Source organism: Triticum aestivum, chromosome 7D (genome assembly GCF_018294505.1).
Source record: "Triticum aestivum cultivar Chinese Spring chromosome 7D, IWGSC CS RefSeq v2.1, whole genome shotgun sequence".
Lineage (NCBI taxonomy): Eukaryota > Viridiplantae > Streptophyta > Magnoliopsida > Poales > Poaceae > Triticum > Triticum aestivum.
Genome location: NC_057814.1, coordinates 122,406,811 through 122,478,899, shown reverse-complemented (window position 1 = coordinate 122,478,899; position 72,089 = coordinate 122,406,811).

The window sequence follows — 72,089 nt, the reverse complement described above, 5'->3', positions numbered from 1 at the left end:
ATTGCTGAGATCGCTTGATTCCTCATTTGATACTCTGGCATTGATGACACAAGAACGTGCTAATTACAAGTCCCTTGATCCCGCTGATATCCTCGAGAGGCTAAATACTCATGAGTTCCAGCTTGCTGAGAAGAGAGATCTCTATGGTTCGAGCTATGGCAGATCACGTGCCCTGAAGGCCAAGGTCATCTCTGAATCTGAAGGTGAAGATTCTGGTAGTAGCCTTGGTGATCCTGAAGAACTGAGCCAGGAGCTAGCACTGCTCGTGAAGAAATTCCAAAGGTTCTTAATACGTGGTCGCTTTAGAAAATCCTCAAGGAGCAATGATTCCTCATCCAGTGACTACAAGAAGAGGCTATGTCACAAATGCAAGAAGTCTGGTCACTACATGCAAGATTGTCCTCGGTGGGAAAAGGAATCAAAGAATAAGAAATACAAGGATTACAGTTCTGATGACGCGAAGAAGAAGAAATCGTGAAAATCTTCATCATCAAAATCCTTGAAGTCTTCATCTCACAAGAAGAGCAGCTCCAAGAAGGCTCAGGCATTCATTGGCAAGGAAATGGACTCTGAGGCTGAATCTGAGGAACATGAGGAAGAGGAGGCATCTGAGGAGTCTGAGTCTGGTGTGGCGAGTCTAGCTCTCGCCACTGCGTTCGTCAGCAAGTCTATCTTCAACCCTGAAGAAAATGGCTTCACCAACAAGGCTGATGAAGGCGATGATGACTACGCTCCCACCTATTGCTTCATGGAAAAGGGTGCCAAGGTACTCAAATATACCTCCTCTAAATCTAGTGAGAATGAATCTGATGAAAACCTCAAGCCCAGCTACTCTAAACTTGCTAAGATTGCTGTGAAACAACAAAAGGCTTTTGAAAAGGTTCAAAACATGCTAGAAAAAAGTGATGATATGTTGGGAGAAGAAATGGATCGCACTAAAACATTGACTAAAAATCTTCAGAGACTTCAGTCTAGGTTTGACAACCTTCAAGGTCATCATAACACTCTCTTATCTGATCATGAGAAGCTTTCTTATGAATTTCTTTAGAGAAAGCAAGATCTTGAAAAGCTAAGAGTGAGTTATGAAGATCTTCAGAAGGAGCGCGATTCATTACTTGCTCAACAAATCAGCGCTTCTCAGGAAGAATTTGTTCCTCCATGCTTGAAGTGCATTGAACGTGAATCTGATAATTCTTCACCTGAATGTTCAAATGCTGCTAATGCTACAAATTCTTCAACTGTCTCTGCTATCACTAATTCCTCATCTGAGGACATTGCTAGTATCACTGATGATGCAGGGCTGAAGGAATTGTACATGACATGCATGTACAAAAGTCTCAAAGGGCATCAAACTCGTTGTGATGTGCTTAAAAAGCAGATCCTCAACAGGAACCCTAGGAAAGAGGGTATTGCCTTTGAGAAGAAACTCAATGCTGATGGTACATATTGGAAGCCTGAGCAGTACCCCAAAACCTCATGGGTTGCTGCAAAGTGACCTCCAGTTAATCCATCCAATTTATCTGGCTTTACATGTGAATCTCCTCATTCTTCTGATGAGTCATTTGACTCCAACTATAAACTGTTTAAAAATCAGAATGGTGAAGTATTTGCTAGATATGTTGGCACTAACTGCAGGAATGGTTCCCCTGTGAAGAAAATCTGGGTTCCCAAAAGGTGCCTTGAAAATCTTCAGGTGAATGTCATCATGACACCACCAGTGAAGAATAGGAACCCCAGATCAAATTCTTCATATGGATCCAAGTCCTCATACGGACCAAATTCCTCACGTGGATCAAATTCCTCAAAAGGATCAAAGTCCTCATATGAATATCATCGTGCTAACAACTCTGTTTCGCAGGGAAGAGCTAGAGGCTATGAATATGAGCATGATTCTTCTAATCATTATGTTCATAAGTCCTCGAAGAAATTCTCTGCTTATTCATATGCCTATCCTAACTTCTCTTATGTGAAACGAAATGGACTGGCTTCTATGCCACCTTTCTCGTATGGAGCTCGCAGAGTGATGAACTCTTTGCCACCCCTTCAGATGTGGGTGGTGAAGAAAAAGAACTAATTTCTTCTGCAGGGTCAGGTCTCCAGACGTGCTCAAACGTCTGAAGAATTTACTGGAGACCTGAAATTGTCTGAAAGGACGCAGGCTAATCATGAAGAAATGAACTTTCATTTCTCACGTCCTCATACTGCTTCATCTATTCTATTGCTTGATGAGATTGATATGATGAATTGATGTCATATTCTTCACTGATGAAGTATATGAGTTCGTAAGCTGCACTAATTCATCTGCAGGATGATCAACCCAAAGCCACTGAGTGGGTCCTCGATAGTGGATGTACAAATCACATGACTGGTGACAAGAATCTATTGATGGATGCTCCCTTATCTCCATCTCATCTGAAGCATATCATCTTCGCTGACAAAGGAAAAAGTTAGGTATTGGGTCTAGGTAAGGTTGCTATCTCAAAGGATCGGCACATGGACAAAGTCATGCTTGTCGAGTCCTTAGGATACAACCTCATGTCTGTCTCAATGCTTTGTGATCTTGATATGGTTGTTGTCTTTGGCAAGTATCGTTGTGTTGTGATCATGGAAGCTGACAATTCCAAAGCCTTCGAAGGCTTTTAGGAGAGGAGACTTGTATATTGTTGATTTCTCTACAGGACCACAACCAGCTATGTGCCTACTTGCAAAAGCTTCAGAAGGCTGGCTATGGCATCGACGACTTGGTCATGCAGGCATGAGGAATTTGCACACGCTTGCGAAGAAGAAGCATGTCATTGGCATTGAGAATGTCAAATTCCTCAAGGATCACTTCTGCGGAGCCTGTAAAGCTGGAAAGATGACCAAGGCCAAGCATCCAGCAAAGACAATCATGACTACCATTCGACCATTTGAATTGCTTCATATGGATCTCTTCGGTCCTAACCATTATTCTGCAGTTTCAAATGAAGCATCTCAATATGGCTTTGTTATTGTTGATGATTACTCTCGTTACACATGGGTACACATTGTTACTTACAAACATGAAGTGCAGGAAGTCTTCAAACGATTTTCCTCGAGGGCTTCAACCAACTTTGGTGTGAAGATCAAGCACATCAGAAGTGACAATGGAACTGAGTTCAAGAATTCTGGTCTTGATGACTATCTTGATGAACTTGGTATTACTCATGAGTTATCTTCTCCTTATACTCCTCACGAGAATGGCGTCGTGGAGCGCAAGAATAGGACTCTTGCTGAGATGGCTCACACTATGCTTGATGAATACAAAACGCCTCGTCGTTTCTGGATTGATGCAATTGATACTGCATGCCACATCATCAACAGAGTATATCTTCACAAATTCTTCAAGAAGACTGCCTATGAACTCCTCACTGACAAGAAATCCAATGTGGGTTATTTCAAAGTCTTCGGTGCTAAATGTTGGATTAGAGATCCTCATCACAACTCTAAATTTGCACCGAAAGCACATGAGGGTTTTATGCTTGGTTACGGAAAGGACTCGCACACCTACAGAGTCTTCAACAACGTTCTTCATAAGGTTGTTGAAACTGTAGGTGTGCGGTTCGATGAAACTAATGGCTCGCAAAGAGAGCACCTACCTTCTGTGATAGATGAACCAGCACCTGAGGAATCTATCGAATTCAAGGCTACTGAGGATGCCATTCCTACCGAAGAATTTGCTGAAGAATTCATTCCAGAACGTGAAGAACGTCGAGCTGAGGCACCTGAAGAAAATGGTGCTGAAGAAAATGCTGATCAAATTCCTCGACGACAACCAGCTCATCCTCGCGTTGCAAAAGAAGTGCAAATTGAGAAGATCATCGATGACATTGAAGCACCAGGTCCTCTCACACGCTCAAGAGCTTCACATTTATCTAACTTTTGTGGGCACTTTGCTTTTGTCTCTATCACAGAGCCCACTAAGGTAGATGAGGCATTCATGGAGCCTGAGTGGATTCAAGCTATGCAAGAAGAATTACATCAATTCGAGCTCAACAACGTCTGGGAACTGGTCAAACGTCCAGATCCTCGCAAGCACAATATCATTGGCACAAAGTGGATCTACTGCAACAAGCAAGATGAAAATGGCCTTGTGGTGAGGAATAAGGCACGGCTTGTAGCTCAAGGCTACACACAGGTTGAAGGAATTGATTTCGATGAAACTTTTGCACCTCTTGCTAGACTTGAAGCTATTCGCATATTACTTGCTTATGCTAACCATCATGATATCACTTTATATCAAATGGATGTGAAAAGTGCATTCCTCAATGGTAAGCTTTAGGAAGAAGTATATGTTGCTCAAACCCCAGGTTTTGAAGATCCAAAGCATCCTGACAAAGGCTTCAGACTCAATAAGGCCCTCTATGGCCTCAAGCAGGTCCCTTGGGCGTGGTATGATACTTTGAAGGAATTCCTCATGAAGAAAGGCTTCAAACCCGGTTCACTTGACCCAACTCTTTTCACTAAGTCTTATGATGATGAACTATTTGTGTGCCAAATATATGTTGATGATATTATCTTTGGTTGTACTGACCAATGTTACAGTGATGAATTTGCCTATATGATGAGTGAAGAATATCAAATGTCTAAGATGGGAGAATTAAAATTCTTCTTAGGTCTTCAAATTCGTCAACAGCACAATGGCATATTCATATCTCAGGAGAAATACCTCAAGGATGTACTGAGGAAATTCGGCATGCAAGATTGCAAAGGCGTCAAAATTCCAATGCCCACAAATGGCCATCTATGCACTGATGAAAATGGTATTGACTTCGATCATAAGGTATACCGCTCCATGATTTGTTCTTTATTGTACTTATGTGCATCTAGGCCAGATATAATTCTTAGTGTTTGCATGTGTGCCTGATTTCAAGCTACACCGAAGGATTCACACCATAAGGCTGTGAAGCATATTCTTCGATATCTAGCTCACACACCAACACTTGGATTATGGTACCCCAAGGGCTCAGCTTTTGATCTCATTGGATATTCTGACTCTGACTATGCTGGTGATCGTGTGGACCCCAAGTCAACATCTGGCACATGCCATTTCCTCGGACGATCTTTGGTCTGTTAGTCCTCGAAGAAACAGAACTACATATCACTGTCTACTGCTGAAGCTGAGTACATTGCTGCTGGTTCTTGCCGTGCTCAATTGCTGTGGATGAAGCAAACTCTCAAGGATTACAGTGTCAACGTGAAGAATGTGCCTCTCTTCTGTGACAATGAGAGTGCCATCAAGATTGCTCACAACCCAGTTCAGCACTCGAAGACAAAGCACATTCAGATTCGTCATCATTTTCTTCGTGATCATGTGTTGAAGGGCGACATTCCTATTGAGCATGTGAAGACTGAAGAACAGCTAGCCGATATCTTCACTAAGCCCTTGGATGAGAAGAGATTTAGCAAGTTGCGGTGTGAGCTAAATATCTTAGAATCTTCGAATGTTCTTTGAAAAGGACACTCATCCTAACACTTATGCAAAATTGATGACTTAGATGTGCAACACATGAAGAAATGTTTTTCTTCAATCAATGAAGAATAACACTCTAAGTGTGAAAAAATTAACAAAGAATTTGATTCTCAGAACCCTACGACAATTGTACGCGGTGTCTGAAATCATCATTCTTATACGGTGGGTCACGCCACCACAAAAGATGAAAATCTTCAATTTGAGTTTTTCCTCGTTTTCACATTCCTCAGTTGTTCAAATTCTTCAACTTTGCATTGTCTTCACTGTTTCCGTCGTTTTTCTTCATTGGCTAAATATATATATGAGTTTATGTCCTCTACAGCATTCACTTATGGCTAATTCTTCAAGTTGATTTTTCTGCTAAGTGAATGTGATCGGACCCTTCCCCGCTCTATGATATACTCAACCCAATCTATTCACAAATTCTTCATGTGCGTTCTATTTGAAACTCGTTCAAAATCTTCATTGTGTCCTTGTCAGCTGAAGAATTTGCGAACGGAACTTTTAACTTATCTTATCCAAATTTTCGGCTTTGTCGCTCAAACCGTTCCGCGTCCCACGAAAATACTTATCTATTCACCCACGATCTCACACCATCTCCACTTCTCAGTACGTGGGTGACACATGTCAAGCGAATGAGAAGGCTCAGGGGCACGTTCATCCAAATTCTTCGGGCGAACAGTTTTTCACCGTGGCTATAAATACCCCTCCCCTTCTTCACTTCTCTTTTTACTCCGCTCGACCTCACTCCCGCTCGAGCTTCTCAAACCCTAGCGCCGCCGCTACTTCATCATCGTCGGTGAGGAAGAGCTTCACTGCCTCGACCTCGTCGCCGTCGTACTCGCGCCGGCCGCGGATTTCTTCACTCCGCCGCCGCCGTAGCCATCTTCCTCAGCCGAGTTAGGACGTGGAAGATCTGAACTGACGAACTTCACATCTACACCTCATAGTTCGTCGTGTTCTTCATCCAGGGTAATTAAAAGTTACTTTTATTGCCCTCTTTGATTCTAATGACAAGCACACTAAACACCTCACATGTGTTCTGATTCAAAGGTGTTTATTCTTCAAATTCTTCACACACTAAACACCTCACATGTCATCTGTTCTTGATTCATTTCTCTAAGCGACAATTTTTCTTCAAGATTCCTCAATTGTGTGGATCTTCGATCTATACAACTCTGGAACCTAAGACAAAGAATGCTTAGTGAAATTCTTCAAGACTCATCTGGTCAAATTCCTCAAACTTGTTCTTTTTGAAAAACCTCTGAGAACGCATATGACCTCTCCAAATTCCTCGCAACTATACTCTGTTCACAGGTACTCATGTCCGCTGCTGAATCACTAGGTTCTCATGAACTTAACTCATTTGCAGCATTCCTTGAAGAAAAGTTGCATACATCTTCAGAGAATTCCATTGTTCAAATTCCTCATCTGAAGAAAATGGCTGATGGAAAGAAGCCACAGAAAGGAGGAAAGAGGCCTGAGTTCAATACTGCTTTTGAAATCCCCGATGACATATATGCGGATTACTGCACTCCTGATGAGGACAAGTTTGGAAAAGAGGACAAAAATCAGCGCAAGGTGCGCATCCAGAGGATAGAAAGGAGATGGGCAAGAGAGTGGAGGGAGTACATGTATGTTACTCCCAAATACATGAAGAAATTCACTCTAAATCCTCCATGCCCAAGACCTCCATTGGCACCTGGCCAAGAAGCAGATCCCACTAGCCTCAAGCGCGGTGAGGATTATCCTGATGAATGAGCCAAGCGCCAGGCCAAGCTGGCTAGACAAGCCAGAGAAGTAGTGAGGAAATTCAACGAAGACTCTGCTGCTGCTGCTGCCACTGCTGAGGCCTCTACTAGCAAGCCGAAGAAGGCCATGGCAAAGAAGCCTGCGCATAAGACAAGTGTTTCACCTTCAATGCCCTCAAGGCCAAGTTCATCAGCAATGCCCTCATGGCCAGATTCCTCAAAGCCCTCACGGCCAAATCCTCAAACTGCTCCTCCAAAGTCCTCGGCTCCTCCGCCAAAGTCTTCGGCTGCTCCGACCAAATCCTCATCACCTATGCATCTCGCCACGTGCCAAAGGACTGCAGGCATATCTATTGCCTCTGGAGCCTCTGCAAGTTCCTCAGCTGCTCCAAGTTCCTTAGCCGGCCCCTCTCTGCTGAAGAAAAAGGCCACTGTTGGACGAGGTTCTCACCCAAGTCCTCACAAGAAGCAGGTCGTCTTCCAAGTGTCGTCTGATGAAGATGAAGCTGATGATGAGGAACTTGCCAAAATCATCAGAGACAGGCAGGTCAGGGCCGCTAGAGCCAAGGGCACAAATGTGCCTCTGCTTTTGGATCCAAAGTTGATCCTCGACTACATTGATCTCTGGCACGAGGACCCCAACACTCCTATGCCTGATTTCAAGTTGACTCCTGGCCAAAGTCATATGCTGACTGCCTTCATCCAAGAAGAGAAATGGAAATTTGAAAAGGCCAGGCGATCAAGAAAGCGAAGTACAAGAAGGAGCATTTTCTGAAGAAACACGTTGTCTCTATGACAACTGAAGAACTTGTCAATATTCAATCTGAGATCAAGAAACTCAGTGATGAATTTGACGTGTATCGCGCTGACTGGCTTGGAGCCAAAGTCTGTTTTGTGAAGTTGACAGAAAAATTCAAGTCCAATGTTGCAGCTCCAATGCAACAAGAAATTCCTCAAGCCGAAGCCTCTGCTCAACCAACTGAAGAGCACGCCAGCACCACTGATGAAAATCAGGCTGCTGAAGAAAATGAAAGCACCAGGGCTGATGACTGCATTCCAGCCACTGAAGAAATTGCCAGGGCATCCACTAGTGGTGCGCCTGAAGAAAATGAAGAAGTCAGGGCAACTGCATCAGTTGTGCCTGAAGAAATTCAACCAAGTTCCTCTGCTCCTCCTACGCCTACCCCAACTCCAATCCTTCCATCTGCATCAGATGTGAAGAAGACCAAGGCTGTAGAGTGTGCAGCAGTGAAGAAAAGGAAGGCATCAACTTCATCAGATTCTTCAGCCCCGAAGAAGATGAAGCCTTTGACCAGCTCGTTTGCAAACCCCATTGATGTTGTTCCTATCTCAACCATGCCATCAAAGGACCTTGTTCCTTATGATGAAGAATATGTGATTCCTAGCGAATCCAATGAAGAAAATCCTTCTGTTGCTTCATCAGAGCAGTTGGATGAAGCAATTGAAGTGGATGCAATCCCTTCAACTCCAGTTGTTTCCTCGCCTATGCCTCAGTTTACTGCTGAAGAGGCCGGCGTCGAAGAAATGGAAGATGAGGATGTGGACATTGGCTGTACCACACCTGTGCTGAATGATGACTTTTGGGAAAGTCAGCACCCCAACTCTCCACTGTTCACATTGTTGCAACAAATTCCTCAGTCCCCAGTAATTACAGTTCAAATGGGATCTGATGAACCACATGCCACACCATCTGTCCATGAAGAAATTCCAGCCACTAGTGATGAAGAAAATGAAAATGAAGAATAGAAGACCCATGCTGTCACTGAAGAAGAAGTTGAAATTCCTTAGCCTGTGGAACCTGAGATTGTGATTCCTGAGGTGATAATGCGATTGACTGACACTCCTCAGCCCAAACCAAAGGATCCATTCTCAAAGAAGCAGAAATTCAAGGCTGATGACTTCTTTGGCGAGCACGTGTTCTTCACTGACTATAATCCCTATGACTCTGCTCGGCTTAGAAGGCAGCACTTCTGGACCGCCAGCCAGGCCAACTTCTATTCTTCACTGCTCTTCAACAAGGACAAAGTCTTCGATCACGAGCATATTCCTCATGTGGACATGGAATCACTACCATGCTTTTCACCTGTCCTTAGTGTGCTTCATGACGCAGGCCTCCTCAACTTTTGCACAGACATAGTTGATTGGAATGAAGAGCTCATTCTTCAATTCTATGCAACGATGCACATCACAGGAGATGCGGATGATGTGAACTCCTCGGTTTTGGACTGGACGACCGAAAATACTCACTATAAGGCACCGGCCTCTGAATTACTTCACGCCCTGCCCATCAGTCCTCCACCTCAAGGAGCTTGTTGCCTGTACAAAGAGCCTGAACTGACTGCCCATTACATGCAAGTGCTTATGAAGCCTCTGAAGCCCGGACAAGCCCCAAGGACCAAATTCCTCGTGAGGGAATTACTCTATGTGCCAAGAATAGTCTATCGCATTCTGACGAAGACTATGAGTCCAATCAAAGGCCATGACTCGAATGATGAAGAAGTTGTTGGCATCAGGAAGAATCTGCTGTTCAATATCATGCATGGCATTCCTGTCAACTATCATGATTTCTTCATGAGGACTCTGGCAAATGTTGCACTTTCTCCGTTTGAGCTGAAGCCTTATGCACCTTGGATTATGAGATTCCTCAGGACAAGGTCTTCACTCAACTACAAGGCTGATTTTCAAAATCACCTCAGCTACTTGTCCCCGATTGAAGTCCTCAAGCGGACCTATTCCTCAGCTGATGAAAAGGGCAAGGCACCAGCTGTTATTGATGAAGGCATTCGGCCATTGGATGGTCAGTTTCGCAAAGCTGCATCTTATTCCACCAATGATGACTCTGCCACTCATGATTCTACTGCCCATGCATCCAAGCCAAATCCTCAAGCCACTGCTCCTCGTGTGATGACTGACCGTGAGCTTCTGCTTAGTCTTCACCAAAAGGTGGATCAAAACCATAAATTGGTTAAGCGTCATTTTGGTTCAATTCTTCACAACATGACTGCTACACATAATGTAGTGAAGAAAAACCATTACTACCTCCATGAAGTCTTCGGTCGCACCTGGGCTATTCTATCACATGTATATGGTGAAGAAGATCTGAAGAAAATGGGTCTCAAGGAAGATTTTGACTGGTCTGCTCCTCCACCGAAGAAATACAAGAAGTTCAAGGTTCCTTCCTTGGTGGCCAGCTCATATTCTTCATCACGCGAAACCGATGAGAATAAAGACTTGGACGACGCTGCGGCAGGCCCTACTACGACAAATGACCCCAACAACGCTGGCGCTCCACCATCAACATGATATTCTTCAGGGACGTTAGTCCTCATTTTCAACCCTTTTGGTCATTCGATGACAAAGGGGGAGAAATTTGAGTTAGTCTTCAAGCGGGTCTATCTTATATGGGCGTTTTTTTTTGCTAAGTTACAACTCTCGTTCTTTTGATGACTTTGTTGGATCGAGTTGTAAACATAAACTCTATGGTGGCCTGATATTTTTGTTGTGTTCTTCTACATGCTTATTCCTCGTTAATGTTAATGCACGCATGCTGATTTACATCAGTCACCATATTTCATCATGCATTTCAAATTCTTCATATTATATGTCAAATGCGTGTATGAATTACAAGATATAGGGGGAGATCTCCATGATTCTACTCTTCAAGTGTGCATTGCTTCAAAAGCAAATTCCTCATTATGCACATCTTTAGGGGGAGTTCTTCTATATCTTGCAATCAAATTCCTCAATATCAGTATTTACACTTCATATATTTATCCCCGTTGAATACTTAACCTATATTGTCATCAATCACCAAAAAGGGGGAGATTGTAAGTGCATCTAGTGCCCCTGAGTGATTTTGGTGTATCGAAGACTTATAGGTTAAGAGACTGATGCGTTTGGGAGTGTACACAGGTCTATAAGTCTATGAGGAGTTTGATATTTACAGAGAAAGTCGACCCCTAAAAATGAAGTTCTTCGACTGAAGACTTTGGATTTTTGAAGACTTTCTGAAGACTTTGAAAGTGAAGAAATTGGTGTGACCTTGAAGACTTGGCATTCATTCGAGGAACTTGAAGCGTGAAGACTTTCGTTTTCGTAGTTTCATTTTCTCTTTCTTGAGTCATAGGAAACACCGTACTGTTAAAGGGGGTCGAGGAAATACTAAGGAAAAATTTCCATGTGATGCTCAACTCAAAATCCTACACCTACCAATCCCTTCGAGTGAAGCCATTGGAAATCTCATACAGTTCAGTCATATTGTTCAGTGACAGAGACGAAGTTCTTCTGGTCTCTGAGGAATTTGTTCTGACTGAGGAGTTAGGAATTCGCCAGTGCGGATTGCCTACACAGTGAGGAACATGATAGCCCTGAGGAATTTGAGCCTCAAATATCCGACCGTTGCTGTGCTACGCGCCAGCTGTCCCAAAATATCTACCCACCTAACGGTCATATCATTGAAGGGCATTTATGTCTTATCATGTCGGGCTACTCCCTAGGCTATAAATAGCCGCCCCCTACAACCACTAGCTGGTTGGCTGCTCCGAGAGAAACTGACACTTGTCATTTGAGAGCATCTCATCCTCCGAGGACTTTGAGCGAAAATCATCGAGTGAGGAAAACCCAAACCCAAACACCTACAAACCCAAAGTGATTGAGCATCACTGAAGAGATTGATCCTGCGTGGATCCGACGCTTGTTACCTTTGAAGATTGTGCTTCTTCCAGACGGTTAGGCGTCATGGTCTAGAGCATCCCAGAGGAATTGTGGATCGCCAAGTGACCGAGTCTGTGAAGGTTTGGAAGTCACCTGAAGACTTACCACGAGTGATTGGGCGAGGTCTGTGTGACCTTAGCTCAAGGAGAATACGGTGAGGACTGTGTGTCCTCAGGTTTGAATACCTAGCCGCTCCAACCAGACGTACAACTGTGACAGCAGTTGGAACTGGTCTACCAAATCATTGTCTTCACCAAGCTTACTGGTTCTATTTCCTCAACTCTTTCATTTCCTCATAACTGTGTTGTGCACCTGTTCATATTTGTGTTTGAAGACTTTGACTGAAGGCTTTCTCAATTTCCTCAGTTCAATTTCTTCAGTCTGTTTGTCTTCATCCTGTGTTATCCTGTGTTTTACGCTTTCTGTACTCTGTGTTTGTCTTTATTTCATCATGATGACCATGCTTGTGTTCTGCTATGTTTACTTTTGAGTACTTATTCCGCTGCAAGTAGTTCTTCGCTAAGGAATTTCCTCACCCGCGAATTCCTCAGTGAAGAATTCATAACAAATCGCCTATTCACCCCCCTCTAGTTGATATAACACACTTTCAAGCATCATCACACTGCTTGTTATCAAGCATCCGCTTCCTCCACATGTTTGCATTGCCTCAACCGGAACTGGGCCACTTGCTGCACAGGTTAGAACTATTACCTTTCTCTCCTGATCCAGTGTCATTCATGTGTTTGATTCAAAAAATAGAGTGCAACATGTAGGATTCATGTGTTCTGTACATGTATGATTTATATGTTATATGACATCAGTCATGTAATGTACTTGGGGCTTATGCGCGCTTCACTGTGCTGTTCTTCAGTGATGGGATGTTGTTTTCTCTAGCAGTTTATTGTGGTCGGTTGTTTCATTTTTATTTTATCTTCATTGGCTTGGGTTTTAATTATGTTCAGATGGTAATTTTTTTGTTTGTATATCGTGATAGACCGTTGTTAGAAATGATATTTGCTCTGAGAAGAGAGTGAAGTTGTTCACTGCATGGTTGTAACGTTCTTACATGTTCATGCCTCAGTATCAGTCGATGGTTGTTGTGCAGTTGTTGCTATAAGTGGGTCGGCCTACGAACCTCTCGCTCGCTTAGTTTGACTCCTGGCTCCACTCGCCCACTTAACTTTTTTCGCTCGCTCCACACGCTAGCTCATAAAAAAGGGGCTAAATTTTGTTAAAACAAAAGATGTTCACATGTTCTTAAAAGAATTCAATTTTTATTTTTTGTAAATTAAAAACCATTTTTAAATCATCAATTTCAAAAAATGCTCGCAATTTCAAAATAAAGTTAGCAAATTAAAAATGTAAACGAACTTCAAAATATACATAAACTTTAAATATATCTATGATGATTTTTTGCTGACAAATGGGATCCCCTTGGGGAAACAAAATGCCCGAGCTCTCCCAGGGCTTCAGTTCCCGGGCTTAGTTACTTAGTAGAGGCAGATTTTTTTCCTTCAAAAGATTTCAGCTTTGACAAATGTTTTAGTTTTTTGGATCTGTGGTGGTGGTCTTCCGGCCACCACAATCATGTAATTATCATCATCTTTCTTTCTTTCTTGTCAATGGAATTTCTCTCTTAATATACATCTGTGTTGGTTAGGCCCTTTTCCCACTAGTAGAAAACAGGGCTTTGGTCACAGGGCAGTATTCACATTAGTCCTGGTTCAGTCATGAACCGGGACTAATGTGAGCATTCGTCCCGGTTCGTGCGGCTAAGGCATTAGTCTCGGTTCACCTGGGCCCTTTAGTCCCGGTTGGTGCCACGAACCGGGACTAAAGGGTGCGATGCCCATTAGTCCTGGTTGGTGCCACCAACCGGTACTAATGAGCTTTGAGGCATTAGTACCGGTTCATGGCACGAACCGGTACTAAAGGTCCCATTTTCAAACTCTACCACACACACCCCCCCCCGACCGCCTTTTCAGTTTTAGAGAAAACAAAAGAAAATGATGGAAATGTCAAAAAAAAAAAATAAGTTTCCCGTGTGATATGTGGTCTAGTTGTTGGGAAAATTAACAAATATGAATTTCGACTTTATTTGCAAAATCTCTCTGGAATTTCTTAAAATGGGCATAACTTTTGCATACGAACTCGGATGAAAAAGTTTTTTATATGAAAAATCATCTACTCGAAAAGTTACATCCGAATTTAACGGGGGAAACCCCGTTAAACATTTTTAAAATCCTCAAAAACCTAACAGAAAAAAGTTACGGGGCTTTTAAGATCTGGAGAGGCAAAAAAATGCAAAAAAAATCAAACTGTGGTCAAACTGTGGTCAAACAATGGTCAAACTAATTATTCTAGAATATTAGTGTTACTAAATAATTATTTCAGTTTTTTTGAATTTTGGTCAAATCTGGTCAAACTGTGGTCAAACAATGGTCAAACTAATTATTCCAGAAATATTAGTGTTACTAAATAATTATTGTTTTTTAAAACAATAGTTTCAAACTCAAACAGTGAAATGTGTCACTTCATGCTCAAGCTAAATTCCTGAGGGTTAATAGGATTGACATCTTACTATTGTGAGGAAAACAACATGTGCAGACTTGGAAACGAGGGAGAATAGAACCCGGAAGTTAAGCGTGCTCAGGCTGGAGTAGTGAGAGGATGGGTGACCGTCCGGGAAGTTAGATGATTTGGAATGATGAGGGGTGATTAGGGATTAGAGGATAAATTGAGGGGTGATGATTAGAGATTAGAGGTTAAAATAATTCAGAAATTTGAAATTCAAAAAAATAATCGCAATTTTTTTAAAAAAAAATCATAAAATTTCCTTTAGTCCCGGTTGGTGTTACCAACCGGGACTAAAGGTGGAGCTCCACGTGGCCGCGGCCTTTAGTCCCGGTTCGTGTAAGAACCGGGACTAAAGGGGGGAAGCATTAGTAACGACCCTTTAGTCCCGGTTCAAAAACCGGGACTAAAGGCCCTTATCAACCGGGACAAAAGCCCCCTTTTCTACTAGTGTCCTACCCCATGGTACTTGGTTTTTTAATGCTCCATGATCTGTTTCATATCCTAGGGTTTTGACTTGTTGGTGGCTATTGAATACAACCAAATGCTTGTGTGTTGTGTAGTGCTTCTGTGTACCTTAGCATTTTCATAGAACGATCCTTTTGTAGCATTTTGATACAATAGGTGCTGTCATTTTATTGGAATCAATCTTATTTATGTGATGTGCTTCAATATAAGCATAAAATTTATATTTTTAGCTATCAATCATGTGTTAAGGATAAATCTCTTTTTTCCTGTCATGTCAATATCCATTTATGATTGATTTCTTACATGCGTAGGTTCCAAGTATTCCTTCTAGCCATGATTAGGTTGCAAGTATTCCTACTCTTGCTTTGCTGCCACTTGACCCTGTCATATTGTTGGAACTGTTCGCAGTGATGCCAAACTTTGCCATGCACAAGGCCGAGCCAAGATTGATGGCCAGCTACTATTGTTCGCTTGGTAGACTACCTCGGCTTCCCCCACAGCATGATGGCAGCGGTTTGGCTGCGATGATGGCCTCCCCTTCCTCGGTTCTAGTGAGTCTCTCTCTCTCTCTCTCTCTCTCTCTCTCCATGTGCCTGAGATCGTCCGGTCATCGAGCCAATGGTTTATGGTCTGGTTATGTGGTCATGCGACATATGGTGGTGGTCTTCAAGCCACCACAATCTTGTGATTGTGATGATTGTGTTGTTGAAGTTGCTCCCCGTGCATGTTAGGGCCTTGGTCTACTTGTGCATGCTATTTGCTGGGGTTTGGTACTTGTTAACGATCTTGGCATGATATGAACAGACCACATTTTATGACTGCACTTGTTCTGGGGTTCAGGCATGATTCCACAACCGGAAGAGCTAGAAGTCAACGCAAGGATCCTCATAGCCATCTGTTGTAAGTTAGGAGCTACTCCTCCAAAGATCATCCACCAAGACACTGAAAAAAATGAAGCAACATGAGCTTTTCCTCCATAGACAGCAGCAGCAGCTAGGCTACCAGCAGTAGCAGCTAGCTACCAGTAACAGTAGCTAGGCAAGCAGTCAATCATAAACACATGCATATTTCACATGAAGTTGCAAGCTTCTTCCCAGAAGCTTCTTCTCGATTTTCAAACACTGGAAACTCATCATTTGACCACTTTAGTAAGAGAAACATAGTCATCTCCAAAGTATTGCTCCGCACACTGCATGAAGGCTACGATTATGCTTGGATTATCAAAGATTTCTTTGTTAGCATAACTACAGTATAGATTCGAGGCAATGGAGAATCAAGTCTGGGCCGATTACAACAGTCCTGTATTACATAGCACCTAGCCACCTACAGTAGCTGTGTGCTGATACACTGTCTCCCCTCATTCCTAATATGTGACTCTTTTCTTCATAATATTTTGTTGCATAACTAAGTAGTTCTATGAATGTGCTGTGCTGCATAACTCTACATTACCTGAAGTCCAAACATCCAATTCTGAATTTTCAACAACCATGTCACATGGCAGGATACATTTTAGTCCCTTGGCTTTGGCACGGACCCTGACGGGACAGCGGTGGCTGTATCGTAACATCCATGTTCGGCTACAGTGTTTCTGGTGAGTCCCAGGTCTTCTCCCTCCCTTTCTGTGCCCTTAGATGCTCCGCCAATTGAGCCCTGGCATATTATGGTTCGGTTCTGTGGTCATGCTATCCTATGTTACATGGTACGGGGATACGAATACGGCGATACGGGAAAATGGCATTTTCTGAAAATAGACTTACAGGGATACGGCAAGCATATGTGCAAATACGTAGGTAAATCAGCACCAGAAAACATCTTTTTTTTAGAGTGAGAAAATTGACGTGTATGCATGCAGTAACCTGATCTTTTTCATTCAGGATGATCGATCTAAGGAAGTTGTTGCCTTTTCATGTCCCAACTCGTTGACTCGTTGAATGTAGTCCTTTTGTTCTTTGCAATCATCAACGGCGTTGCTACCAGACCCAGTCCCTTAGGTTTTTTTTGAACATCAGTCCCTTACGTATCCCTGGTGCATACCCTGCGTGACCCGGACGTATTTCAATTTTTTCCTTATTTTAATTCGAAAAAGTCTGATACGCAGGGATACGCGTATCCCGTGCGTGTCCGGGCGTATCCCCATCCTGATGCAGTATCCTGCACCGATTCGGCACTTCTGTGCCGTATCCCTCCAACGTAGATGCTATCTGGTGGTGGTCTTCAGACCACCACAATCTTTTGATTGTGGTCATATTTTCTTGTCCATGAAATGTCACAACATTTGTGCTCGCAAGTTTATGTGGTTACTATGCGGTGGCTGTGTCGTATTCTTCTAGAAGCATGCAATTTTTATTCATTTATGTACTTGTGTTAGCAATTTGTAAACAGTGCATATTTTTGTCCGTGAACAGTGGATATCTTGGCACTGAACATCGAAACGCTACTTTTATCAGTCTTCATTAAATTGAGTGGATATCATTGCTTAGGGATTTTAAGTGGATATCTTGTTTTTGCGTATGTGGCGCTTTGTTCTTAAACTGTTTGTTTCAACACCCAGCTACTGGAGGAACTTTAGGGATTTTCAGCGATTTTTGTGTGTCTTTTAACATGTAGATACTCCAAAAAATTGTTTCTTTAATGGCTTGTTGCATCCTATTACATTAGTACTTTATTCATCGAGGTAGAGACGTGGAGTTCATTGAGTTTTTTAGATTCATTGTTCAGTGCAATTGTGTTGCATAACTCAGCGTTGCAAATCACACGGCAGTGGAGCGATTCGCTCTTCTTCAGACTTGAAGTGACAGTTATGAGTTCTTTATTTGGCGGATAAATTATCAGTTGTACTGTACATGCTTCTTCCCTTGATTTAATTGTCTGCCATTTAATCTTTTGCATCTTTCTTTTGTTGTTGCCCATCCATCTATAATGATTATTTGTGTTTACGACAATGGACAAAAAGTAAACTTATTGATCTCATTTGTTGTATGATGTAGAATCTGCAAGGCCTTGGGCGTCAACGACTAGGCCTGTCATTTGCTTGTTAAGGGACCAGCAACATCCTTCCTAGCGGCCAGAGGAGCAAGTGTAACATCCCTCTTCGCCAGCCACTGCCTCGTCTCTAGTGCTTGGGATGGCGAGCTCACTGATGGCTACTTCCTCCTCCCCTCCCCTCGTAGCAGCCGTAAGTGATAAGCTACCCTAATAAAGAAGGGACATTGATATCTGGGTATGCACTAAATATGCTAATGAAACAGGATTTATGCCCTACAATTAGTAATCCATTCGGTTACGCCATTGTAAGAGAAAGTGGTCGAAACAACCGTGCCACGAAGGTCGCTGCATAGCTACCGAATGAGGAGGAAGACACAAACCCGAGACAGAGGCGGACCGGGAGGAAAAAAAGGCACGAGTTGGATGGTTGCCGCCACGCCGACTAACCCCACCACTATCAATATCTCGCGGGACAAACATGACCCGCGAGAAGACCACACCTCCTCTCTCTATTGCACTGCTATGGAGATCTTTTTGATGGACACATCAATTATCTCTCCCATTGCTTCTAGCGAAGAAATATCCCCCCGTTGCAGCGCACGGGCATATGTGCTAGTGGTAGCTAAATTAAATTGGGCTCTGAACTTCTCTGCTTTTCATGTTTATTGTGAGTCATACCTCGTCACACCATCCTTCAGCGTGGCTTCACTCGGCCAGGCCCAATGCTGGTGGTAAATTGCAGTTTCTTCGCAGATTGTTTTTCTTGGAAGCTGTTTCTCCAAGAGCTGATTTTTGGCGGGTCTTCTATATTTTACGCTGTTTCTATTTTTTCTAGTTCTATTTCTTTATTTAATTGTTTCCTTTTTATTTTATTTTATTTTTTCTATTTCCCTTTTCCCCTTTTCATTTAAATTTAAAAAAAGTACTTTTTGTGTTTTGTTTAGCCAATTTTTCTGTTGTTTTCTTTTTCTTAATATTTCTATTTAATTTTGTTTATTTACTCTTTAGTCTTTCTGTTCAAATAGAAAAATTGATTTAGACCTACATGAACAAATATTTTAGACATGTGACCATTTTATTTAAAGCACATGACATTTTATCTAAATGTGTGAGAACTACTTTATGAAAATATATAACATATTTTAAAAACATAGTGGACATTTTTTAATTTGATGAACAATTTATTCATACTTGACGAATATTTTCTAAAATACATGAATATTTTTTAGTTACATGAACATTTTTAAATACATAGTGAACACCTTTTTTGTACACAAAAAACATTTTATAATCACACTATGAATATCTCTTAATACTCATTGAACATTTTTAAACTATGAATACTATTTTAAACATGTAATTTTTTGAAATGCACGGTGAACACTGTTTTAATACGTGATAACATTTCAAATTTAAAGTATGAATATTTGCTTAATACCCGGTTAACAATTTTTCTAAACTGTGAACAGTTTTCAAATACATGATGCATATTTTCTTAATATGCAGTGAACAAGTTACATATAAATTAGCTAGATAAAAAATATATATTATATATGAATTAAACATATTTTTCAAAGGAAAATTAATTTCAAATCTTGATTTGAATATGTGAATGACAGTTAAACTAAATTGGGTTGTGAACTCCGCAGTTGCTATTTCTCGCTTGTTGTGAGTCGTACATTGCACTCGTCTTCAACGTAGCTTATCTTCACCGGGCTAGGCCCAGCACTAGTGGAGAACTCAAACTTGTATCTTCCATGTATCACCGTGGAGAACTCAAACCGATGCAACTAATGCAATGGCAAGGGCACATGGAGTGCCCAAGTCCCTCACTCTCAAATCCCACCAAAGCAACGAAAGCTATGGGGGAAAAAGAGAGGAAGAACGAAGAAGAGAACACGAAGAACTCCAAGATCTAGATCCAAAGGGTTCCCCTCACATAGAGGAGAAAGTGATTGTTGGAAACGTAGATCTAGATCTCCTCTCTCATTTCCCCCCAAAACTAACAAGAATCCATGAAGGGATTGAGAGATAGCAAGCTCGAAGAAGGTCCACAATGGGGGAAGAACACAAGCTAAAGAGATAAGGTTCAATGGGGAAGAAGACCCCCTTTTATAGGTGGGGAAAAATCCAACCGTTATTTGCTTAGCCCGCACGTGAGTGGTACTACCACTCGGGCGGTAGAAACAGGAAAATAGAGCAACGACTATGAACCTCGGGGGCGGCAGAGCCGCCGGAGCGGTACTACCGCTTGCTGCAGCGGTACTGCCGCTTGCCCCAGCGGTACCACCGCTGGGGCCGCGCTCAGCAGCTTACAAGAGCACAGGGAGAAGAGACAGAGGAGAGAAACCTCGAGCTGCACTAGTAGCGGTGGTAGGCGCGGTACTACCGCTTACGAGCGGTACTACCACTCCTACTGCCGCTGCTACTGCCACTGAACCCGACATGAGAACCACAAGTCCCAAGTCGAGGTGGTACTAGAGCGGAACTGGATTGGAATTACTACCTATTGCTATCGGTGATACTACCGCCTGTTGCTCTTGGCGGTATTGCCGCTACGAGCCACGGTACTACCGCCGGCTCCATCCAATGCCATTTCCAAGCAAAATAGATGCTCCAGGAAAACCAGAACTGCCAGAACTTCTGCAAATGAGCTCCGAATTGAGCAAACTCAAGCTTGTTAGATAGAGGATGAAAAGAACTATCATAGAAGAGGCAGGGGAGGGGAGGTTATAGTAAGAAGAGGCAGGAGAGGTATGCCTAAGATATAGAGGAGAGAACCCTCTAATAGAGAAGAACCGGCATAACCTCCAACACTGAAAACATCATAGAAGATGCATGCGAACTCCGTTTTCGATGAACTCAAGCTTGCCATGAAGATCACCATAAGCTCTAAAACTCACTAAGAGAAATACCAAACAAGAACCAAGAAATACGATGCAAGGATGAAATGGTTTGAGCTCTCTACGAACGGTACGATCAAGCTACTCATCGAGAGCCCCCCTTGATAGTACGGCAACTGATCCTATAACCCGGTCTCTCTGAAGAAAATATGCCCTAGAGGCAATAATAAAGTTGTTATTTATATTTCCTTATATCATGATAAATGTTTATTATTCATGCTAGAATTGTATTAACCGGAAACTTAGTACATGTGTGAATACATAGACAAAACAGAGTGTCCCTAGTATGCCTCTACTTAACTAGCTCGTTAATCAAAGATGGTTATGTTTCCTGACCATAGACATGTGTTGTCATTTGATGAACGGGATCACATCATTAGAGAATGATGTGATGGACAAGACTCATCCATTAGCTTAGCATAAATGATCATTTAGTTTTATTGCTATTGCTTTCTTCATGACTTATACATATTCCTCTGACTATGAGATTATGCAACTCCCGAATACTGGAGGAACACCTTGTGTGCTATCAAACGTCACAACGTAACTGGGTGATTATAAAGATGCTCTACAGGTGGCTTCGAAGGTGTTTGTTGGGTTGGCATAGATCAAGAATAGGATTTGTCACTCCGTGTATCAGAGAGGTATCTCTGGGCCCTTTCGGTAATGCACATCAATATAAGCCTTGCAAGCAATGTGACTAATGAGTTAGTCAGAGGATGATGCATTACAGAACGAGTAAAGAGACTTGCCGGTAACAAGATTGAACTAGGCATGATGATACTAACCATCGAATCTCGGGAAAGTAACATACCGATGGCAAAGGCAACAACGTATGTTGTTATGCGGTTTGACCGATAAAGATCTTCGTAGAATATGTAGGAGCCAATATGAGCATCCAGGTTCCGCTATTGGTTATTGACCGAAGATGTGTCTCGGTCATGTCTACATAGTTCTCGAACCCATAGGGTCCGCACGCTTAACGTTCGATGACGATTTGTATTATGAGTTATGTGATTTGATGACCGAAGTTTGTTCGGATTCCCGTATGAGATCACGGATATGACGAGGAGTCTCGAAATGGTTGAGATGTAAAGATTCATATATAGGACGATGGTATTTGGACACCGGAATTGTTCCGGGTGATACCGGGTCACCGGAAGGGGTTCCGGGCAACCCCCGACAAAGATATGGGCCTAATGGGCCAGGTAAGGGAACACACCAGCCCACAAGGGGCTGGTGCGCCCCCTATAGGGCCAGCCATGTGGGGAGAAAGGGAAAGGAGAGGAGGAAAAGGAAACTATGAAGTAGGACTCCTACTTCCTTCCCCTCCCCCCTCCTTCCTTTCCCCCCTGTCCAAATATGGTAGGGAGGCAAATTGGACTAGGGGCCCAAGTAGGATTCCTCCTAGTTGGGCTCGCCCTAGGCTGCCTCCCTCCCTCTTCCTCCTTTATATACGTGGGGAGGGCACCCCTAGAACGCACATCAATTGTTCCTAGCCGTGTGCGGCGCCCCCTTCCACAGTTAACACCTCGGTCATACCGTCGTAGTGCTTAGGCGAAGCCCTGCGCCAGTAACTTCATCATCACCGTCGCCACGCCGTCGTGCTGACGGACCTCTCCCTCGTCCTCAACTGGATCAAGAGCTCGAGGGATGTCATCGTGCTAAATGTGTGCTGAACATGGAGGTGCCGTACGTTCGGTACTTGGATCGGTTGGATCGTGAAGACGTTCGACTACATCAACCGTGTTACTAAACGCTTCCGCTTTCGGTCTACGAGGGTACATGGACACACTCTCCCCGCTCGTTGCCATGGTTCTCCTAGATAGATCTTGTGTGATCGTAGGAAATTTTTGAAATACTACGTTCCCCAACAGTGGCATCCGAGCCAGGTCTATGCATAGATGTTATATGCACGAGTAGAACACAAAGAGTTGTGGGCGATAATAGTCATACTGCTTACCAGCAATGTCTTACTTTGATTCGGCGGTATTGTTGGATGAAGCGGCCCGGACCGACATTACATGACCACGTTCATGAGAGTGGTTCTACCGACGTGCTTTCCACACGGGTGGCTGGCGGGTGTCTGTTTCTCCAACTTTAGTTGAATCGAGTTTGACTACGCCCGGTCCTTGTTGAAGGTTAAAACAACACACTTGACGAAAAATCGTTGTGGTTTTGATGCGTAGGTAAGAACGGTTCTTGCTAGAAGCCCGTAGCAGCCACGTAAAAAATTAGAGGATGTCTAACTTGTTTTTGCAGGGCATGTTGTGATGTGATATGGTCAAGACGTGATGAGATATAAATTGTTGTATGAGATGATCATGTTTTGTTAAAGTTATCGGTAACTGGCAGGAGCCTTATGGTTGTCTCTTTATTGCATAAGATGCAAGCACCATATAATTGCTTTACTTTATCGCTATGCGATAGCAATAGTTGCAAAAGCAATAGTTGGCGAGACGTCCATGTGACGACACGTTGATAAAGATCAAGATGATGGAGATCATGGTGTCATGCCGGTGACGATGGAGATCATGACGGTACTTTGGAGATGGAGCTCAAAGGCATAAGATGATGACGGCCATATCATGTCACATATTTTGATTGCATGTGATGTTTAGCTTTTATGCATCTTATTTTGCTTAGTACGACGGTAGCATTATGAGATGATCCCTTACTAAAATTTCAAGGTATAAGTGTTCTCCCTGAGTATGCACTGTTGCGACAGTTCTTCGTGTTGAGACCCCACGTGATGATCGGGTGTGATAAGCTCTACATTCACATACAATGGGTGAAAGCCAGTTTTGGACACGCAGAATACTCGGGTTAAACTTGACGAGCCTAGAATATGCAGATATGGCCTCAGAACACTGAGACCGAAAGGTCGAGCGTGAATCATATAGTAGATATGATCAACATAGTGATGTTCACCATTGAAAAATACTCCATCTCACGTGATGATCGGACATGGTTTAGTTGATATAGATTACGTGATCATTTAGATGAGTAGAGGGATGTCTATCTAAGTGGGAGTTCTTAAGGAATATGTTAATTGAACTTTAATTTATCATGAACTTAGTCCTGATAGTTTTTGCATATCTATGTTGTAGATCAATAGCTCACTATAGCTCCCCTGTTTTATTTATGATATGTTCCTAGAGAAAAATAAGTTGAAAGATGATAGTAGCAATGATGCGTACTGGGTCCGTGATCTGAGGATTATCCTCATTGATGCACAGAAGAATTATGTCCTTGATGCACCACTAGGTGACGGACCTATTGCAGGAGCAGATGCAAACGTTATGAACGTTTGTCAAGCTCGGTATGATGACTACTTGATAGTTTAGTGCGACATGCTTTACGGCTTAGAACCGGGACTTCGAAAACGTTTTGAATGCCACGGAGCATATAAGATGTTCCAAGAGCTGAAATTGGTATTTCAGACTCATGCCCGAGTCGAAAGGTATGAGACCTCTGACAAGTACTTTGCCTACAAGATGGAGGAGAATAGCTCAACCAGTGAGCATGTGCTCACAATGTCTGAGTACTACAATCGCTTGAGTCAAGTGGGCGTTAATCTTCCAGATAAGATAGTGATTGACAGAGTTCTCTAGTCAGTATCACCAAGTTACTGGAACTACGTGATGAAGTATAATATGCAAGGGATGACGAAAACAATTACCGGGCTCCTCTTGATGCTGTCGACGAAGGTAGAAATCAAGAAAAGCATCAAATGTTGATGGTTGAGAAGACCACTAGTTTCAAGTAAAAGGGCGAGGGAAAGAAAGGGAACTTCAAGAAGAATGGAAAGCAAGTTGCCACTCCCATGAAGAAGCCCAAAGCTAGAACCAAGCCTGAAACTGAGTGCTTCTACTGCAAAGGAAATGGTCACGGGAAGCGGAACTGCCCCAAATACTTGGCGGATAAGAAGGATGGCAAAGTGAACAAAAGTATATATGATATACATGTTATTGATGTGTACTTTACTAGTTTTCATAGTAGCCCCTGGGTATTTGATACTGGTTCAGTTGCTATGATTAGTAACTCAAAACAGGAGTTACAAAATGAACAAAGACTAGTTGAGGGCGAGGTGACGATGTGTGTTGGAAATGATTCCAAAGGTTGATAAGATCACCATCACACACTCCCTTTACCTTCGGGATTAGTGTTGAACCTAAAATTAATGTTATTTGGTGTTTGCGTTGAGCATAATATGATTGGATCATGTTTATTGCAATACGGTTATTCATTTAAGTCAAAGAATAATTGTTATTCTGTTTACATGAATAAAACCTTCTGTGGTCAGAGACCCAAGGTGAATGGTTTATTGAATCTCGATCGTAGTGATACACATATTCATGATATTGATGCCAAAGGATGCAAAGTTGATAATGATAGTGCAACATACTAGTGGCACTGCCGTTTAGGTCATATTGGTGTAAAGCGCATGAAGAAACTCCATGCGAATGGACTTTTGGAATCACTTGATTATGAATCATTTGATGCTTGCGAACCATGCCTCATGGGCAAGATGACTAAGACTCTGTTCTCCGGAACAATGGAGCGAGCCACTGACTTATTGGAAATAATACATACCGGTGTATGCGGTCTGATGAGTGTTGAGGCTCGCGGCGGGTATCGTTATTTTCTGACCTTCACAGATTATTTGAGAAGATATGGGTATATCTACTTAGTGAAACACAAGTCTGAAACATTTGAAAAGTTCAAATAATTTCAGAGTGAACTTGAGAATAATAGTAACAAGAAAATAAAGTTTCTACGATCTGATCGCGGAGGTGAATATTTGAGTTACGAGTTTGGCCTTCATTCAAAAAATGTGGAATAGTTTTGCAACTCACGCCACCTGGAACACCACAGCGTAATGGTGTGTCCGAACGTCGTAACCGTACTTTATTAGATATGGTGCGATCTATGATGTCTCTTACCGATTTACCACTATCGTGTTGGGGTTATGCATTAGAGACAGGTAGCGACCCGACCCAATGGGTCAAGTCTCTATGCTTAAGTGGCATCCCTGGATCGGTATGCTGACACACACAGTACTCGAGGATTTATAACAGAGGTAAATCACATGTATAAAGTAACGTAAATACTATTACCTCAATCCATATAGCGGAAGAAACAACAAAGCTGTGGAGTCCCAACAGCACCAACGGCAAAGTCGAGTGTAGACATCGTAACCCTAACGTATCACTTACTCGTCATAAGAATCCTGCAACATGAGACGTTGTAGTCGTGTAGGTCAGTACATTTAATGTACTGGCAAATTCACACCATAGAATAATGATGAATAATAACTATCTCTATATGCATATTTGGCTGGTGGAGGCTCTAAGTTTAATTTTGCATAAAGCTAATTTTTCCCTACAACAAAGGAATAAATTTTATTTACTACTAAGTTAAATTACCCATATTGAGAAGGTAACCCCAACTCAATCCCAAATTACCAAGTATAAATATTAACCCAACAATTTCATTAAAATTACCAAGTATAAATATTAACCCAACAATTTCATTAAATAGAGTGATGAGATCAACCAATAATTCAAATAATAGATACTCAAAGATGTCCATAACCGGGAACACGGCAAATCATGATTTGTTTATACACTCTGCAGAGGTTTGCGCACTTTCCCCCACAAGACTCGATCTCCTCTGTTGAATTTCTCGCATTGCCTGATGTTTGAGAACTGGATGGTCGAGACACAGTCTTTCTGAAGCATTAAATCTTTACTCCGGGTAGACAATTACACCTACTTTCCCCTACATCTGCTAGTCTACCACTGAAAGAGGTCACACAACTTACTCAACTATGCCAGAGCCCATAATGGCTTGTGGCTGCACACGGAAGTTTCTAGGCATGAAATATCGTATGATCCCTTTGGGCGTGGGTGGCATTCCATAGGGTGATCACACGGGTACTCCGGGATCCCCTTGGGCAAGCATTGGGTTCTCCAGGTGCCCGGGCAAGCCACTGGGTTCTCTAGGGTGCCCCAACCATTCCACCCAGATGTGTATTAAAGTAGCCACCTTAAGTTTCCCTTAGTTAATATTAGTCTCGCAACTTTCATGATTCTCACATACCAATCCCCGTCTACAAGCATGGCTAAGCAATATATAACACAACGAATATCCCTGGGGTGTTTCAAGGATCATAGGTTCCTACCTCATGAACTACATAGCAAACCCAATTCCCAATCCTACTCATGCAATCTTTGAGGGTAAAACGAATGCATAAAAACTGGGTATGAAAAATATGATCAAAGTGTGAACTTTCCTTGTACTGCTGATGAAGATTCTTCGCACTCATAATTCCTGATAGTTCTACTCGTCACACTCTGTTCAATCTATCATAAGCAAGCAGTTATAACCACACATAAGCAATCACTCAAAAGATCCAAAAGAACGAAGAAAAATACTTCGGAAAACTTTAAAACCATCAAATAAAAATTATGCACTTCAACATATTTTTAACAGTAGAAAAAATTTGATTTTGATCTTAACACAAGGTACATGTAAAGAGCTTTGATTTGCAAAAAGAATCAATTAAATCAGAGTTATAAAACTCAAGTTATAGCCAAAACAAGTTTAAATTTAAATCTGATCTAATTCAAATTTTAAAATTTCAAAAAGTTGATTTCATAGGTTCTCTGGATAGTTGAGATAATAACAAAGAACTGGGCGTTGGTTTCATCGAATTTGGACAAACGAGTAAAAAGGTGTGATCGTTTGAAAACCAAGGGCTAAATTGAAAGAAAAGTAATCGCAACTAGGTCCCTAGCTACAAAACAGAAAATCTAACGAACAAACGTTCGCTAAATAACCTAATTCAACGGAACCGCTCTCTACAGAACCTAATCCGGCGAACTTTCACTAAATAAAAGAAAATGGTTCTGGAAAAAAACGAGACGATCTGGATCGTCAGATCCAGATCGGACGGGCGAGACTGGGCAGGGGAGTACCGCGATGGCGGCGGCGAAATCCGGCAATGTCGGCGGCGAGATTGGCGGCGGACGGCGGCGACTTGCAGCGGTGGCAGCTGCGCGGGCGGCGGAGAAGTGCGTCGGCGGCGGTGGCTACGGCGGTGGCGGCAGCTTGCAACGGCTGCTGTTGTGGCTGTCGATTTGGGAGGGAGAGGGGGTCGGGGCGGTGCTATATAAAGGCGGGGAGGGGCGGAGTTTGCGTGCGGGAGGGGCGAGGGCGGCTCGGAGTCCGGGTCGGCGATGGCGGCGCGGTGGCATAGTCGCTCGGGACTCCGTCCCGAGCTCGGGGACGAGGCGGGCGCGCGACTGGGCTGGGCCGTTGCCTGGCTGGCCAGCTGGGCCGGCCCAGTTCAGCGGGGAGAGTTTTTTTAACTGACAACAAAAATAAAACAAACCACAAATAATAATATAAATATATAGGCATATTATATATCAAAAAAATTTAGAAAAATATTTTCTAAAACATGAACATTTTTTTAGCGGCAAATAAATTCCAAGGAAATTTAAATAAAGCAAACAGTGCTAGTGGTTTATTTAAAAACCAAATAAAAATATTTTAAAATGCCAAAATGATTTCAAACTCATTTTTCTCCACTTTTCTTCTGTAGGGAATCATTTTACCCTATTTTACATATATTTTATTTTTGGAGAAAAATAATTTGAATAAAAACCAAATACTTCCAAATTGAAGGTGGGTTTCAAAATAACTTCAAAGGGTCTTTCAATTTGATTCTTTGAAACTTCCAACTCTCTTTCTTAGCATTTGAAGAAGTCATTTTATCTTCTCTCATGAAACTCATTGAGTTGCATAAAGTTTCTGAATTTGGAATATTTCCAAATGGAATTCAAATCTTTTCAAAACCCTTTTCATTTATTTAAATGGAAGAAGTCATATCATCTTCTCTCTAAGGTTTTGTGATGAAATGAAATTTGAATTCATGGAGATTATAAATGCAAGGTGAAAGTTTGGGAAAGTCCTTTTATTCCCTCTCATTTAACTTTCAAAAAGTTTCAAATTTCAGTCAATTTCACACAAGCAACCACACCACAATCAAACAATCAATCAAAACTATTTATTTAATATAACATTCCAAAATTTAGAATTTTGGGATGTTACAAACCTACCACCCTTAAAATGAATCTCGCCCTCGAGATTCGGAGAGGCTCGCAGGAAATAGGTTAGGGTCGGGGTCTCCTCAAAATCCATCGATCGTCATAGGGGGTCTGGGATGATACCACCCTTAGAAGCATGGTTACGGTTCCATCAAAACTCATATATTCCATCCTTATTCTGGACAGGGTCAGTCTTCTGAGATCTTTAGGATAATTCCTTCTCTGGGCTCTTCTGGTAGCGGCATAACCTTTTTTCTCAATTATTGTGTCCTTTCATCTTGGTAAGGTTCTTCCGAGACTGGTTCTTCTTAGCTGACAGGTCTGGCGCCAATACTAAACAACTATCGATATCTCATGGTGGTCATCAAACAATTTGACTGGGTCCCTGCAGAAAACGGGTCTGGGCTTCATTCTCACCGTATGACCTACGATTGGCAACAGCTGCCTTGTACAAGGGAAAATTGTCATACCATTCTAAGGTTCAAACAAGATCGTCTTCTCTCTACTATGGGTAAGTTACTCAGATTTACCATGCCATATAGCAAGGCGAATAATAAGAGTAAGTCGGCATGGTGATCAATCCATTCTGCACCCAAATCATTACCTTTTATACGGTTTAGTGAATCTCGCATTCTAACACTTAGTCATCCTCACAAGCATTGCAGAATTTCTCTTGTCGATGAACTTAGTTCGGATAAATCCATGGATTCTGCAAGCCAAACAAACATCTATCGTTCCGTCACAACTCTCAGGTTTTCGTATCCTCCTATAAGATCGTCTACTGATAAAGTCGTAACTTCTTCTAGGGTTTTTCCTTCAGCAAGAGTGTGCTTGCTTCTTGGCAGGTCCTGGAGCCTGTGGGTTATGGGCCCACCTCATCACATTTATAGCTTCAACTCATCCCGGGGTTACAATTGCTCCATATTACCAACATTATACCTCCTTTATATTCAATAGTACTTTATCCCTTCATATTCTTGGGTTGTCCCACATATTGAGATAAAACTCGTACTTATTTTGTCCGTAGTCCACTTCGTGGAATATCATTATCTTTTCTAGGGGTCAAGTGTCTTCACAGGGCACTACCACCCTTGAATTGCACAAATTCGTCCATAGACCATATTTCTCATATCCTCAAAAATGGTCAAAATCTTTCTTCATAGAGTAACTACTCATGAAATCCAAATGAGTACCAATGATGCTAACTTTATTGATTCTCAAATTATTACAGTCTCCTGCATTTCCATTACATGCCTCAACTCAACACCTCAATAAAAAGAATTGTTCCCACCACTACTACTATATTCCTCACAGAATCAACTATTTAACACGAATATCCTCATTGGGACAATCTCTGGCAAAGTGCCCTGCTTCATTACAACGGAAACATATTACTTCTGACGAGTCTCGAGGTTTCCTTGTGATTACATAGCCTCCTTGGGTCCTCGGCTTCCTTTTTGGGCAACCACTGAAGTAGTGCCCTGAATCTTTACACCTGAAACATGTGATATGACTCAGGTCCTTCTTTGTAGAAATTGAGTTGTTCCTGGAATCCAATCTATTTCTCTTCCTGGACTTTTCTGTGCCAATCAGTGCTTCTATATCCTGTGGGTCATACTCTACTTCCACTGTCGGGAATGCTACTAGATCCCGCTTCACACAATTTTGGGAGATGTGTCCTTTTTCTCCACATGAATAGCATGACTTGGTGCAGGGTTTAATTGGGTCTTCTTCGGGTGTGTCCTCCACCTCTTCATTCATCACAGGTTGTTCTAAAATTTCCATGAGGGCTCCTTTCATTGCTTCTTTCTTCTGCTGGATGGTTCTTTGAACCACGGGGTAAATGTGACACTGAGCATGGTAGTGGGTAGTCCCTTCACACAAGAAACAAGTACTCTGCCTAGTTGGGCAATCTTCAGCTGGGTGACTTTCCTCACAATGAGGGCATTCATCCTTGTGTTCTTTATGGTTGTGTCCTCTTTCTCCACAGAGCTTGCATGCACAAGGTTTCTTCATATCATTTCCATAAGGCTTCAATTTCTGGAACACAAGCCGAGACTTTAGCAGAGTCAACTTAAATTCTTCCCAAGTGGTTACTCTTTGCCATCCATTGATGGTTTGGTACATCCTTGTGACGCCCGGATAATTAGACTACAGTAATTCCCTGCTAATGATGCCACGTCACCTCTGTCACTGTAGTTAATCTCGGGTTAGTTCAAAACCGGATCAAAATTCTAATTCAAAATATGGGAAACAATAAAAGTTTTCAAAAATTAAAACTAAAATGTCCGGGTTGTTTCAAATAAATCATAAGCAATTATGGTGGAGAAACCAAGCTTTGATAAAATGTTTAAAGGCTCTAAAACAATTAAAACAATAGTGAAAACAATTAAACTAATGCCTATTGAATTTATAAAATGCTAAAACTATTTTATTATGGGTTAAGGATTAATCTCACAGTTGTTTGTTGATAAATACAAATTTAGGCACTAGTGGTAATTTTTGTAAAAAAAAGAAACTACAAAAAAAAACCCCTGGCCCACTGGGCCACGGCCCAGCAGGCCACCAGACCACGAGGCCGCCTGGCCGGCCCAACCGTCCCCCACTCCCTTATCCTCCCCCCGCCCACTCCCGCAAACCCTAGGCCTCACCCACTCTCTCCCCGATCCCCTTCTCCTCCCCGTCTGGATCGGGCGCATGCCCCGCCCCCGACGCGGTCGCCCCCTCCCTCGCCCGGAGCCTCCGCCGGCGCACACCGTCGCCACCCCGATGCCACGCCCCATGCTCGCCGTCGCCCACTCCCCCCTTGATCTGGATTGAGATCGAGGGCTCGACCCGCCTCGTCGCCGCGCCGACGCTGCCCGGAGCCCGCGCCGCTGCCTGGACCTCGCCGGCCCCCGCCCTCATCCTCGCGCTCCCGTCCCCTCTCCCTCAGCGGCGCCCCTCGCCGCGCCTGCCACGTCGCCCCGACGGCCCGTCGCCGTCCCTCGCCGCCCGGAGCTCCACTGAGCCTCGCCTCGCCCCCGTCACCCGCGGTAGCCTGAGGCCGACGTCGCCGCGTGGAGGCCCTCCCGTCGCCGGACTTCCTCGTCCCCGTCGCCGTCGCCTCCTCGCCTCTCCATCGCCGGCCACCCCAAGCTTCCCCGAGCCCGCTGCCCTGTGCCCTACGCTCCCCTCGTGAGCGCCCCCCCTTTTCTCCCCTTTTCCCCGTCACCGGATCCGGCCCGCGCTCGCGTCGTCCCGCTCAGGCCGTGGCCTCACCGCCCGGCGCTGCTCACTGCTCACGCATCCGGCCACTGCACTCCGCCCCGCCTCCGCCCGCCGTGGCCCTCGTGCCCCGCTTCGGCAACCCCCCCCCCCCCCCGCCATGGTCACGACCCCGCCCTGCCCCGGGCAGGCTACGGGCGCCCGTCGCCCACACCCCGCCGCGGCGCGCTCTGCCTCGCCGGCGCCGTGCCGCTGGCCGCGCCCGGGCTCGCCCCCGTCGGGCGCCTGCAACCGCGCCCGAGTCCCGTGCCCGATCGCCCGCTAGGGCTCTCCCTGGGCCACTGCCAGGTGGGGCCCCACGCCCCTGAGCCGCAGACCCCTGGGCCCGAAACCCCCCTGGCCCGCTGACAAATGGGGCCCAGCCCCAGAACGAATTTAAAAATATATATATATATAAATAATAATAATAATAAATTAATAAAAATAAATAAATAAATTTACATTTAATTAATTAATTAATTAATTAACTAAATTAATTAAGTTAATTAATCCTGTTTAAATTAATCTAATTAGTTAGTTAATTTAATTAAACAGTAATTAACTAGATAAACCCTAATTAACCTAAACAGAGAATGACAGGTGGGTCCCATTGGACCCACATGGCAGTTTGACTTAGTCAACCCCTGTTGACTGCTGATGTCAGCATGACATCATGCTGATGTCATAAATCCAATTTCGAATTAAATTAAATGATTAATTAAATTCCAGAAATTAGTAAATCTTTAGAAAATCATATCTTTTAAACCGTAGCTCAGATGAAAATACTTTCTACATGAAAGTTGCTCAGAACGACGAGACGAATCCGGATCCGCAGTCCGTTCGTCCACCACACCTCCCTAACCTATCGAACTCGCAACTTTCCCCCTCCGCTCCGTTTGTCCGAAAACGCGAAACAGCGGGAATACTTTCCCGGATGTTCCCCCCCTTCGCCGGTACCACCTACTGTCGCCTTAGGACACACCTCGCACTGTTCATTGTCATGTCACGCATCGTCATGCTTATGTTTGCATTGTATTTACTGTTTCTTCCCCCCTCTTCTCTCCGGTAGACTACGAGACCGACACTGCTGCTGCCCAGTTCGACTACGAAGTTGACGACCCCTCCTACTTGCTAGAGCAACCAGGCAAGCCCCCCCCCTTGATCACCAGCTATCGCATATTCTTCTCTATACTGCTTGCATTAGAGTAGTGTAGCATGTTACTGCTTTCCGTTAATCCTATCCTGATGCATAGCCTGTCATTGTTGCTACAGTTGTTACCCTTACCTGCTATCCTACTGCTTAGTATAGGATGCTAGTGTTCCATCAGTGGCCCCACACTCTTGTCCGTCTGCCATGCTATGCTACTGGGAGGTGATCACGGGTATATACTATATACATTATATACATGACACATGTGGTGACTAAAGTCGGGTCGGCTCGGTGAGTACCCGCAAGTGATTCTGATGAGGGGGCTGAAAGGACAGGTGGCTCCACCCCGGTAGAGGTGGGCCTGGGTTCCTGACGGCCCCCGACTGTTACTTTGTGGCGGAGCGACAGGGCAGGTTGAGACCACCTAGGAGAGAGGTGGGCCTGGCCCTGGTCGGCGTTCGCGGATACATAACACGCTTAACGAGTCCTTGGTATTTGATCTGAGTCTGGCCATTTGGTCTATACGCACTAACCATCTACGCGGAAGTAGTTATGGGTATCCCGGCGTCGTGGTATCAGCCGAAGCCTTCGTGACGTCAGCGACTGAGTGGCGCGCGCCGGATTGGACTGGAACGCCACTAGGCTAGGTCTGCTTCCGGCCGCGTACGCAACGTGCAGGTGTGCATAGGGCGATGGGCCCAGACCCCTGCGCGCATAGGGTTAGACCGGCGTGCTGACCTCTCTGTTGTGCTTAGGTGGGGCTGCGACGTGTTGATCTTACGAGGCCGGGCATGACCCAGAAAAGCGTGTCCGGCCAAATGGGATCGAGCGTGTTGGGTTATGTGGTGCACCCCTGCAGGGAAGTTTACCTATTCGAATAGGCGTGTCCCTCGGTAAAAGGACGACCCGGAGTTGTACCTTGACCTTATGACAACTAGAACCGGATACTGAATAAAATACACCCTTCCAAGTGCCAGATACAACCTGGTGATCGCTCTCTAACAGGACGACGAGGAGGGGATCGCCGGGTAGGATTATGCTATGCGATGCTACTTGGAGGACTTCAATCTACTCTCTTCTACATGCTGCAAGATGGAGATGGCCAGAAGCGTAGTCTTCGACAGGACTAGCTATCCCCCCTCTTATTCTGGCATTCTGCAGTTCAGTCCACTGATATGCCCCTTTACACATATACCCATGCATATGTAGTGTAGCTCCTTGCTTGCGAGTACTTTGGATGAGTACTCACGGTTGCTTCTCTCCCTCTTTTCCCCCTTTCCTTTCTATCTGGTTGTCACAACCAGATGCTGGAGTCCAGGAGCCAGACGCCACCGTCGACGACGACTCCTACGACACTGGAGGTGCCTACTACTACGTGCAGTCCGCTGACGACGACCAGGAGTAGTTAGGAGGATCCCAGGCAGGAGGCCTGCGCCTCGTTCGATCTGTATCCCAGTTTGTGCTAGCCTTCTTAAGGCAAACTTGTTTAACTTATGTCTGTACTCAGATATTGTTGCTTCCGCTGACTCGTCTATGATCGAGCAATTGTATTCGAGCCCTCGAGGCCCCTGGCTTGTATTATGATGCTTGTATGACTTATTTATGTTGTAGAGTTGTGTTGTGATATCTTCCCGTGAGTCCCTGATCTTGATCGTACACATTTGCGTGCATGATTAGTGTACGGTCAAATCGGGGGCGTCACAATCCTCCACCAAGTAGCAGCACCTCTCTCAAAGCACTGAAGAGCATGCTGGGGCATATCCTTTCTGGCTATAGTGTTATTCTTCATGTGATCTTCCATGTTCTGAATCTATCGGTCCGCCTCCAATTGAGTCATCGGTCCAGAAAATATGAGTTCATCTCCATTCATCCTCTATTGGTTTCAAGGGTTTTTGGGTGAGATAAGAGAGATTGAGAGGGGTACACACAATACAAACAACAGTTTTGAAGAGACATATTTTATTTTGTGGCTGTCGGAAAACATCAAACAAATGACAGCTCACAATCGTCGCATCTAACATAAGTATATAAGAGGGGTTTGGTCTTCTAAAGGTCAATAGATCTTCAAAGTTGTCAAACTCTTCAAGTCTTCGGAGTATTCAACTGTTGTAGCTTCAACACTTCTAATACATGGTGAAATCCTCTTTACTCCGAAGTGGTCATCAGTTATCCGATATTTTGTCCTTCTCAGAGTGGTTTCATCAGTCGAATCTTCGTGTGGTCAAAAGGGGAAAGGGTATAGTCTAACTATTTGAGATGAGAGGAAATAGCTTGGTAAAGTTTAGAAAAGATGAGAGTTAAGGGATCTCTTTTGAAAATAAAGTTTTAGGGAAATCATCTACTAAGGGCTTGCCAGTTTCTAGGGGTCACGTCCTACAGTCAACATGTGCTCTGATACCATCTTGTAGCGACCCGACCCAAATGAGTCAAGTCTCTGTGCTTAAGTGCCATCCCTGGATCGGTATGCTGACACACACAATACTCAAGGATTTATAACAGAGGTAAATCACATGTATAAAGTAACGTAAATACTATTACCTCAATCCATATAGCGGAAGAAACAACAAAGTTGTGGAGTCCCAACAAAACCGACGGCAAAGTTGAGTGTAGACATCGTAACCCTAACGTATCACTTACTCGTCGTAAGAATCCTTAAGTGATACGTTAGGGTTACGATGTCTACACTCAACTTTGCCGTCGGTGTTGTTGGGACTCCACAGCTTTGTTGTTTCTTCCGCTATATGGATTGAGGTAATAGTATTTACGTTACTTTATACATGTGATTTACCTCTGTTATAAATCCTTGAGTACTGTGTGTGTCAGCATACCGATCCAGGGATGACACTTCAGCACAGAGACTTGACCCATTCGGGTCGGGTCGCTATAGACAGCTGCATTCACGTTAAATAGGGCACCGTCTAAAAATCCATTGAGACGACACCGTATGAATTGTGGTTTAGCAAGAAACCTAAGCTGTCGTTTCTTAAAGTTTGGGGTTGCGATGCTTATGTGAAAAAGTTTCAGCCTGATAAGCTCAAACCCAAATCGGAGAAGTGCGTCTTCATAGGATACCCAAAAGAAACTGTTGGGTACACCTTCTATCACAAATCCGAAGGCAAGATCTTTGTTGCTAAGAGTGGATTCCTTCTAGAGAAGGAATTGCTCTCAAAAGAAGTGAGTGGGAGGAAAGTAGAACTTGATGAGGTAATTGTACCCTCTCTCGAATTGAAAAGTAGCTCATCGCTAAAATCAGTTCCAGTGATGCCTACACCAATTAGTGAGGAAGTTAATGATGATGATCATGAAACTTTAGATCAAGTTACTACCGAACCTTGTAGGTCAACCAGAGTAAGATCCGCACCAGAGTGGTACGGTAATCTTGTTCTGTAAGTCATGTTACTTGACCATGACGAACCTATGAACTATGAGGAAGCGATGATGAGCCCAGATTCCGCGGAATGGCTTGAGGCCATGAAATCTTAGATGGGATCCATCTTTGAGAACAAAGTATGGACTTTGGTGGACTTGCCCGATGATCGGCAAGCCATTGAGAATAAATGGATCTTCAAGAGGAAGACGGACGCTGATAGTAGTTTACTATCTACAAAGCTCGACTTGTCGAAAAGGGTTTTTGACGAGTTCAAGATGTTGACTACGCTGAGATTTTCTCACTCGTATCGATGCTTCAAGTCTGTCCGAATCATGTTAGTAATTGCCACATTTTATGAAATCTGACAAATGGATATCAAAACTGCATTCCTTAATGGATTTATTAAAGGAGAGTTGTATATGATACAACCAAAAGGTTTTGTCAATCCTAAAGGTGCTAACAAAATGTGCAAGCTCCAGCGATCCATCTATGCACTGCTGCAAGCATCTCGGAGTTGGAATATACGCTTTGATAAGTTGATCAAAGCATATAGTTTTATACAAACTTGCGGTGAAGCCTGTATTTACAAGAAAGTGAGTGGGAGCACTACAACCTTTCTAATAAGTATATGTGAATGACATATAGTTGATCGGAAATGATGTAGCATTTTCTGGAAAGCATAAAGGAGTGTTTGAAAGGAGTTTTTCAAAGAAAGACCTCGCTGAAGCTGCTTACATATTGGGCATCAAGATCTATAGAGATAGATCAAGACGTTAGATAAGATTTTTCAATGAGTATATACCTTGAAGAGATTTTTGAAGTAGTTCAAAGTGGAACAGTTAAAGAAGGAGTTCTTGCCTGTATTACAAGGTGTAAAGTTGAGTAAGACTCAAAACACGACCACGTCAGAAAATAGAAATAGAATGAAAGTCATTCCCTATGCCTCAGCCATAGGTTCTATAAAGTATGCTATGTTGTGTACCAAACCTACTATGTACCTTGCCATGAGTTTGGCAAGGGGGTACGATATTGATCCAGGAGTGGATCACTTGATAGCGGTCAAAATTATCCTTAGAAGACTAAGGAGATATTTCTCGGTTATGGAGGTGATAAAGAGTTCATCGTAAAGAGTTATGCTGATGCAAGCTTTTACACCGATCCGGATGACTCTGAGTCTCAATCTGGATACATATTGAAAGTGGGAGCAATTAGCTAGAGTAGGTCCATGCAGAGCATTGTAGACATAGAACATTTGCAAAATACATACGGCTCTGAATGTGACAGACCCATTGACTAAGCTTCTCTCACAAGCAAAACATGATCACACCTTAGTACTCTTTGCTTGTTAATCACATAGCGATGTGAACTAGATTATTGACTCTAGTAAAACCCTTTGGGTATTAGTCACATGGCGATGTGAACTAATCACATGGTGATGTGAACTATTGGTGTTAAATCACATGGCGATGTGAACTAGATTATTGACTCTACTACAAGTGGGAGACTGAAGGAAATATGCCCTAGAGGCAATAATAAAGTTGTTATTTATATTTCCTTATATCATGATAAATGTTTATTATTCATGCTAGAATTGTATTAACCGGAAACTTAGTACATGTGTGAATACATAGACAAAACAGAGTGTCCCTAGTATGCCTCTACTTAACTAGCTCGTTAATCAAAGATGGTTATGTTTCCTGACCATAGACATGTGTTGTCATTTGATGAACGGGATCACATCATTAGATAATGATGTGATGGACAAGACCCATTCATTAGCTTAGCATAAATGATCGTTTAGTTTTATTGCTATTGCTTTCTTCATGACTTATACATATTCCTCTGACTATGAGATTATGCAACTCCCGAATACCGGAGGAAGACCTTGTGTGCTATCAAACATCACAACGTAACTGGGTGATTATAAAGATTCTCTACAGGTGTCTCCGAAGATGTTTGTTGGGTTGGCATAGATCAAGAATAGGATTTGTCACTCCGTGAATCAAAGAGGTATCTTTTGTCCCTCTCGGTAATGCACATCACTATAAGCCTTGCAAGCAATGTGACTAGAGTTAGTCACGGGATGATGCATTACAGAACAAGTAAAGAGACTTGCCGGTAATGAGATTGAACTAGGTATGATGATACCAATGATCGAATCTCGGGCAAGTAACATACCGATGACAAAGGGAACAACGTATGTTGTTATGCGGTTTGACCGATAAAGATCTTCGTATAATATGTAGGAGCCAATATGAGCATTCAGGTTCCGCTATTGGTTATTGACCGGAGATGTGTCTCCGTCATGTCTACATAGTTCTCAAACCCGTAGGGTCCGCACGCTTAACGTTTGATGACGATTTGTATTATGAGTTATGTGATTTGATGACCGAAGTTTGTTCGGAGTCCCGGATGAGATCACGGATATGACTAGGAGTCTCGAAATGGTCAAGAGGTAAATATTCATATATAGGACGATGGTATTTGGACACCGGAAGTGGTCCGGGTGATACCGGGTCACCGGAAGGGGTTCCGGGCAACCCCCGGCAAAGATATGGGCTTAATGGGCCAAGTAAGGGAACACACCAGCCCACAAGGGGCTGGTGCGCCCCCTATAGGGCCAGCCACGTGGGGAGAAATGGAAAGGAGAGGAGGAAAATGAAAGTATGAAGTAGGACTCCTACTTCCTTCCCCTCCCCCCTCCTTCCTCTCCCCCTTGTCCAAATATGGTAGGGGGGCGAATTGGACTAGGGGCCCAAGTAGGATTCCTCCTACTTGGGTGCGCCTAGGCTGCCTCCCTCCCTCTACCTCCTTTATATACATGGGGAGGGCACCCCTAGAACACACATCAATTGTTCCTAGCCGTGTGCGGCGCCCCCTTCCACAGTTAACACCTCGGTCATATCGTCGTAGTGCTTAGGCGAAGCCCTGCACCGATAACTTCATCATCACCGTTGCCATGCTGTCATGCTGACGAAACTCTCCCTCGTCCTCAACTGGATCAAGAGCTCAAGGGACGTCATCGTGCTGAACGTGTGCTCAACATGGAGGTGCCATACGTTCGGTACTTGGATCGGTTGGATCGTGAAGACGTTCGACTACATCAACCGCGTTACTAAATGCTTCCGCTTTCGGTCTACGAGGGTACGTGGACACACTCTCCCCTCTTGTTGCTATGCTTCTCCTAGATAGATCTTGCATGATCGTAGGAAATTTTTGAAATACTACGTTCCCCAACACTCTCAATTACCACCATGAGACCGGTAAACATAAACCTATCAAGGGCAAACCTTTGCTTTACACATAGTCCCTTGAGCTAGATGATGACGATCTTGACTCCCTCAAATTGGACCACCTTTCTTGATTGTGTTGGGTCGATGAAGACTAGTTGATTGCTCCCCTGTACTCCACTATGGGTGAGCCACTCTTCGGCACATCTTCACAAGTCCATTGTCACCACAATGGACAGCAAGCTTCTCTTCGGCACATCTTCACAAGTCCATTGTCACCACAATGGATGGCAAGCTTCAAGCACTTGATCTCTTCGTGACGCTCTACTTGAACTTGCACACAGCAATCTTGATGACGATCACCACTTGATGTCATCCTCCATGGGTTGTATGGGATCTTCCTCTTGACGCAAACCCATGAGAACATACCTAACCCCACATAGAACTCTCACGTAGACCATGCGTTAGTACAAAAAGCGTAAGGGACAATACTTACCATACCATGGGATCACATGATTCCACTCTGTACATCTTCTACGCTTTGTGTGTTGATAAACTTTGAATCGCTCTATGTTCTTAGTCTTGATCAACCTTGAATATTTCCAACTCTCTTCATTTGGATGATATCTTGATGGTAAACATGAATGATCACACATTCTTCTTCTTCAAGACATGCATGCTTGCAATAAGCTCAACTCTGACATGGCCAATCTTTGGATAATTCCTTGAAAAGCACCTTGGCCAACACAAGAACTCCTTGAAACCAACAAATGGACCTCAAGAAAAGCCTATGGAAAAAACCTACGAATATACCTCAAGGCAACCATTAGTCCATAGAGATTGTCATCAATTACCAAAACCAAACATGGGGGAACCGCATGTTCTTTCACGAGCTGAACAAGAACATTGGATCTAGCATACTAGCATGGACTAGTTACAAAGCAGAACATGCTACCACATCTACAATACTGGCATGGGTTGATGAAGTATAACACACTACCAAATCTTGTTGGGAAACGTTGCATGGAAAACAAAAAAAATTCTACGCACACGCAAGATCTATCTAGGAGATGCATAGAATGAGGGGGGAGAGTGTGTATATGTACCCTCATAAACCATAAGCGGAAGCGTTTGACAACTCGGTTGATGTAGTCGAACTTCTTCGTGCTTCAATCGATCAAGTACCGAACGTATAGCACCTCCGCGTTCTGCACACGTTCAGCTCAGTGACGTCCGCCGCCTTCTTGATCCAGCAAAACGGCGAGGTAGTAGATGAGTTCCGACAGCATGATGGCATGGTAACGGTGATGGTGAAGTGATCACCGCAGGGCTTCGCCTAAGCAATACGAAAATATGAACGAGGGTGTAAACGATGGAAGGGGCGCCGAACACGGCTAGGCAATTGTCTGGGGTGTGCTAGGCGGCCCCTCCCCACATATATATAGGTGGGAGGGAGAGGGGAGAGGCCAAGGGGCGCCTCAAGTAGGTCTGAATCCTACTTGGGCTCCTACCCTTGGCCGCGCCCCCCTGCCATATTTGTCGGAGCGGGGAAGGAAAGGGGGGAGAGGAAGGAAGGGGGAGGCCGAATCCCCCCCCCCCGTTTCCTTTCCCCACTAGGGAGGCTGCCATGGGGGCGCGCCAGCCTCTTGTGGGCTGGTGTGCTTGCCTCTTATGGCCCAATAGGCACACTAACCTCCCGGGGGTGTCCGATACCCCCTCCGATACTCCGATGATCACCTGGTACACCCCGAAACACTTCCAGTGTCCGAATACCATCGTCCTATATATCAATGTTTACCTCTCAGCCATTTTGAGACTCCTCGTCATGTCCGTGATCACATCTGGGACGCCAAACAACATTCGGTCACCAAATCATATAACTCATATAACACTATATCGTCAACGAACGTTAAGCGTGCGGACCCTACGGGTTCGAGAACTATGTAGACATGACCAAGACACCTCTCCGGTCAATAACCAATAGCGGAACCTGGATGCCCATATTGGCTCCTACATATTCTATGAAGATCTTTATCGGTTGAACCGTTATGACAACATACGTAATTCTCTTTGTCCATCGGTATGTTATTTTCCCGAGATTCGATCGTTGGTATCTTCATACCTAGTTCAATCTTGTTACCGGCAAGTCTATTTACTCATTCCATAATACATCACCTCATGACTAACTCCTTAGTCGTTTTCTTGCAAGCTTATGATGTCTATTACCGAGAGGGCCCATTGATACCTCTCCGATACTCGGAGTGACAAATCCTAATCTCGATCTATGCCAACTCAACAAACACCTTCGGAGATACCTATAGAGCATCTTTATGATCACCCAGTTACGTTGTGACATTTGATAGAACACAAGGTATTCCTCTTGTATCCGGGAGTAGCATAATCTCATAGTCGAAGGAATATGTATTTGACATGAAGAAAACAATAGCAATAAAACAGAACGATCATTATGCTAAGCTAACGGATGGGTCTTGTCCATCACATCATTCTCCTAATGATGTGATCCCGTTATCAAATGACAACACATGTCCATGCTTAGGAAACCTTAACCATCTTTGAGCAACGAGCTAGTCTAGTAGAGGCTCACTAGGGACACGGTATTTGTGTATGTATTCACACATGTATTTGGGTTTCCGATCAATACTATTCTAGCATGAATAATAAACCTTTATCATGAATAAGGAAATATAAAAATAACAACTTTATTATTGCCTCTAGGGCATATTTCCTTCAGTATCCCACTTGCACTAAAGTCAATAATCTAGATTACATTGTAATGAATCTAACACCCATGGAGTCTTGGTGTTGATCATGTTTTTCTCGCGGAAGAGGCTGATGTCTACTACGCAAATTTATTCTTGTAGACACGTGTTGGGCCTCCAAGCGCAGAGTTTTGTAGGACAGTAGCAATTTTTGCTCAAGTGGATGACATAAGGTTTACCAATCCGTGAGAGGTGTAGGATGAAGATGGTCTCTATCAAACGACCCTGCAACCAAATACAAGAAATCTCTTGTGTCCCCAACACACCCAATACAATGGCAAATTGTATAGGTGCACTAGTTCGGCGAAGAGATGGTGGTAAAAGTGTAATATTGATGGTAGAAATATATTTTTATAATCTGAATAAATAAAAACAGCAAGGTAGCAGTTAGTAAACAGGCACAAAAACGGTGTTGCAATGCTTGAAAACAAGGCCTAGGGTCCATACTTTCGCTAGTGCAATCTCTCAACAATGCTAACATAGTTGGATCATATGATTATCCCTCAAAGTGTAATAAAGAATCACTCCCGAGTTCCTATTAGCGGAGAACAAAAGATAGATATTGTTTGTAGGGTACGAGACCAACTCAAAGCTATTCTCTCCGTTCGATCTATTCAAGAGTTCGTACTAAAATAACACAAAGCTATTTTTCCCGTTCGATCTATCCTAGAGTTCGTACTAGAATAACACGAAAGCAAATTCATATTAATAATACTCAATCCACACAAAGAACTATAAAGAGACCCCGAAGTTTCTACCGGAGAAAAACGTGCATCAACCCCTATGCATACATGACCCCAATATCACCGCGGGAATCCGCGAGTTGAATGCCATAACATATGTCAAGTGAATCAATAAGATACCCCAATTGTCACCTCAAGTATTCATACCGCAAGACATATATCATGTGTTCTCATCTCTGAATATTCAATCCGACAAGACAAAACGTCAAAGGGTAAAGATTCAATTCATCGTAACAAGAGCATAGAGGGTAGAAACATCATATGATCCGACTATATTAACAAAGCCCATGATATAGATCACGAGAGAGAGAGAGACAGAGATTAAACACATAGCTACTGGTACAAATCCTCAGCCCCGAGGGTGGACTACTCCCTCCTCATCGTGGTGGCCGCCGGGATGATGAAGATGGCCACCGAAGATGATTCCCCCCTCCGACAGGGTGTCCAAACAGGATCTAGATTGGTTTTCGGTGGCTACAGAGCCTTGCGGCGGTGAAACTTCTTATCTAGGTTAACCCCGATGGGTTTTGGAATATTTGGGAATTTATAGTGCAAATAAGGGGTGCGGGAGGCCACCGAGGTGGGCACAACCCACCTGGGCATGCCAGTGGGCCTGGCGCACCCTAGTCGGTTGTGCCCCCTCGGGGCACCCCCCAGGCGCAGCTCTGGCCCATTGGGTTCCTTCTGGTCCATATAAAATCCCCGTGGAGTTTCATTGCATTTGGACTCCGTTTGGTATTGATTTCCTACGATGTAAAAAACAAGCAAAAAACAACAACTGGCACTGGGCACTGGGTCAATAGGTTAGTCCCAAAAATGATATAAAGTTGCTATAAAATGATTGTAAAACATCAAACAATCATAAAATAGCAGCATGAATACTTCATAAATTACAGATACGTTGGAGACGTATCAGCATCCCCAAGCTTAATTCCTGCTCGTCCTCGAGTAGGTAAATGATAAAAGAAATAATTTATGAAGTGTGAATGCTAGTAACGTGCATAAGTTTGATCAATGACAATTTCAATCACTTTTCTTAGCATGGTAACAACAATTCTTTCTTATGAAACTTCTCATGTTATAGTGGCAACCAATTCACATGTTAAGGTTCAAGCAATGAACTCTCTTGAAACTCAACAACCTATGTTCTTAGTCATCAAGCAATTGCAATTCAACTTATTCAACAGAGTTTAAGTAAGAGCTCCACATACTCAACCATCATATAGTCTTCTATGATTGCTAACACTCACTGCATACTCATGAGCAAAACATTTCAACCGGACACATAGAAAGCTAGGGGCTTATTGTTTTGCCTCCCAACGTATTCACCTCAAGGTTGATGTCAACAATAATAACTCATGCTACCCATATTCAACTGGACATATGTGCCTAGATCTTTCCTCACCACATGATGCTTGCCAAAAGAGAAAAATAAAAAGGAATAGAGAGAATAACTTTGACTCTTTGCATAAAAATTAATACTGAAAATTAAAAGATAGGCCCTTTGCAGAGGGAAGCAGAGGTTGCCATGCGCTTATTTTTTTGTATGCTCAATCCCTTAGTGCAAAAGAATGTCACGTTATATTGCCCCTTATGATAGCAACCTTTATTATGTAGTCTGTCGCTTTTATTGCTTTGCCATCATAAGTTCGTACAACACTCAATTTTCTCTTACACTAAACGATCTAACACTTTTAGAAGCAATTTTTATTGCCTTATTGCACCAATGACAACTTACTTGAAGGATCTTGCTCAATCCTTAGGTAGGTATGGTGGACTTTTGAAAATAAGATTTGGGTTTAAGGGTTTTTGGATGCAGAAGTTGTATCTCTACTTGGTGTGGAATTTTTGGCTAGCAAAGATGGGGGGAAGCACCACATGTTGAAGGATCTATGAAAATATAACTTCTATGTGAATATGAACAAACATAAATCATTACATTGTCTTCCTTGTACAACGTCAACAATTTTGGCATATAATATTTTGATGGGGGCTAACAATCACAAAAGATTTCTAGGATAGTGTATTTTCATGTGAAAGTTATCTTCCTTATACTAATTATTCGTGAATTGCTTGTATGACCAATATTGTGATTGTCAAGCCTCAAAAGGTTTCAGTTTCTAAACCCAAATGTGAAGCTACCACTAGGCATGATATGATTTCAACTTTATGACATTCAGTTTATTCAACAATTTACTCATAGGATATAAGTGAAGCACAAGAGCAAAAGACAAACTACTCAAAAAAGATATAAGTGAAGATCATGCGAGTAGTTAGGTAAATAGGTAGCTAATTGTGGAGTCTCTCTTATTTAAAAACTTTCAGATCTAAGTAATTTATTAAAATAGCAAGCAAAACAAAACAAAATGACATTTTAAGGATAGCACAGATCATGTGAAGAAGCAAAACCTTAGGCTAACCGATACTAACCGATAATTGTTGAAGAACAAAGGTGGGATGCCTACCGGGGCATCCCCAAGCTTAGATGCTTGAGACTTCTTGGAATATTATCTTGGGATGCCTTGGGCATCCCCAAGCTTGAGCTTTTGTGTCTCCTTAATTCTTCTCATATCCCGGTTTTCCTAGATCTCAAAAGATTCATCCACAAAAAACTCAACAGGAACTTGTGAGATAAGTTAGTATAAACCAATGCAAAAACCTTATCATTATCTACTGTAGAAAATCACTAAAATTATTATTAAACATTGCATACTAAATGCCTCTGCATATTTAATACTCCTATCCTCAAATAGAATCATTAAACAAGGAAGCATATGCAAACAATGCAAACATAACAGCAATCTGCCAAAACAGTACAGTCTGTAAAGAATGCAAAAGTATCAATACTTATTCAACTCCAAAAATTATGAAATTCTACCACACTCTAGAACATTTATCAGATCTTATTAGGCAAAAAGTTTCAACATTTTATCACATTCTGACTTTCCTCGGGAATTTTTGCAACATCGATAAACTTTCTATTTTGAAACAGCAACATGTAGACTTGCAAAATAAGTATGGCAAAGGCCATCAATGCCACTTTTATTGAAATAAAAGATGCAAAACATTATTCTAAATAACAGAAAGCAAATCTAACAAAATAAAATGATGCTATAAGAAAAAAATATCATGTGACGAATGAAAACATAGCTCCAAGTAAGGTTACCGATAATGTTGGAGACGAAAGAGGGGATGCCTTCCGGGGCATCCCCAAGCTTAGTTTCTTGGATCTTCCTTGGATATTAACTTGGGGTGCCTTGGGAATCCCCAATCTTAGGGTCTTGTCACTCCTTATTCTCCTCATATCGATATCTCACCCAAAACTTGAAAACTTCAATCACACAAAACTTAACAGGATTTCGTGAGATAGGTTAGTATAATAAAGAGCAAACCATTTCACTTTTGGTACTGTCAAAGACAAGATTCATAATTATTTACACACAATGCCTACTGTAGCATATCATTTCCACAATTTATATTGAGCAATATAAGCCATAGAAACTAGAAAACAAGCAAACTATGCATTGAAAACAGAATCTGTCAAAAAAAGAACAGTCTGTAATGATCTGGATAACTACCATACTTCTACTACTCCAAAAATTATGAAAAAATTGGACCACGTGAGAAATTTGTAAATTAAACTTCTGAAAAAAGAATCAACTCAAAATCACTCTTCTGTTAAAAATGGGACTTATTTTTATGAGCGCAAAAGTTTCTGTTTTTCAGCAGGGTCAAATCAACTATCACCCAACATGATCCCAAAGGCTTTACTTGGCACTTTATTGAAACAAAAGCAATAAAACATGATCAATACGGTAGCATAATCATGCGAACACACAAAAACAGTAGGTAAAAGTGTTGGGTTGTCTCCCAACAAGAGCTTTTCTTTAATGCCTTTTAGCTAGGCATGATGATTTCAATGATGCTCGCATAAAAGATAAGAATTGAAACACAAAGAGAACATCATGCATCATAAGTTCCTCTCTCATAATAATTTCCAGTAGCATCATGAATAGATTCATCAATATAACCATTACATAAAGCATTCTTTTCATGATCCACTAGCATAGAAAATTCATTACTGTCGGATGTGGGGTTCCGGCAAACCCTTAAGGTTCGAACATTGGGGTGCGCGCGAAGTCTTTCCCTCCTACCAATCTACGCCCTAGCTCGCTAAGATCTTACGGACGAACTCGACAAACTCGCAACACAGAAAGTCACAAGGTTTATACTGGTTCGGGCCACCGTTGTGGTGTAATACCCTACTCCAGTGTGGTGGTGGTGGATTGCCTCTTGGGCTGATGATGAACAGTACAGAGGGAAGAACAGCCTCCTGAGGTTGAGGTGTTCTTGTGCTTGGTGACTTAGCGGGTGAGAGCTGGATGAACTGCTCGATGCCCCTACTGTGGTGGCTAGCTCTACTTATATAGGCCCTGGTCCTCTTCCCAAATATTGAGCGGGAAGGGAGCCAACAACGGCGGGCAAATTTGAAGGGGGACAGCTAGTACAAGCTATCCTGACAAAAGTGGTCTTCGCCTGCAAAAGGCTCTGGTGGTGACGCCGTCTTGGGCTCCACGATGACCTCCATCTTGCCATCCTCCTGGTCTTGGTCTCGTTGCACCGATATAGCAACCTTTGCCTGATGCCTCGGTACTCCTCGCCTGCGCTGGCTTCCTTAGCACCAAAGAGGAAACAAGGACGTTGCACGCTCTGGTGCCCGTCTGGCGCCCGCCTGGCATCGATCGTCATGGCTCACGTCATGAGAGCCTCGTGAGGTTTGCCCTGCCTTGATATCTCCGCTCCTGGTGAGCCTGCCTGACTAGGCCACTCGTGAGGAGGCCTTGCATCATCCGCCTCGCGATGCTTGGCCCCTCGCAAGGGTCTTGGATGCCTTTTTGATTAAGATGGGCCGTACGGCCTGCTGGCTTAGCCACGCCGCGGGCCGTAGGCAAGCAATCTGGGGACCCCCGTTCCCAGAACGCCGACAGTAGCCCCCGGGCCCAAGGCGCGGTCGGGCTTGGCTTCGCGGTGAAGCCAAGGGTCAAGTACGGAGCACCGCGGGCCTCAAAAGCCTGCGGCCTCGATTGAAGCGTGGCGGTTGATTGGACGTGGGCGCCTCTGCTTCCCCACGCTGCCCTTGAATCCGCCTGGCTATGCGGCCCCCGCATCTCACACAGTTATTCCTCCTTCGCCCATGCCTGGCTCTTCTGATCTTCCTGCTTCCTCAAGGCCCTTCTTTGCCCTTCCAATCTGACTTGCGCTCCGCCTGCTTCATCGCCATGGCGCCAAAACAAGCTGAAAAGGGGAAGAAACCTCTGTCTCTGCCAACTGCGCCTCCGTCCTTTGAGCCGGCGCTCGGCCGGCCTCGGGTGCTCAACGACGAGGCCATGGACAAGGTGCGCCCCATGCTTGCCTCCAGTTTCAACGAGTGGGGAGAGACGGTGGCTTGGCCCGCTTCTCGCACTCGCATGGCTCGGGCAGCCACTGAGGTCCCGATCTTCATAGAGGCCCTCTGGGCTGGCCTAATTCCTCCCTCCTCCGCCTTCTTCAACGCGGTGCTCGAGCATTATCAGATCCACATGCTTCATCTCGACATCAATCTGTGACTCTTCTTGCCGTCTTCGCCTTCTTGTGCGAGGCCATGGTGGGCATCGCTCCTTCCGTGGCCCTCCTCCGCCATTTCTTCTCGTTGCATCTGACCGGTCCCAGGCAGAGCTCGCGGTGCGTGGGCTTCCAAGCTATGGCCGCGACAGGGGGCGCGGGGGATTGACTTCGAGCTTCCTTCATCCACGAGCGAGTTCCGTATACGATGGGTGTTCGTTGACGCCGGCGTGCTCAGCCCTCTGCTCCGAGTTCCGGTGGGGCCCGCTGTTCCAAACTTCGGCTGGGGCCATCAGAAGCTCACGAGCCCCCGCCTCGCCCCCGTCTGGGCCAGGCTGAGGTGGTTGAAGAACCGCGGCGTGACTGCGCCCATGGTGGTGAGGGAGTTCGTCAAGTGTCGAGTCGCTCCACTTCAGTGCCACTCCCGCCCGATGTGGGACTTGCTCAGCAGCCAGGACCATATGAGGTTTCAGGAGAAGGGGCTTCCTCTTGTGATGCGGCAAACGGTGCTCATGGTCCTATCGGGTGTCCCTCTGCCGGACGAGATGCCCAGGAATAGCTAATTGTTGTACCGCTGTGAGAACAAGGCCGCATTTGCCGCGAGTATGCCTTCCTTTGATGAGTGGGGGCTGCGCCCAATCGGCCTAGTGGGGTCCCGCATGAACCCCGTCGTCGTGGTTCCCTTCTTCGCCGCCGGTGCTGAGCTCGCCCCAGGTGAAGGTGCGGGAGGGCGAGCTCTGACGGGGGCCGGTGGCTCGAGTGCTGAGGAGCACATGCCGAGTGGTGATCCTGGGGCGTCATCCTCGGGGGCCTGCGACCCCCCTCCTGAGGCGTTGGTCACTGAAGAGGCGCGGCATGCGGCTCCCGAGGCCAAAGCTCCAGGAGCCTCGGGAGGTTGTGGTGAGATGGTGCCCGGCTGTTCGCCGCAACCGGGCACCCCTGAAGACATCCTTCCAAGCTCTTCTTTGGCCCCGCCGTGCACCGGCTGTCACGTCCAGCGCTTCGGTCGTCTTTGTGTGGACTTCGAGGAGCTCCGCAAGAGGAAAGGATCCCCTAGCGGCAGCAATATCTTCGAGCCGTTGAAGCGACGAAGTACATTGCCATTGACGCGTAAGTATCTTATTGTCATGGCTTTCTGCGTGTAGTCTCCTTATCCTGACGTCAGTCCTTCAGGGCTCCTTCCGTTGAAGCTGTTGCGTCTTCTGAGAAGCGGCCTCCTCCTTCATCAACTTCCCCATCGGCCTTGAGCGTTCCTGGTCCGCCTGCCGCCCCTGGAGAGGGGTCGCTTGGGGAGCGTCTCTGCCTTCGTGGCACGCTGAGCCCGCGGCTTGGCCACCCTCCCCTGCGGTCTGGCGTGGAGCTTGGCGGGCATGCCCAAGACTCCTCCTTTGCTCACGGACAGTAGCTGGTTGGCTTCGATCTTCGGCTCCTCTTCAAGCAGCGTGCTCCGTCTGGCTCGGGCTCCTCGCAAGGACTGGCTGACGTCAGGTGCGGTGCCAGCCCCCTGCCCCCTGTCGGGAGGTGGTGAGCCGCTTGGCGCCCCGCCCGCAGCCCCCGAGGTGGAGGATGAGGTGGGCCGAGCGTTCGAGCTCGAGCGCGGGCGGAGCATAGTTTTTCACGAGCTCTTCCCGGAGGCGATGGGCGCGATGAGTTGACTTGGTGAAGAACTCGCGGGTGTCGACTCGCGCCTTGAGGCTGAAGGTCTCCGGCTGGTGGAGGAGCGGCGCAAGCTGAGAGTGGCCATCAACCTCGGTCGCTATCAGCGCGACCTTGAGAATGCGAAGGCCGAGGCGTCCCTCAAGGTCGCCCACGAAGCCCGCTCGCGAGCCTTGGAAGAGGCTCGCGAGGCTGCGGAGAAGCGCGCGTGGGAGCTCCAAGCCTGGAGCGCGTCCCTTGAGCAGCAGGTGGAGGCGCGCAGGGCCGCTCTTGCATCGCTGAGGGGGGCGCCCGCGGAGGAAGAGGAGGTCCGGAAGCGCGAGGAGGCACTGGCCCTGGAAGCCGTGGAGCGCAACCTCGAGCTCGAGCAACTGGAGACGAGGGAGCGTCAAGTTGCTCAAGCAGAAGATGCCGTCGGGGCTCGCGAGGCCAGAGTCGAGGAGGAGGTCGATCGCCGGGTGGCCGAGGTTCGCGCAGACCTGGAGGGTAGGTACGACCTGAAGCTGAAGCTCGCCGGTACGGAGGATGCAGGCAGGGCCGCTGCCCTCAGGCCCAGGTTGGATGAGGCTGAGAGGCGCGCGGAAGCCACAGCCACCGCCCTGGTTACGGCGCAGGCGGACTTGGCCTCTGCCCGCGCTGAGCTGCTTTCCCTTCGGAGGCGGGTTGATGACGCTGAGGCCGTCGCACGGCAAAACACGGAGGAAGTGCTCCAATGACGAACGCTGGAGCGCGAGCATGGCCCCATGCTTCAGGATCTCCGGAACAGCGCCAATACCGCCCTGGGGCATATTTGCAACGAGGATGCACCACCCCCTCACTCGAACGACTATGCCAGCTACCTGACCTTCTTCACCGAAGTGGTGACGCGCCTGGAGGCTCGATCTGCCAGAGCTCGCCAGCTTGTGGAGGAAAGGGGTCGTGGCCTGCTTGAGCGCGCTTTCTCCCGTGTCTTCAGCCACCTTCTGAATGCCGACCCCAACTTTGATTTCGACGCCGCCATCGCCCCCGTACCCACGGCCGTCCGGGGTGACCTGGCGCGTTGAGTTGAGGACAATGTGGACGCGTTGGTTAGGGCCTTCACTTCGGAGCATGACACGGTGGTGGTCGTCGCAGACGAAGGCGACGTGGTTGACGACGGCGATGGGGGCGTCACCAACGGCGACGACGATGCCGACGAAGACGATGATGACGCGAGTGACGCGTCCGTGGGTGATGTAGCGAGTGACATTTCTGGCTGATCCCATGTTCTCCTGTCGTTTCATCCTGCACACAAAACTCGGGCGTGGCCCCTCATGTAAGCAAATTGCAGTTTTTACTTTCCTATGCGATGTGAGTATGTGTCCTCGTGAACTCGTGAATTCGGGGGCGAGTTTTCCGTTGAGGTTTACCTTAGTCAGCGCCAGCTTCGAGCTGGGTCGTGGAGCGACGAGTTTCTGAGAATCCTGCGGAGCTTATTGCCCCGTCAGAAGGGGCCCCACGAGAGGTGAGCACCAGCCGTAGCGCTGGCGCGTGCTTGACGAGCGTGCGCTTCGTGCAGTCCAGCTCGCGAGGAGCTCGTGAGGGAAAGGCGATGGGCATGAGTCCCAGACAAAACAAGATCCAGAAGGCAAGAAATTGCTCAAACGAGAAAATGCACCCCCCGCGCGCATCGATAAAAATTCGGCTTCAACTTAAATCCAGATCCAGAAAGCAAAGCTACAGAAAGAGAGATCCAAAGCAAAAGGCCGTGTCCGGCACCTAGTCTGGTCTTCCGGTCTTCAAGTCTTCTCGCCAGCGCAGAGCTAAGTGCTGCCACTCGGCGTGGGAGGGAGCCCCAGGGCCTGAGGCCGGTGCTCCTGAGACTCCGCGGCGTGTACAGCCCCAACTCATTATTATGTGAGTGTCACGGGCGGCGAGCTTCACAGGCACTGGGCCTTCTTCACAGGTACCAGCCTTGCTTCATATCGCCAGTCGAGGGCCCCGCCTTGCACCACCCTTGACCTCCTTTGAGCCGACCGGTTGCTAGGACGACACAAAAGAGGGAAAGAGGACGCCAGCGGTGCCCTCGGGGACCACAGGTCCTCTGCCGGGGGAAGGGTTGTCGAAGCCTCCCGGGCAGAGGTCCTACCTCCGGGTGTCCCCTGGCTTCGCGCGTCGCGGGGAGGGGCCTGGCTCCCGACCCCTCTCCTGCAGCCCCCAACGCGATCCCCCTGCCGGTAGGGAGGCCGCCGAGCTAGGGCCGCCGGCCGTTGTGGTGATCTGTTCCTCCTGCGACTCATGGTGAGCGTAAGCTTGCTCCTGAGGGATTAGGGGTACCCTGTAGTGGTCGTTGCACACGCGGTCGTGGTGGTTCCCCGGCGGCTCCTGGAAGGCTTCGACTCCTAGCGCCCCTTCTTCCCAATCTTCTCCAGTGAACGAACCGGGGTCGTCCTCCGGTGTGTACTCCTGGTCCGTCATGCGGGGCACGTAGGCTTCCGGGGTTGTTACCCCGAACACCTCGCCGTAGTGCCCCACACTCCATGTTGCCCGGCCCAGCGTTGCGTCCTGAGGATAGTAGCATGGCATCTCGCCGGGACCAAGGGGGGCGACGCTTTGCCCGTGCTTGTTGCGGGCGGTGTGGGGGCGGCGGGGCCTCCGGCGCCGCCGGCCGCGCTGGTGTTGACGACGCCCCCATGCGCGCCCGTCGGCGCGTGGGTGCGGCGAGGCCCGCCATGAGTTCCCGCAACGGCCTGAGAAGGGAGTCGATAGCAGAAAGGCGGTACTCCCGAGGCCGCAGCGTCCAGCAGCTCAGCAATGCGTTCCAGCAGCGCGTCCCAACCGCTCTCTATCAGCCGGCACCGCAGCAGCTCCCTTGCCACGGTGAGTGCCGCCCGCATGTTTGCCTGCTCTCGCGGAGAGTGCGGCGCCGTCGCCGTGGCATGGCTTGCTGCCCTTGCAGCGGCTCGTACCTGTCGTGGAGTGGGGGTGGACGACGCCTGGCCACGCCGCCCGCGCCCCGCAGCGTTGGACGACGGCTGCGCCGCCTAGAGCGCGGGGTCGATGAATTCATGAGCGGACGTCGTCGCCCAGGCTGGCCAGCCTGCCCAGCGGTCGGAGTCAGCTCTTGGGTCATCGGACATCTTGACCGTGGAGCGTCGGCAAGTCGACTGGCGGAGAAGAAGCTCCGCCGCACCCCTACCTGGCGCGCCAAATGTCGGATGTGGGGTTCCGGCAGACCCTTAAGGTTCGAACACTGGGGTGCGCATGAAGTCTTTCCCTCCTACCAATCTACGCCCTAGCTCGCTAAGATCTTACGGACAAACTCGCAACACAGAAAGACACAAGGTTTATACTGGTTCGGGCCACCATTGTGGTGTAATACCCTACTCTAGTGTGGTGGTGGTGGATTGCCTCTTGGGCTGATGATGAACAGTACAGAGGGAAGAACAGCCTCCTGAGGTTGAGGTGTTCTTGTGCTTGGTGACTTAGCGGGTGAGAGCTGGATGAACTGCTCGATGCCCCTACTATGGTGGCTAGCTCTACTTATATAGGCCCTGGCCCTCTTCCCAAATATTGAGCGGGAAGGGAGCCAACAACGGCGGGCAAATTTGAAGGGGGACAACTAGTACAAGCTATCCTGACAAAAGTGGTCTTCGCCTGCAAAAGGCTCTAGTGGTGACGCCGTCTTGGGATCCACGATGACCTCCGTCTTGCTGTCCTCCTGGTCTTGGTCTCGTTGCACCGATATAGCAACCTTTGCCTGATGCCTCGGTACTCCTCGCCTGCGCTGGCTTCCTTAGCACCAAAGAGGAGACAAGGACGTTGCGCGCTCTGGTGCCCGCCTAGCGCCTGCCTGGCGTCGATCGTCATGGCTCACATCATGAGAGCCTCGTGAGGTTTGCCCCGCCTTGATATCTCCGCTCCTCGTGAGCCTGCCTGACTAGGCCACTCCTGAGGAGGCCTTGCGTCGTCCGCCTCGCGAGGCTTGGCCCCTCGCAAGGGTCTTGGATGCCTTGTTGATGAAGATGGGCCCTATGGCCTGCTGGCTTAGCCACGCCGCGGGCCGCAGCTAGGCAAGTCTGGGGACCCCCGTTCCCAGAACGCCGACAATTACTCTCTATGGCATACATGTCATCATAATCATCATCATAGAAAGTGGCACTCTTCTCTTTATTGCCATAGTCAGTTGAAACCTCTTCCAAAATAGTGGATGTATCACTAAATAAAGTCATGACCTCTCCAAATCCACTTTCATCAATATTGTAATGAGATTCAACACCCTCCAAAATAGTGGGATCACTACTACCTAGAGTTGACACACTCTTCTAAACCCACTTTTAACAATGTAATCATCATAAATAGGAGGCATGCTATCATCAAAATAAGTTTGATCAATCAAAGTAGGGGGACTAAAAAGATCATCTTCATTAAACATAGCCTCCCCAAACTTGGGACAAACATTAATTGCAGCTAATAAATTCTCAAACATGTCATCCTCATCAAACATAGCATACCCAAGCTTGTGGCTTGGCATATCATAAGCATAATCACTCTCATCATTAATAGTTTGGATAGCACCAATGGTATAACAATTGCTATCATCATAATTTCCCAAGTTGGTGCCAAAAAGATTTCCAATATTATAAGAAGTATCATTATCTTCCCAATCATAATCATCATAACAAGCAATAGGCATAGCAAAATCATCATCAAGTGCATCATCTTCCAAAATTATTTTTGATTCATTTTCAAAAGGCACAACAATAATAGGAGCAAAATTATTTGGGAGAGATACTGATACGTCTCTAACGTATCTATAATTTTTGATTGTTCCATGCTATTATATTATCTGTTTTGGATGTTTAATGGGCTTTATTATACACTTTTATATTATTTTTGGGACTAACCTACTAACCCAAGGCCCAGTACAAATTGTTGTTTTTTTGCCTATTTCAGTGTTTCGCAGAAAAGGAATATCAAACGGAGTCCAAACGGAATGAAACCTTCGGGAGAGTGATTTTTGGAACAAACGTGATCCAGAGGACTTGAAGTGGACGTCAAGAAAGAAGCGAGGAGGCCACGAGGCAGGGAGGCGCGCCTGCCCCCCTGGGCGCACCCCCACCCTCGTGGGCCCCACGTAGCTCCACCGACCTACTTCTTCCTCCTATATATACCCATATACCCCGAAACCAACCAGGAGCACCACGAAACCCTATTTCCACCGCCGCAACCTTCTATACCCGTGAGATCCCATCTTGGGGCCTTTTCCGTGCTCCGCCGGAGGGGGAATCGATCACGGAGGGCTTCTACATCAACACCATGGCCTCTCCGATGATGTGTGAGTAGTTTACCTCAGACCTTCGGGTCCATAGTTATTAGCTAGATGGCTTGTTCTCTCTCTTTGGATCTCAATACAAAGTTCTCCTCGGTCTTCTTGGAGATCTATTCGATGTAACTCTTTTTGCGGTGTGTTTGTCGAGATTTGATGAATTTTGGGTTTATGATCAAGATTATCTATGAACAATATTTCAATCTCCTCTTTATTCTTTTATGTATGATTTGTTATCTTCGCAAGTCTCTTAGAATTATCAGTTTGGTTTGGCCCACTAGATTGATCTTTCTTGTAATGGGAGAAGTGCTTAGCTTTGGGTTCAATCTTGCGTTGCTCGATCCCAGTGACAGAAGGGGAAACGACATCTATTGTATTGTTGCCATCGAGGATAAAAAGATGGCGTTTATATCATATTTCTTGAGTTTATCCCTCTACATCATGTCATCTTGCCTAATGCGTTACTCTGTTCTTATGAACTTAATACTCTAGATGCATGCTAGATAGCGGTCGATGTGTGGAGTAATAGTAGTATATGCAGAATCATTTCGGTCTACTTGTCGCGGACGTGATGCCTATATACATGATGATGCCTAGATATTCTCATAACTATGCACTTTTCTATCAATTGCTCGACAGTAATTTGTTCACCCACCGTAATACTTATGCTATCTTGAGAGAAGCCACTAGTGAAACCTATGGCCCCCGGGTCTATTTTCCATCATATTAATCTTCCGTCAACTAGCTATTTCTTTTGTCGTTTATTTTGCAATCTTTACTTTTAATCTTTATCATAAAATACCAAAAATATTATGTTATCATCTCTATCAGATCTCACTTTTGCAAGTGGTCGTGAAGGGATTGACAACCCCTTTATCGCGTTGGTTGCAAGGTTCTTATTTTTTTTTGTAGGCATGAGGGACTTGCGTGTGGCCTCCTACTAGATTGACACCTTGGTTCTCAAAAACTGAGGGAAATACTTACGCTACTTTGCTGCATCACCCTTTCCTCTTCAAGGGAAAACCAACGCATGCATAAGAGGTAGCAAGAAGGATTTCTGGCGCCGTTGCCGGGGAGTCTACGCACAAGTCAAGACATACCAAGTACCCATCACAAACTCTTATTACAGTATTTGCCATTTGCCTCTCGTTTTCCTCTCCCCCACTTCACCCTTGCCGTTTTATTCACCCTCTCTTTCTGTTCGCCTCTTTTTCGCTTGCTTCTTGTTTGCTTGTGTGTTGGATTGCTTGCTTGTCACGATGGCTCAAGATAATACTAAATTGTGTGACTTTTCCAATACCAACAATAATGATTTTATAAGCACCCCGATTGCTCCTATTACCAATGTTGAATCTTGTGAAATCAATGCTGCCTTGTTGAATCTTGTCATGAAAGATCAATTCGCCGGCCTTCCTAGTGAAGATGCCGCTGCCCATCTAAATAGCTTTGTTGATTTGTGTGATATGCAAAAGAAGAAAGATGTGGACAATGATATTGTTAAATTGAAGCTATTTCTTTTTCGCTTAGAGATCATGCAAAAACTTGGTTTTCGTCTTTGCCTAAAAATAGTATTGATTCATGGAATAAGTGCAAAGATGCTTTTATCTCTAAGTATTTTCCTCCCGCTAAGATCATCTCTCTTAGAAACGATATTATGAATGTTAAGAAACTTGATCATGAACATGTTGCACAAGCTTGGGAGAGGATGAAATTAATGATACGTAATTGCCCTACACATGGTTTGAACTTATGGATGATCATACAAAATTTTATGCCAGATTGAATTTTGCTTCTAGAAATCTTTTAGATTCGGCCTCGGGAGGCACTTCTATGGAAATCACTTTAGGAGAAGCTACTAACATCCTAGATAATATTATGGTTAATTATTCTCAATGGCACACTCAAATATCTACTAGTAAAAAGGTGCATGCAATTGAAGAGATTAATGTTTTGAGTGGAAAGATGGATGAACTTATAAAATTGTTTGCTAATAAGAGTGTTTCTTCTGATCCCAATGATATGCCTTTGTCTACTTTGATTGAGAATAATAATGAATCTATGGACGTGAATTTTGTTGGTAGGAACAATTTTGGTAACAACGCTTATAGAGGAAACTTTAATCCTAGGCCGTATCCTAGTAATTCCTCTAATAATTATGGTAATTCCTACAACAACTCTTATGGAAATTTTAATAAGATGCCCTCTGATTTTGAGACTAGTGTTAAAGAATTTATGATTTCTCAAAAGAATTTCAATGCTTTGCTTGAAGAAAAATTGCCTAAGATTGATGAGTTGGCTAGGAACGTGGATAGAATTTCTCTTGATGTTGATTCTTTGAAACTTAGATCTATTCCACCTAAGCATGATATCAATGAGTCTCTCAAAGCTATGAGAATTTCCATTGATGAGTGCAAAGAAAGAACCGCTAGGATGCGTGCTAAAAAAGATTGCTTTGTGAAAGCGTGTTCTTCTAGTTTTCATGATAATAAGGATGAAGATCTAAAAGTGATTGATGTGTCTCCTATTAAATCTTTGTTTTGCAATATGTATCTTGATAACAATGGGACTGGAGATGAGTCAACTTTTGTTAAAAGGCGTCCCAATGATTCAGAGTTTTTAGATCTTGATGCAAAAATTGGTAAAAGTGGGATTGAAGAGGTCAAAACTTTACATAGCAATGAACCCACTATTTTGGATTTCAAGGAATTTAATTATGATAATTGTTCTTTAATAGATTGTATTTCCTTGTTGCAATCCGTGCTAAATTCTCCGCATGCTTATAGTCAAAATAAGGCTTTTACTAAACATATCGTTGATGCTTTAATGCAATCCTATGAAGAAAAGCTTGAATTAGAAGTTTCTATCCCTAGAAAACTTTATGATGAGTGGGAACCTACTATTAAAATTAAAATTAAAGATCATGAATGCTATGCTTTGTGTGATTTGGGTGCTAGTGTTTCCACGATTCCAAAAACTTTGTGTGATATGTTAGGTTTCCGTGAATTTGATGATTGTTCTTTAAACTTGCACCTTGCGGATTCCACCATTAAGAAACCTATGGGAAGAATTAATGATGTTCTTATTGTTGCAAATAGGAATTATGTGCCCGTAGATTTCATTGTCCTTGATATAGATTGCAATCCTTCATGTCCTATTATTCTTGGTAGACCTTTCCTTAGAACGATTGGTGCAATTATTGATATGAAAGAAGGGAATATTATATTCCAATTTCCGTTAAGGAAAGGCATGGAACTCTTTCCTAGAAAGAAAATAAAATTACCTTATGAACCTATTATGAGAGCCACTTATGGATGGCATGCCAAAGATGATAATACCTAGATCTATCCTTGCCTTTATGCCTAGCTAGGGGCGTTAAACGATAGCGCTCGTTGGGAGGCAACCCAATTTTATTTTTGTTTCTTGCTTTTTGGTTCTGTTTAGTAATAAATCTTTGATCTATCCTCTGGTTAGATGTGTTTTCATGTTTTAATTAGTGTTTGTGCCAAGTAGAACCTTTGGGAAGACTTAGGTGAAGTCTTTTTGATCTTGATGTAAAAACAGAAACTTTAGCGCTCACGAGATTAGCTACAACTTTTCACTGGAGAGTGCTATTTAGTTGATTATTTTTGCAGATGATTAATAGATAACATCCAGCAATTTATTTTAGAATTTTTGGAGTTCTAGAAGTATTTGTTTGATACAGATTACTACAGATTGTTCTGTTTTTGACAGATTCTGTTTTTCGTGTGTTGTTTGCTTATTTTGATGAATCTATGGCTAGTATAGGAGGTTATGAACCATAGAGAAGTTGGAATACATTAGTTTTAACACCAATATAAATAAAGAATGGGTTCATTACAGTACCTTGTAGTGGTGTTTTGTTTTCTTTCGCTGACGGAGCTCATGAGATTTTCTGTTAAGTTTTGTGTTGTGAAGTTTTCAAGTTTTGGGTAAAGATTTGATGGATTATGGAACAAGGAGTGGCAAGAGCCTAAGCTTGGGGATGCCCAAGGCACCCCAAGGTAAAATCCAAGGACAACCAAAAGCCTAAGCTTGGGGATGCCCCGGAAGGCATCCCCTCTTTTGTCTTCGTCCATCGGTAACTTTACTTGGAGCTATATTCTTATTCACCACATGATATGTGTTTTGTTTGGAGCGTCTTGTATGATTTGAGTCTTTGCTTTTTAGTTCACCACAATCATCCTTGCTGTACACACCTTTTGGGAGAGACACACATTAATCGGAATTTATTAGAATACTCTATGTGCTTCACTTATATCTTTTGAGCTAAATAATTTTGCTCTAGTGCTTCACTTATATCTTTTAGAGCACGGTGGTGGTTTTATTTTATAGAAATTATTGATCTCTCATGCTTCACTTATATTATTTTGAGAGTCTTTTAGAACAGCATGGTAATTTGCTTTGGCTATAAAATTAGTCCTAATATGATAGGCATCCAAGATGGATATAATAAAAACTTTCATATAAGTGCATTGAATACTAAGAGAAGTTTGATACTTGATGATTGTTTTGAGATATGGAGATAGTGATATTAAAGTTGTGCTAGTTGAGTAGTTGTGAATTTGAGGAATACTTGTGTTGAAGTTTGCAAGTCCCATAGCATGCACGTATGGTAAACGTTGTGTAACAAATTTGAAACATGAGGTGTTCTTTGATTGTCATCCTTATGAGTGGCGGTCCGGGACGGGCGATTGTCTTTTCCTACCAATCTATCCCCCTAGGAGCATGCGCGTAGTGCTTGGTTTTTGATGACTTGTAGATTTTTGCAATAAGTATGTGAGTTAATTATGACTAATGTTGAGTCCATGGATTATACGCACTCTCACCCTTCCAACTTTCCTAGCCTCTTCGGTACCGTGCATTGCCCTTTCTCACCTTGAGAGTTGGTGCAAACTTTGCCGGTGCATCCAAACCCCGTGATATGATACGCTCTATCACACATAAACCTCCTTATATCTTCCGCAAAACAGCCACCATACCTACCTATTATGGCACTTCCATAGCCATTCCGAGATATATTGCCATGCAACTTTCCACCGTTCCATTTATTATGACGCGCTTCATCATTGTCATATTGCCTTGCATGATCATGTAGTTGACATCGTATTTGTGGCAAAGCCACCATGCATATTATTTCATACATGTCACTCTTGATTCGTTGCCCATCCCGGTACACCGCCGGAGGCATTCATATAGAGTCATATTTTGTTCTAGTATCGAGTTGTAATCATTGAGTTGTAAATAAATAGAAGTGTGATGATCATCATTAATAGAGCATTGTCCCAAATAAAAAAAAGATAGAAAGGCCAAATAAAAAAAGGCCCAAAAAAAGGAAATAAAAAGAAATAAAAAGGGACAATGCTACTATCCTTTTTCCACACTTGTGCTTCAAAGTAGCACCATGATCTTTATGATAGAGAGTCTCTTCTTTTGTCACTTTCATATACTAGTGGGAATTTTTCATTATAGAACTTGGCTTGTATATTCCAACAATGCGCTTCCTCAAATGCCCTAGGTCTTCGTGAGCAAGCAAGTTGGATGCACACCCACTTAGTTTCTTTTGTTGAGCTTTCATACATTTATAGCTCTAGTGCATCCGTTGCATGGCAATCCCTACTCCTTGCATTGACATCAATTGATGGGCATCTCCCTAGCCCGTTGATTAGCCACGTCAATGTGAGACTTTCTCGTTTTTTGTCTTCTCCACATAACCCCCATCATTATATTCTATTCCACCCATAGTGCTATATCCATGGCTCACGCTCATGTATTGCGTGAAAGTTGAAAAAAGTTCGAGATTACTAAAGTATGAAACAATTGCTTGGCTTTTCATCGGGGTTGTGCATGATGAGAGCATTCTTCTGTGATGAAAATGGAGCATGACCAAACTATATGATTTTGTAGGGTTTCGAGAAGACATGATTGCTTAGTTAGTATGCTTGAAGTATTATTATTTTTATGTCAATATTAAACTTTTATCTTGAATCTTTCGGATCTGAACATTCATGCCACAATAAAGAAAATTACATTGAAGAATATGCTAGGTAGCATTCCACATCAAAAATTCTGTTTTTATCATTTACCTACTCGAGGACGAGCAGGAATTAAGCTTGGGGATGCTTGATACGGCTCTAATGTATCCATAATTTTTGATTGTTCCATGCTATTATATTATCTGTTTTGGATGTTTAATGGGCTTTATTATACACTTTTATATTATTTTTGGGACTAACCTACTAACCCAAGGCCTAGTGCAAATTGCTGTTTTTTTGCCTATTTCAGTGTTTCGGAGAAAAGGAATATCAAACGGAGTCCAAACGGAATGAAACCTTTGGGAGAGTGATTTTTGGAACAAACATGATCCAGAGGACTTGGAGTGGACATCAAGAAAGAAGCGAGGAGGCCACGAGGCAGGAAGGCGCGCCCCCCACCCTCGTGGGCCCCTCGCAGCTCCACCGACCTACTTCTTCCTCCTATATATACCCATATACCCCGAAACCAACCAGGAGCACCACGAAACCCTATTTCCACCGCCGCAACCTTCTGTACCTGTTAGATCCCATCTTGGGGCCTTTTCCGGTGCTCCGCCGGAGGGGGAATCGATCATGGAGGGCTTCTACATCAACACCATGGCCTCTCCGATGATGTGTGAGTAGTTTCCCTCAGACCTTCGGGTCCATAGTTATTAGCTAGATGGCTTCTTCTCTCTCTTTGGATCTCAATACAAAGTTCTCCTCGATCTTCTTGGAGATCTATTTGATGTAACTCTTTTCGCAGTGTGTTTGTCGAGATCCGATGAATTGTGGGTTTATGATCAAGATTATCTATGAACAATATTTGAATCTCCTCTGAATTCTTTTATGTATGATTTGTTATCTTTGCAAGTCTCTTCGAATTATCAGTTTGGTTTGGCCTACTAGATTGATCTTTCTTGCAATGGGAGAAGTGCTTAGCTTTGGGTTCAATCTTGCGTTGCTCGATCCCAGTGACAGAAGGGGAAACGACACGTATTGTATTGTTGCCATCGAGGATAAAAAGATGGGGTTTATATCATATTGCTTGAGTTTATCCCTCTACATCATGTCATCTTGCCTAATGCGTTACTCTGTTCTTATGAACTTAATACTCTAGATGCATGCTAGATAGCGGTCGATGTGTGGAGTAATAGTAGTAGATGCAGAATCATTTCGGCCTACTTGTCGCGGACGTGATGCCTATATACATGATCATGCCTAGATATTCTCATAATTATGCACTTTTCTATCAATTGCTCGACAGTAATTTGTTCACCCACCGTAATACTTATGCTATCTTGAGAGAAGCCACTAGTGAAACCGATGGCCCCCGGGTCTATTTTCCATCATATTAATCTTCCATCAACTAGCTAGTTCTTTTGTCGTTTATTTTGCAATCTTTACTTTTAATCTTTATCATAAAAATACCAAAAATATTATCTTATCATCTCTATCAGATCTCACTTTTGCAAGTGGGTGTGAAGGGATTGACAACCCCTTTATCGCGTTGGTTGCAAGGTTCTTATTTGTTTGTGTAGGTACGAGGGACTTGCATGTGGCCTCCTACTGGATTGATACCTTGGTTCTCAAAAACTGAGGGAAATACTTACGCTACTTTGCTGCATCACCCTTTCCTCTTCAAGGGAAAACCAACGCATGCTCAAGAGGTAGCAGATACCTTTTTACCTCTCTTCTTTATTCTTTATTCTTGTCTTCTTCTTCACCACATCATGTGTGGGTTCATTAAATCTTTTCAAGCTTCTTATTGATGAGATTGGTTGGATAAGAAGCTCCTCCTCGTTACCTGATTCATCATAATAAACACTAGGAGGATTTTGGGAAATATTTTCCCTTTCATTAGTACTCTCTTCATATTCTATTTGTTTTCTTGACTTTAGATAGTTGGCAATATAAGGATTATCAATGCAATTTACCGCACAAAACATATAAATTTCTTCTAGATCAAAATCAAGAAATTTCTCGAGATTAAATTTTGGAATACCCTTAGTTATACATTTCATTTCTTCATACCCCAAAAGAAGAGTAAGCTCTTTATGATGCTCAAGGGTAACGTTATCACAATTTTTGGACACGATTTGATCATGAAATAATCTGCATTGGAGATTTAAATGACCACATGCATTGTAAAGTTCACAAGGATGGCGAAAAATTTACATCTTTCAGTAAAATCATCTAGCCTCTCTTGCAACTTTTTCGTTTCTAAATATTTATGCTTCTTGCAAAATATATCTTCCCTTTTTGGTGTGCAAAGGCACTCCCAATTCACTCCGCAAAAAGTGACATGCTTATAAGAAACATTTTTGTTATAACTTATGCAATCATCATTAGCATTTAGGATATTCAAAGAATTCATACTAACAACATTGCAATCATGCTCATCATTCAAATATTTTGTGCCAAGCATTTTATTGACTTCTTCTTCTAACAATTGAGCACAATTTTCCGAACCATCATTTTCAAGAAAGATATTATAAATATGATCAATAATATGATGCAACCTAAATTCCATTTTTATGTAGTTTTCTTTTATAGACCAAACTAGTGATAAACAATAAACTAAAAGATTCAGTTGCAAGATCTAAAGATATACCTTCAAGAACTCACCTCCCCGGCAACGGCGCCAGAAAAGAGCTTGATGTCTACTATGCAACTTTATTCTGGTAGACACGTGTTGGGCCTCCAAGCGTAGAGTTTGGTAGGACAGTAGCAATTTTCCCTCAAGTGTATATGACCTAAGGTTTATCAATCCGTGAGAGGTGTAGGATGAAGATGGTCTCTCTCAAACGACCCTGCAACCAAATACAAGAAATCTCTTGTGTCCCCAACACACCCAATACAATGGCAAATTGTATAGGTGCACTAGTTCGGCGAAGAGGTGGTGATAAAAGTGTAATATTGATGGTAGAAATATATTTTTATAATCTGGATAAATAAAAACAGCAAGGTAGCAATTAGTAAACGGGCACAAAAACGGTGTTGCAATGCTTGAAAACAAGGCCTTGGGTCCGTACTTTCGCTAGTGCAATCTCTCAACAATGCTAACATAGTTGGATCATATGATTATCCCTCAAAGTGTAATAAAGAATCACTCCCGAGTTCCTATTAGCGGAGAACAAAATATAGATATTGTTTGTAGGGTACGAGACCAACTCAAAGCTATTCTCTCCGTTCGATCTATTCAACAGTTCGTACTAAAATAACACAAAGCTATTTTTCCGTTCGATCTATCCTAGAGTTTGTACTAGAATAACAAAGCAAATTCATATTAATAATACTCAATCCACACAAAGAACTATAAAGAGACCCCGAAGTTTCTACCGGAGAAAAACGTGCAACAACCCCTATGCATAGATTACCCCAATATCACCGCGGGAATCCGCGATTTGAATGCCATAACATATGTCAAGTGAATCAATAAGATACCCCAATTGTCACCTCAAGTATTCATACCGCAAGACATATATCATGTGTTCTCATCTCTGAATATTCAATCTGACAAGACAAAACTTCAAAGGGTAAAGATTCAGTTCATCATAACAAGAGTATAGAGGGTAGAAACATCATATGATCCGACTATATTAACAAAGACCATGATATAGATCACGAGAGAGAGAGAGATTAAACACATAGCTACTGGTACAAACCCTCAGCCCCGAGGGTGGACTACTCCCTCCTCATCGTGGTGTCCGCCGGGATGATGAAGATGGCCACCGAAGATGATTCCCCCCTCCGGTAGGGTGCCAGAACAGAGTCTAGATTGGTTTTTGGTGGCTACAGAGCCTTGCGGTGGCAGGACTTCTGATCTAGGTTAACCCCAATGGGTTTTGGAATATTTGGGAATTTATAGTGCAAAGAAGGGGTGCGGGAGGCCACCGAGGTGGGCACAACCCACCTGGGCACGCCGGGTGGGCCTGGCGCGCCCTGGTAGGTTGTGCCCCCCTCGGGGCACCCCCCAGGTGCAGCTCTGGCCCATTGGGTTCCTTCTGGTCCATAAAAAATCCCCGTGGAGTTCCATTGCGTTTGGACTCCATTTGCTATTGATTTCCTGCGATGTAAAAAACAAGCAAAAAACAGCAACTGGCACTGGGCACTGGGTCAATAGGTTAGTCCCAAAAAAGGATATAAATTTGCTATAAAATGATTGTAAAACATCAAAGAATGATAAAATAGCAGCTTGAATACTTCATAAATTATAGATACGTTGGAGACGTATCAGAGGCCTAGTGAACGGGTCTCCCACATACACATCCGTATGTACTTTGCAAATTTCTATGTCTCCATCCTTGACCTTTTCACGAATGGAGTTGAAGCGTCTCTTGATGTGTTCGGTTCTCTTGTGAAACTTGGATTCCTTCGTTAAGGAAATTACTCCAGTGTTGTCACAAAATATTTTCATTGGACCCGATGCACTAGGTATTACACCTAGATTGGATATGAACTCCTTCATCCAGACTCCTTCATGTGCTACTTCCGAAGTAGCTATGTACTCCGCTTCACACGTAGATCCCGCCACGACGCTCCACTTGGAACTGCACCAACTGACAGCTCCACCATTCAATATAAATACGTATCCGGTTTGTGCCTTAAGAGTCGTCCAGATCAGTGTCGAAGATAGCATCAACGTAACCATTTACGACGAGCTCTTCCTCACCTCCATAAACGAGAAACATATCCTTGGCCCTCTTCAGGTACTTCAGGATGTTCTTGACCGTTGTCCAGTGATCCACTCCTGGATTACTTTGGTACCTCCCCGCCAAACTTACGGCAAGGCACACATCAGGTTTGGTACACGATATAGCATACATGATAGAACCTATGGCTGAGGCATAGGGAATGACTTTCATTTTTTCTCTATCTTCTGCAGTGGTCGGGCTTTGAGTTTGACTCAACTTCACACCTTGTAACACAGGCAAGAACCATTTCTTTGACTGATCCATTTTGAACTTCTTCGAAACTTTATCAAGGTATGCATGTGCTTTGTAAAAGTCCTATTAAGTGTCTTGATTTATCTCTATAGATCTTGATGCCCAATATATAAGCAGCTTCACCGAGGTCTTCCATTGAAAATTCTTATTCAATTATCCTTTTATGCTATCCAGAAATTCTATATCATTTCCAATCAATAATATGTCATCCACTACAGAGCTCCCAGTCACTTTCTTGTAAATATAGGCTTCACTATAAGTCTGTATAAAACCATATGCTTTGATCACCTCATCAAAACGTATATTCCAACTCTGAGATGCTTGCACCAGTCCATAGATGGATTGCTAGAGCTTGCACACTTTGTTAGCACCTTTAGCGTCGACAAAACCTTCTAGTTGCATCATATACAACTCTTCTTTAAGAAATCCATTCAGGAATGTAGTTTTGACATCCATTTGCCAGATTTCATAATTATAAAATGCGGCAATTGCTAACATGATTCGGACAGACTTAAGCATCGCTACGGGTGAGAAAGTCTCATCGTAGTCAACTCCTTGAACTTGTCAAAAACCTTTCACGACAAGTCGAGCTTTGTAGATGGTGACATTACCATCTTCTTGAAGATCCATTTATTCTCAATGGCTTGCCAATCATTGGGCAAGTCCACCAAAGTCCACACTTTGTTCTCATACATGGATCCTATCTCAGATTTCATGGCCTCAAGCCATTTATCGGAATCTGGGATCATCATAGCTTCTTCATAGTTCGTAGGTTCGCCATGGTCTAGTAACATGACTTCCAGGACAGGATTACCATACCACTTTGGTGCGGAACATGCTCTCTTCGACCTACGAGCTCCAGTAGTAACTTGATCGAAAGTTTCATGATCATCATCATTAGCTTCCTCTCTAGTTGGTGTAAGCATCACAAGAACAGATTTCTCTGATGTGCTATTTTCCAATTCGAGAGAAGGTACGATTACCTCATCAAGTTCTACTTTCCTCACACTCACTTCTTTCGAGAGAAACTCCTTCTCTAGAAAGGTTCCATTCTTGGCAACAAAGATCTTGCCTTCAGATCTGTGGTAGAAGGTGTACCCAATTAATTCTTTAGGGTATCCTATGAAGACGCACTTCTCCGATTGGGTTCGAGCTTATCAGGCTAAAGCCTTTTGACATAAGCGTCACATCCCCAAACTTTATGAAACGACAACTTAGGTTTCTTGCCAAACCTTAGTTCATACGGTGTCCTCTCAATGGATTTGGATGGTGCCCCATTTTAACGTGAATGCGGCTGTCTCTAATACATAACCCAAGACGATAGTGGTAAATCAGTAAGAGACATCATAGAACGCACCATATCCAATAAAGTACGGTTACGACGTTCGGACACACCATTTTGCTGTGGTGTTCCAGGTGGCATGAGTTGTGAAACAATTCCACATTGTTTCAAATGAAGGCCAAACTCGTAACTCAAATATTCGCCTCCGCGATCAGATCATAGAAACTTTATTTTCTTGTTACGATGATTCTTCACATCACTCTGAAATTCTTTGAACTTTTCAAATGTTTCAGACTTGCGTTTCATTAAGTAGATATACCCATACCTACGCAAATCATCTGTGAAGGTCATAAAATAACGATACCCGCCGCGTGCTTCAACACTCATCGGACCGCATACATCGGTATGTATTATTTCCAATAAGTCATTAGCTCTCTCCATTGTTCCGAAGAACGAAGTTTTAGTCATCTTGCCCATGAGGCATGGTTCACAAGTATCAAATGATTCATAATCAAGTGATTCCAAAAGTCCATCTGCATGGAGTTTCTTCATGCGCTTTACACCAATATGACCTAAATGGAAGTGCCACAAATATGTTGCACTATCATTATCAAATTTGCATCTTTTGGCATCAATATTATGAATATGTGTATCACTATGATCGAGATTCAATAAACCATTCACATTGGGTGTATGACCATAGAAGGTTTTATTCATGTAAACAGAACAACAATTATTCTCTGACTTAAATGAATAAATGCAATGCAATAAACATGATCTAATCATATTCATGCTCAACGCAAACACCAAATAACATTTATTTATGTTCAATACTAATCCTGAAGGTAGAGGGAGTGTGCGATGGTGATCATATCAACCTTGGAATCATTTCCAAACCACATCCTCACCTCGCTTTTAACTAGTCTATGCAACTCCTGTTTCGAGTTACTAATCTTAGCAATTGAACTGGTATCAAATACCTAGGGATTACTACGAACACTAGTAAAATACACATCAATAACATGTATATCAAATATAACTTTGTTCACTTTGCCATCCTTCTTATCTGCCAAGTATTTGGGGCAGTTCCACTTCTAGTGACCATTTCCTTCGCATTAGAAGCACTCAGTTTCAGGCTTGGGTCTAGCTTTGGGCTTCTTCACGGGAGTGGCAACTTGCTTGCCATTCTTCTTGAAGTTCCCTTTCTTTCCCTCGCCATTTTTCTTGAACTAGTGGTCTTGTTAACCATCAACACTTGATGCTCTTTCTTGATTTCTACCTTCGCCGATTTCAGCATCGTGAAGAGCTTGGGAATTGTTTTTGTCATCTCTTGCATATTATAGTTCATCATGAAGTTCTAGTAGCTTGGTGATAGTGACTAGAGAACTCTGTCAACCACTATCTTATCTGGAAGATTAACTCCCACTTGATTCAAGCGATTGTAGTACCCAGACATTCTGAGTACATGCTCACTAGCTGAGCTATTCTCCTCCATCTTGTAGGCAAAGTACTTGTCAGAGGTCTCATACCTCTCGACACGAGCATGAATCTGAAATACCAATTTCGGCTCTTGGAACATCTCATGTGCTCCGTGGCGTTCAAAACATTTCTGAAGTCCCAGTTCTAAGCCATAAAGCATGGCGCACTAAACTATCAAGTAGTCATCACATCGAGCTTGAAAAATGTTCATAACGTCTGCATCTACTCCTGCAATAGGTTTGTCACCTAGTGGTGCATCAAGGACATAATTCTTCTATGTAGCAATGAGGATAATCCTCAGATCACGAACCCAGTCCGCATCATTGCTACTATCATCTTTCAACTTAGTTTTCTCTAGGAACATACCAAAAAAATATAGGAGCTATATTGCGAGCTATTGATCTACAACATAGATATGCAAAACTATCAAGACTAAGTTCATGATAAATTAAGTTCAGTTAATCAAATAACTAATGAACTCCCACTTAAATAAACATCCCCTCAAGTTTATCGAAGTGATACATGATCCAAATCAACTAACACATATCTGATCATCACGTGAGATAGGGTAGTCATCAATGGTGAACATCTCTATGTTGATCATATCTACTATATGACTCATGTTCGACCTTTCGGTCTCCAGTGTTCCGAGACCATGTCTGTACATGCTAGGCTCGTCAAGTTTAACCCAAGTATTATGCATGTGCAAAACTGTCTTACACCCGTTGTATGTGAACGTAGAGTCTATCACACCCAATCATCACGTGGTGTCTCGAAATGACAAACTGTAGCAACGGTGCATACTCAGGGAGAATACTTCTATCTTAAAATTAAGTGAAGGGATCATCTTATAATGATACCACCGTTCTAAGCAAAATAAGATCAATAAAGGATAAACATCACATGCAATCAAAATGTGTGACATGATATGGCCATCATCATCTTGTGCTTTTGATCTCCATCTCCAAAGCATCGTCATGATCTCCATCGTCACCGGCTTGACACTTTGATCTCCATCGTAGCGTTGTGGTCATCTCGCCAACTATTGCTAACGCATAGCGATAAAGTAAAGTAATTACATGGCCTTTGCATTTCATACAATAAAGAGACAACCATAGGGCTCCTGTCAGTTGCCGATAATTTACAAAACATGATCATCTCATACAATAACGTATATCACATCATGTCTTGACCATATCCCATCACAACATGCCCTGCAAAAACAAGTTAGACGTCCTCTACTTTGTTGTTGCAAGTTTTACGTGGCTGCTACGGGCTTCTAGCAAGAACCGTTCTTACCTACGGCAAAAACCACAATGGTGTTTCATCAAGTTTGCTGTTTTAACCTTCTTCAAGGACCGGCCATAGTCAAATTCGATTCAACCCCGCCAGCCACCTTTATGCAAAACTAGTTGCATGTCAGTCGGTGGAACCGGTCTCATGTGCGTGGACATGTAAGGTTGGTCCGGGCCGCTTCTTCCCACAATACCGCCGAATCAAAATAAGATGTTGGTGGTTGATGACCCACAAGTATAGGGGATCAATTGTAGCTCTTTTCGATAAGTAAGAGTGTCGAACCCAACAAGGAGCAGAAGGAAATGACAAGTAATTTTCAGTAAGGTAATGTCTGCAAGTGCTGAAATTGTAAGTAGCAGAGTAGTTTGATAGCAAGATAATTTGTAACAAGCAAGTAACGATAGTAGTAACAAAAGTGCAGCAAGGTAGCCCAATCCTTTTGAGGCAAAGGACAGGCCAAAACAGTCTCTTATGATAAGCAAAGTGTTCTTGAGGGTACACGGGAATTTCATCTAGTCACTTTCATCATGTTGGTTTAATTCGTGTTCGGTACTTTGATAATTTGATATGTGGGTGGACCGCTACTTAGGTGTTGTTCTTACTTGAACAAACCTCCTACTTATAATCAACCCTCCCGCGAGCATCGACAACTACAAGAAAAGTATTAAGAATAAATTCTAACCATAGCATTAAACTTTTGGATCAAATCGGTCCCTTACGGATTAGCGCATAAACTAGGGTTAAGCTTCTGTCACTCTCGCAACCCACCATCTAATTGCTACTCCCCAATGCATTCCCTTAGGCCCAAATATGGTGAAGTTTCATGTAGTCGGTGTTCACATGACACCACTAAGGGAATCACAACATACATACTATCAAAATATCGAACACGTATCAAATTCACATGATTACTTGCAACATGATTTCTCCCGTGACCTCAAGAACAAAAGTAACTACTCACAAAT